The sequence below is a fragment of the Triticum urartu genome, chromosome 5A (genome assembly GCF_056163025.1).
Source record: "Triticum urartu cultivar PI428250 chromosome 5A, HENAU_Tu73, whole genome shotgun sequence".
NCBI classification, from domain to species: Eukaryota; Viridiplantae; Streptophyta; class Magnoliopsida; order Poales; family Poaceae; genus Triticum; species Triticum urartu.
The window spans coordinates 196,722,064-196,794,152 of NC_141877.1; the positions used below are offsets into that span (position 1 = coordinate 196,722,064).

At 44.9% G+C, this 72,089-nt stretch overlaps 2 protein-coding genes and 1 pseudogene across 9 annotated transcripts; 2 read left to right on the forward strand and 1 right to left on the reverse strand.

Moving 5' to 3' along the window:
* The first annotated feature begins 8,232 nt into the window (after positions 1–8,232).
* On the forward strand, positions 8,233–14,097 carry LOC125508575 (uncharacterized; annotated as a pseudogene). The gene is made up of 3 exons (XR_007283606.2): positions 8,233–8,439; positions 8,529–9,905; positions 10,152–14,097. The product of XR_007283606.2 is annotated as an uncharacterized LOC125508575 (transcript).
* A 1,678-nt stretch (positions 14,098–15,775) lies between these two features.
* On the forward strand, positions 15,776–39,905 carry LOC125508574 (tagatose-6-phosphate ketose/aldose isomerase, putative (Mog1/PsbP/DUF1795-like photosystem II reaction center PsbP family protein)). Of its 6 annotated transcripts, XR_015604284.1 has the most exons (8): positions 15,780–16,202; positions 16,296–16,375; positions 18,203–18,263; positions 25,699–25,756; positions 29,265–29,322; positions 29,407–29,479; positions 38,309–38,391; positions 39,622–39,905. XR_015604284.1 is itself a non-coding variant. In XM_087525767.1 (7 exons), the coding sequence occupies exons 1-7, from the start codon at positions 15,855–15,857 to the stop codon at positions 39,784–39,786; spliced, it is 843 nt and encodes a 280-aa protein (XP_087381893.1). In that variant the 5' UTR covers positions 15,776–15,854; the 3' UTR covers positions 39,787–39,905. The 6 variants fall into 6 exon arrangements, 4 of the variants coding, with proteins under 4 accessions (XP_087381893.1, XP_048529283.1, XP_048529285.1 ...); XM_087525767.1 differs by lacking the exon at positions 38,309–38,391 and having other exon boundaries at positions 15,776–16,202; XR_007283603.2 differs by lacking the exons at positions 38,309–38,391; positions 39,622–39,905 and adding an exon at positions 33,231–33,478 and having other exon boundaries at positions 15,778–16,202; positions 29,407–29,644.
* LOC125508573 (uncharacterized) lies at positions 30,804–32,740 on the reverse strand. Of its 2 annotated transcripts, none has more exons than XM_087525766.1 (4): positions 32,291–32,740; positions 31,939–32,196; positions 31,431–31,686; positions 30,804–31,325 (listed from the first exon to the last, which is right to left on the reverse strand). In XM_087525766.1, exons 1-4 carry the CDS (start codon positions 32,389–32,391, stop codon positions 31,083–31,085), a joined length of 858 nt encoding a protein of 285 aa, XP_087381892.1. In that variant the 5' UTR covers positions 32,392–32,740; the 3' UTR covers positions 30,804–31,082. The 2 variants fall into 2 exon arrangements, with proteins under 2 accessions (XP_087381892.1, XP_048529282.1); XM_048673325.2 differs by having other exon boundaries at positions 31,431–31,701.
* Positions 39,906–72,089: the final 32,184 nt, after the last annotated feature.

Consider the following 72,089-nt stretch of genomic DNA (forward strand, 5'->3'; position numbering starts at 1 on the left):
GGAGTCTGAATTGGACTAGGGGAGGGGGGCGCGGCCCCTCTTTCCCTCTCTTTCCTTCCCCCTTCCCCCTTCCTAGTAGGATTACGAAAGGATGAATCCTACTCCTACTAGGAGGAGGATTCCTCCTCTCCTTCGGGCGCACCAAGGCCGGCCGATCTCCCCCCTTGCTCCTTTATATACGGGGGCGGGGTGCACCCAAAGACACAAGTTGATTGTTCCAAGCCGTGTGCGGTGCCCCCCTCCACCATAATCCACCTCGATCATATCATAGTGGTGCTTAGGAGAAGCCCTACGTCGGTAGCAACATCACCGTCATCACACCGTCATGCTGACGGAACTCTCCCATGAAGCTCTGCTGGATCAGAGTTCGTGGGACGTCATCGAGCTGAACGTGTGCTGAACTCGGAGGTGCCATGCGTTCGGTACTTGGATCGGTCGGATCGTGAAGACGTACGACTACATCAACCGCGTTCTCATAACGCTTCCGCTTACGGTCTACGCGGGTATGTGGACGATACTCTCCCCTCTTGTTGCTATGCATCACCATGATCTTGCATGTGCGTAGGAAAATTTTGAAATTACTATGTTCCCCATTAGTGGCATCAGAACCAGGTTTATGCGTAGTTGTTATATGCACGAGTAGAACACAAAGGATTTGTGGGCGTGGGTATATACATATTGCTTGCCATCACTAGTTGATTCTTGATTCAGCGGCATTATTGGATGAAGCGGCCCAGACCGACATTACGCTTACGCTTACGCGAGACTGGTTCTAACGACGTGCTTCGCACACAGGTGGCTAGTGGGTGTCTGTTTCTCCAGCTTTAGTTGAATCAGATTCAATGAACATGGTTCTTTTCGAAGATCAAAAGGCAATCACTATACCGCGTTGTGGTTTTTGATGCGTAGGTAAGAACGGTTCTTGATCAGCTCGTAGCAGCCACGTAAAACTTGCAACAACAAAGTAGAGGACGTCTAACTTGTTTTTGCAGGGCATGTTGTGATGTGATATGGTCAAGACATGATGCTAAATTTTATTGTATGAGATGATCATGTTTTGTAACACAGTTATTGGCAACTGGCAGGAGCCATATGGTTGTCGCTTTATTGTGTGAAATGCAATCGCCATGTAATTGCTTTACTTTATCACTAAACGATAGCGATAGTCGTGGAGGCAATAGTTGGCGTGACGACAACGATGCTTGGATGGAGATCAAGGTGTCAAGCCGGTGACGATGGTGATCATGACGGTGCTTTGGAGATGTAGATCACAGGCACAAGATGATTATGGCCATATCATATCACTTATATTGATTGCATGTGATGTTTATCCTTTATGCATCTTATTTTGCTTACATCGACGGTAGCATTATAAGATGATCTCTCACTAAATTTCAAGGTATAAGTGTTCTCCCTGAGTATGCACCGTTGCGAAAGTTCGTCATGTCGAGACACCACGTGATGATCGGGTGTGATAAGCTCTACGTTCACATACAACGGGCGCAAACCAGTTTTGCACACGTAGAATACTCGGGTTAAACTTGACGAGCCTAGCATATGCAGATATGGCCTCGGAACACTGAGACCGAAAGGTCGAGCGTGAATCATATAGTAGATATGATCAACATAGTGATATTCACCATTGAAAACTACTCCATCTCACGTGATGATCGGACATGGTTTAGTTGACATGGATCACGTGATCACTTAGATGATTAGAGGGATGTCTGTCTAAGTGGGAGTTCTTTAGTAATATGATTAATTGAACTTTAATTTATCATGAACTTAGTACCTGGTAGTATTTTGCATGTCTATGTTGTTGTAGATAGATGGCCCGTGATGGAAAGCAAAGTTGAAAGATCATGGTAGCAATTACATGGACTGGGTCCGTAACTTGAGGATTATCCTCGTTACTGCACGGAAGAATTACGTCCTGGAAGCACCGCTAGGTGCCAAACCCGCTGCAGGAGCAACGCCAGATGTTGTGAACGTCTGGCAGAGCAAAGCTGATGACTACTCGATAGTTCAGTGTGCCATGCTTTACGGCTTAGAACCGGGACTTCAACAACGTTTTGAACATCATGGAGCATATGAGATGTTCCAGGAGTTGAAGTTAATATTTCAAGCAAATGCATGGATTGAGAGATGTGAAGTCTCCAATAAGTTCTACAGCTGCAGAGATGGAGGAGAATAGTTCTGTCAGTGAACATATACTCAGAATGTCTAGGTACCATAACCACTTGACTCAACTGGAAGTTAATCTTCCTGTTGATAGTGTCATTGACAGAGTTCTTCAATCACTGCCACCAAGCTACAAGAGCTTCGTGATGAACTATAATATGCAAGGGATCGATAAGACGATTCCCGAGCTCTTCGCAATGCTAAAGGCTGCGGAGGTAGAAATCAAGAAGGAGCATCAAGTGTTGATGGTCAACAAGACCACCAGTTTCAAGAAAAAGGGTAAAGGGAAGAAGGGGAACTTCAAGAAGAACGACAAGCAAGTTGCTGATTAAGTGAAGAGCCCAAGTTTGGACCTAAACCTGAGACTGAGTGCTTCTACTGCAAATGGACTGGTCACTGGAAGCGGAACTGCCCCAAGTATTTGGCAGATAAGAAGGACGGCAAGGTGAACAAAGTTATATGTGATATACATGTTATTGATGTGTACCTTACTAATGCTCGCAATAGCACCTGGATATTTGATGTTGGTTCTGTTGCTAATATTATCAACTCGAAACAGGGGCTATGGATTAAGCGAAGATTGGCTAAGGACGAGGTGACGATGCACGTGGGAAAAGGTTCCAAAGTCGATGTGATCGCGGTCGGCACGCTACCTCTACATCTACCTTCGGGATTAGTTTTACACCTGAATAATTGTTATTTGGTGCCAGCATTGAGCATGAACATTATATCTAGATATTGTTTAATGCGAGACGATTATTCATTTAAAACTGAGAATAATGGTCGTTCTATTTATATGAGTAATATCTTTTATGGTCATGCACCCCTGAAGAGTGGTCTATTTTTTATGAATCTCGATAGTAGTGATACACATATTCATAATATTGAAGCTAAAAGATGCCGAGTTGATAATGATAGTGCAACTTATTTGTGGCACTGCTATTTAGGTCATATTGGTGTAAAGCGCATGAAGAAACTCCATTCCGATGGACTTTTGGAATCACTTGATTATGAATCACTTGGTACTTGCGAACCATGCCTCATGGGCAAGATGACTAAAACGCCGTTCTCCAAAACTATGGAGCGAGCAACAGATTTGTTGGAAATCATAAATACTGATGTGTGTGGTCCAATGAATATTGAGGCTCGCGGCGGGTATCATTATTTTCTCACCTTCACAGATGATTTGAGCAGATATGGGTATATCTACTTGATGAAATATAAGTCTGAAACATTTGAAAAGTTCAAAGAATTTTAGAGTGAAGTGGAAAATCATCGTAACAAGAAAATAAAGTTTCTACGATCTGATCATAGAGGAGAATATTTGAGTTACTAGTTTGGTCTTCATTTGAAACAATGCGGAATAGTTTCGCAACTCACGCCACCCGGAACACCACAGCGTAATGGTGGTCCGAGCGTCGTAATCATACTTTACTAGATATGGTATGATCTATGATTTCTCTTACTGATTTACCGCTATCATTTTGGGGTTATGCTTTAGAGACGGCTCCATTCACGTTAAATAGGGCACCATCTAAATCCGTTGAGACGACGCCTTATGAACTGTGGTTTGGCAAGAAACCAAAGTTGCCATTCCTTAAAGTTTGGGGTTGTGATGCTTATGTGAAAAAGCTTCAACCTGATAAGCTCGAACCCAAATCGGAGAAATGTGTCTTTATAGGATACCCAAAGGAGATTGTTGGATACACCTTCTATCACAGATCCGAAGGCAAGACATTTGTTGCTAAGAATGGATCCTTTCTAGAGAAGGAGTTTCTCTCGAAAGAAGTGAGTGGGAGAAAAGTAGAACTTGATGAGGTAACTGTACCTGCTCCCTTATTGGAAAGTAGTTCATCACAGAAATATGTTCCTGTGACTCCTACACCAATTAGCGAGGAAGCTAATGATGAAGATCATATAACTTCAGATCAAGTTACTACCGAACCTCGTAGGTCAAGCAAAGTAAGATCCGCACCAAAGTGGTACGGTAATCCTGTTCTGGAGGTCATGTTACTTGACCATGACGAACCTATGAACTATGAGGAAGCGATGATGAGCCCAGATTCCGCAAAATGGCTTGAGGCCATGAAATCTGAGATGGGATCCATGTATGAGAACAAAGTGTGGACTTTGGTTGACTTGCCCGATGATCGGCAAGCCATCAAGAATAAATGGATCTTCAAGAAGAAGACTGACACTAACGGTAATGTTACTGTCTACAAAGCTCGACTTGTTGCAAAAGGTTTTCGACAAGTTGAAGGAGTTGACTATGATGAGACCTTCTCACCCGTAGCGATGCTTAAGTCCGTCCGAATCATGTTAGCAATTGCCGCATTTTAAGATTATGAAATTTGGCAAATGGATGTAAAGACTGCATTCCTGAATGGATTTCTGGAAGACGAGTTGTATATGATGCAACCTGAAGGTTTTATCGATCCAAAGGGCGCTAACAAAGTATGCAAGCTCCAGCGATCCATCTATGGACCGGTGCAAGCATCTCGGAGTTGGAATAAACATTTTAATAGTGTGATCAAAGCATATGGTTTTATACAGACTTTTGGAGAAGCCTGTATTTACAAGAAAGTGAGTGGGAGCTTTGTAGCATTTCTAATATTATATGTGGATGACATATTGCTGATTGGAAATGATATATAATTTCTGGATAGCATAAAAGGATACTTGAATAAGAGTTTTTCAATGAAAGCCCTCAGTGAAGCTGCTTATATATTGGGCATCAAAATCTATAGAGATAGATCAAGACGCTTAATTGGACTTTCACAAAGCACATACCTTGATAAAGTTTTGAAGAAGTTCAAAATGGATCAAGCAAAGAAAGGGTTCTTGCCTGTGTTATAAGGTGTGAAGTTGAGTCAGACTCAATGCCCGACCACTGTATAAGATAGAGAGAAAATGAAAGATGTTCCCTATGCTTCAGCCATAGGCTCTATCATGTATGCAATGCCGTGTACCAGACCTGATGTGTGCCTTACTATTAGTTTAGCAGGGAGGTACCAAAGTAATCCCGGAGTGGATCACTGGACAGTGGTCAAGAACATCCTAAAATACCTGAAAAGGACTAAGGATATGTTTCTCGTTTATGGAGGTGACAAAGAGCTCGTCGTAAATGGTTACGTCGATGCAAGCTTTGACACTGATCCGGATGACTCTAAGTCACAAACCGGATACGTATTTTTTTTGAACGGTGGAGTTGTCAGTTGGTGCAGTTCTAAGCAAAGTGTCGTGGCGGGATCTATGTGTGAAGCGGAGTACATAGCTGCTTTGGATGCAGTAAATGAAGGAGTTCATATCCGATCTAGGTGTCATACCTAGTGCATCGGGTCTAATGAAAATATTTTGTGACAATACTGGTGCAATTGCCTTGGCAAAGGAATCCAAATTTCGCAAAAGAACCAAGCACATCAAGAGATGCTTCAATTCCATCCGCGATCAAGTCAAGGAAGGAGACATAGAGATTTGCAAGATACATATGGACCTGAATGTTGCAGACTCATTGACTAAGCCTCTCTCACGAGCAAAACATGATCAGCACCAAGATACCATGGGTGTTAGAATCATTACTGTGTAATCTAGATTATTGACTCTAGTGCAAGTGGGAGACTGAAGGAAATATGCCCTAGAGGCAATAATAAAGTTGTTATTTATATTTCCTTATATCATGATAAATGTTTATTATTCATGCTAGAATTGTATTAACCGGAAACTTAGTACATGTGTGAATACATAGACAAACTGAGTGTCACTAGTTTGCCTCTACTTGACTAGCTCGTTGAATCAATAATGGTTATGTTTCCTAACCATAGACATGAGTTGTCATTTGATTAACGGGATCACATCATTAGAGAATGATGTGATTGACTTGACCCATTCCGTTAGCTTAGCACGATGATCGTTTAGTTTGTTGCTATTGCTTTCTTCATGATTTATACATGTTCCTATGACTATGAGATTATGCAACTCCCGAGTACCAGAGGAACACTTTGTGTGCTACCAAATGTCACAACGTAACTGGGTGATTATAAAGGTGCTCTACAGGTGTCTCCGATGGTACTTGTTGAGTTGGCATAGATCGAGATTAGGATTTGTCACTCCGATTGTCGCAGAGGTATCTCTGGGCCCTCTCGGTAATACACATCACTATAAGCCTTGCAAGCATTGTGACTAATCAGTTAGTTGCGGGATGATGTATTACGGAACGAGTAAAGAAACTTACCGGTAACGAGATTGAACTAGGTATGAGGATACCGATGATCGAATCTCGGGCAAGTAACATACCCATGACAAAAGGAACAACGGATGTTGTTATGCGGTTTGACCGATAAAGATCTTCGTAGAATATGTAGGAACCAATATGAACATCCAGGTTCCGCTATTGGTTATTGACCGGAGACGAGTCTCGGTCATGTCTACATAGTTCTCGAACCCGTAGGGTCCGCACGCTTAAAGTTCGGTGACGATTCATATTATGAGTTTATGTGTTTTGATGTACCGAAGGTAGTTCGGAGTCCCGGATGTGATCACGGACATGACGAGGAGTCTCAAAATGGTCGAGACGTAAAGATTGATATATTGGACGGCTCTATTCGGACATGGAAGTGTTCCAGATGGTTTCGGAGAAAACCGGAGTGCCGGAGGGGTTACCGGAACCCCCCGGGGAAGTATTGGGCCTTAGTGGGCCTGAGGGGAGAGAGAGGCCTGCAGCCCAGGAGGTGGCGCGCCCCCTCCCATGAGGAGTCCGAATTGGACTAGGAGAGGGGGGCGCGACCCCTCTTTCCCTCTCTTTCCTTCCCCATTCCTCCTTCCTAGTAGGACTAGGAAAGGATGAATCCTACTCATACTAGGAGGAGGATTCCTCCTCTCCTTGGGGCGCACCAAGGCCGGCCGGCCTCCCCCCTTGCTCCTTTATATACGGGGGCGGGGGGGGGGAGGGGCTCCCAAAGACACAAGTTGATTGTTCCAAGCCGTGTGCGGTGCCCCCCTCCACCATAATCCACCTCGATCATATCGTAGCGGTGCTTAGGCGAAGCCCTGCGTCGGTAACAACATCATCACCATCATCACGCCGTCATGCTGACGGAACTCTCCCGTGAAGCTCTGCTGGATCGGAGTTCGTGGGACGTCATTGAGCTGAACGTGTGCTGAACTCGGAGGTGTCATGCGTTCGGTACTTGGATCGGTCGGATCGTGAAGACGTACGATTACATCAACCGCGTTCTCATAACGCTTCCGCTTATGGTCTACGAGGGTACGTGGACGATACTCTCCCCTCTCGTTGCTATGCATCACCATGATCTTGCGTGTGCGTAGGAAAATTTTGAAATTACTACGTTCCCCATCATAGACGTCAACTCACACATAATGGTAACCCTTCACCCCATGCGATGGCATATGTCAGTCTTGGCAATTACAAACAATTTCCAGGAAGCTAATTATAAACCGAGTGGAGACAGGGAAAGGAGGTGAGTTAAACCTGGCCCTAGGTTTGTGAAATTGAATGTTGATGCAGCTTTCTTTGCTGATGAGGGATCAGGAGCAACAAGAACGATTATCCGAGATGACAAAGGTAATTTCCTTGCCGCTCTGTGCAAAGTTATTGATCATGCGGCAGATGCTATTGCCATTGAAGCTTTGGCAATGCGTGATGGTCTAATACTCGCAAACTCTCTCGGATTCCCCCGTGTTGAGGCAGAATCAGATTCTTTGAATGTTGTCAATTTCTGTGATGGTCAATCTAGATGGTGAGATGCGGCGACAACAATATTTGCTGAGTGTGTGGATGTTGCTTCTTCTATCGGGAAGGTTATCTTTATGCATTGTTATCGCTCGTGTAACAAAGCGGCTCATGTGCTAGCTAATTTCAGTTGTTGTAATAAGGTTTCTTCTAGTTGGACAGACGAACCTTCAGACTACCTTATATCCGTGCTAGTAGATGATGTAATCTCTTTATTTAATTAATAAAGCTAGTCATGATGGCCTTTCATAAAAAAAGAAACTAGTTACTCCAGCTCCCAGCTTCCAGGGATAAGTGCCCAAAGTTAAGTGGGGAAACGTTCGGGGCTGGAGCTTCGGCCAAGTCGGGCCGCAACCGCTCTAATCGGTTTGTTTGTTTCCCAACAATTTGGATGGTGGAAGAGACCAAAGAGCGATTTTTCTCTCTCCTTGCGTATCATGGCGCTCATGCGGTAGCGGTTCCCAGGGCATGAGACTCGTATGAGATCGTGATTTGTTCGCGGTTTTCTTGTAAGATTTCTCCCTCCCCTACTCTCGCTTGGTGATTTCTCGTGGCATCAACAAGTTCTCATTTTTTTGCTTCGTTCGGGGTGATTCAGGGGCGAGCCTTGCATCGCTGCCCACCCTTGGCGATGGCGGAGCGAGTTCCTGTCGAGGCTACCAGAGTAGCGATGTCAGGGGAAGGTGGGACTACTGGCACGGAGGTGGATCGTCTTCTTTCGGCTGGGGGAAGTGGTGTTCTTGCGCCATCGCCTTCCGTTGTGGAAGTTCCTGCAGTGGCCTTCAATCCTGCGCAGGAGGCGCACAGTTCACACTCCGCTTCCGGTGTTGAGGATATGCTCGAGCGTCTTCATCTCACGGCGATTGAGGCGCAACCGGTGATGGTGGATGATGACGATGATGCTGATCTGGTTGTCTCGGATTGCGCACTAGTGGGGAAGGTCCTCTCCCCTACTGTCCTCCATAACAACACAATTTCATCGGCAATGAGGCTGGCCTGGGGAAATCCTAGGGGTCTGCTATTTCACCCGGCGGGTAGCAACCTGTTTGTGGCTGAGTTTAGCACTGAGATGGACAGGGATCGTGTTCTGGATGGTTCGCCATGGATGGTGGGCAAGCATGCTATCTTACTCAAGGTTTTTGATCCTAACATACAACCAATGCGAGTGGAGTTTAATACTCTCTCTATTTGGGCACGTATTATGGCCCTGCCGCCCAGATTGATGAAGTCTAAACTGGGTATGGAGTTTGATATGCCAATTGGTAGAATTGAGCGTGTGGAAGCGGATGCTGATGGAAGATGATGGGGTGCTTTGATGCGTGTCCGGGCAGATATTATGGTACAGGAACCGTTGGTTCGGTATGTCACTATCAGTTCTGCGAAGACGAAGACGACTGAAACCTATGTTGTTATGTATGAGAGTTTGCCATATTATTGCTACTCATGTGGTATTCTAGGTCATTCCTCCATGCTTTGCCCAAACCCAGGTACACGTGATGTGAACAGAGACCTTCCTTATGCTGCGAAGAAATTGTGTGTTATGGAGGTCTTGTCCAGGAAATCAAGTGGATCCAAGTCGGGCAATAATTTTTCATATTCATCTTTTGATCCAAGGAACCGGGCTAACAGTGCTACTTCTGATGATGCCAGACCAGCTAATAATAGTGGCAAGTATTTCCCCCAAAATTATGAGGGTGTTGGGGAAGCTGAGAGATCATCTCCTATCATGAACAACCGATCAGGCAGGGGGCGTGGTCGTTCCTCTAGTGGCCGGAGCCATGGTCGGTCTGCCGTTGCTGGAGATGAGATCTTTCCTTATCAGAGGACCAAGAACAGTATGGCTGGACAGAAGAGGAAGCCCACTAAGAATCATGTTTCTGTGCATTTATCAGATGCGCAACCTTCAAGTTCTGCTGGTATTTTGACTATTGTGGTTTCTGACAAATCTGGCAAAGATGTTGGCACGTCTACTGAGGTGAGAGTTTGTGACTCAAACAAGAAACAATGTATTAAACCTTCTCGATCGGCGGATCCGGCGAAGGCTGCAGTGCAGCCCCGCCAAACGCAATGAATATTTTATGCTGGAACTGTCGAGGATTGGGTTCGGCCTCGACAGTTGGCGAGCTTCGCCGGCTTGTGAAGCTTCATCGACCCACCCTCCTCTTTCTGTCTGAGACAAAGATGAGGGATACTCATGTCCGTAATTTTATGTGGTCTTTAGGTTTTTCTGGTTGTTTTGCTATCAGTTCTGAGGGACAAAGTGGTGGTCTAGCTCTATTCTGGAGGGAGTCGGTAACTGTATCTTTGAAGGCATGTAACTCAAGATGTATTGATGTTCTTGTATCTTCTGACTTGACTACAACATGGAGAGCTATATTTGTTTATGGTGAACCAAGAAGAGAAGATAGGGCTAATTTTTGGGGTCTTCTTCGACGTTTGAAACCGTTGTGGAATGGTCCTTGGATTATATGTGGGGATTTTAATGAAGTTCTCTCTCATGATGAGCACCTTGGCCCTCGTGATCGCTCTAAACAACAAATCGCTGCATTTCGTGATTGTTTGAGGGATTGTGATTTGAGGGACCTGGGCTTCTCTGGTCCCAAGTTTACTTGGTGCAATCGTCAAGATTCAAATGGCCATGTCAAAGTTCACCTAGACAGGGCTGTTGTGAGCATTGCTTTTACTGACTGTTTTAATGGGTTTCACGTGAAAAATATCATTGCTACCTCATCTGACCATTATGCCATCCGTATTGGGCTATCTTGCTTTACGCAGGAATGTGAGCGACGCCCGGTGTAGCAAGGTTTCAAGTTTGAGGCCATGTGGTTGTGCGCCACCGATTACAAGGAAACTATGGAGCAAGCTTGGGCTGATGGTAGAAATGGTGAGATTACTCTTCAGTCCACATGGGATAATCTACACAAAGTGACGACATCTTTGAAAACCTGGAGTCGTGATTGTTTTGGGTCTGTTCATAAACAAAATTTTAAACTGGAAAGACGTTTGTGGTCAATTCGGGCTGCCCCAATCTCAGCTGCAAGTGTAACTGAGGAACGTGCTTTAGAGAAACATTTATGTGAGCTTTTTGAACGGGAAGAAATAATGGAGCGTCGACGCTCTAGGATTGACTGGCTCAAGGAAGGTGACCGTAATACCGATTTTTCCCAAGCACGTGCCAAGGCTCGTAGGCGCATCAATAGAATTCATTCTCTTCAGCAAGATGATGGATCAATATGTGAGTCACAAGATGCGATAAAAAAATATGGTGCAACAATTTTATGATGAGCTTTTTACTTCTCAACCTTGTGATACTTCTGCAGTTCTTGATGCTATTACTCCTAAAGTTTCTCCAGAAATGAATGATGATTTGTGTAAACCCTATTCTAATGAGGAGATCAAGACCGCTTTATTCCAGATGGGGCCTACCAAGGCGCCGGGACCAGATGGTTTTCCAGCATTGTTTTACCAGACCCATTGGAATTTTCTGGAAGAAGAAATTTGTCAGGCTGTTAGAAGTTTTCTTGAAGGAAATCCAATTCCTGATGGTTTTTGCGATTCAGTGATTGTGCTTATTCTGAAGGTGTCTAGGCTGAAGCAGCTTAAATTTTTTAGGCCAATCAGTCTATGTAATGTGTTGTACAAGATTGCCTCTAAGGTGCTTGCTAACCGTTTAAAGTTGCTTTTGCCAGTTCTCATTTCTGATTTTCAGAGTGCTTTTGTGCCTGGCCGTTTAATTACTGACAATGCTCTTATTGGATATGAGTGTCTGCACACTATTCGACAACAGAGGGCTAAGCAACCTTTCTTTGCAATGAAGATTGATATGATGAAGGCCTATGACCGTGTGGAGTGGGATTATCTTCATGGATGTCTCTCCAAACTTGGTTTTGCCCTAGCATGGATTAATTCCGTTATGAGATGTGTTACTAATGTTCGCTATGCTGTCAGGGTCAATGGAGATCTTACCGAGCCAGTTGTGCCCTCTAAAGGTATCCGATAGGGTGATCCAATAAGTCCTTACTTGTTCCTCTTATGCACTGAAGGATTGTCAAGTCTGTTAGTACAGAAGGAGAACTGTGACGAGCTACATGGTATCAAGAATGGTCGTCTAGGCCCACCTATCTCACATCTCTTCTTTGCCGATGACATCATCTTCTTTGCATGGAGTGATACACGTAGTGTGGAGGCTTTGAAGTCCACCTTGAATCTTTATTGCCAAGGTTCTGGCCAGTTAGTCAACAAGGATAAATCTGCTTTGTTTTTTGGAAAGAAGTGTTCGGTGCAGGTCAAACATAGAGTTAAAAATCTGTTAGGGATTTCAAATGAAGCTTTCAATGACTCCTATCTTGGTATGCCATCAGAGGTTGGCAAATCCCCAACAAAAACTTTCAAATTTTTGATTGTTCATGCTTGGGCTAGCATTTCTGGATGGTCTCAACGTCCAATTTCCAGAGCTGGAAAAGAAGCCTTGCTAAAGTCCATTATCCAGGCTATCCCGACATACATTATGAGTTGTTTCCAACTGCCAATTGATATTTGTGAGAAATTCCGTCAAATAATTGCTGATGAGTGGTGGGGCCGCGAAGATGGAAAACGAAAAATGCATTGGCGCTCGTGGGAGTGGTTGACTACACCCAAGGCTCTTGGAGGTATGGGCTTTCGTGACATGGACCTTTTCAATCTGGTTATGCTCGCCAAGTAGGGATGGAGGCTACTGACGAATCCATTCTTGCTTTATGCTCGGGTTTTGAAAGGACGATATTTCCCCACTTCTGATTTCTGGAATGCATTAGCGCCAAGGTCTGCGTCTGCTACTTGGCGTGCTATATTAGCCGGACGTGATTTACTCCAGAAGGGAGTCAGGTGGGGCATTGATAATGGTGAAGATGTTTATATTCTCTCAGATCATTGGATCCCTTCGACTCCTCCAAAGTGACTGTATCCTTTTCTGCCTATACCTGCTAATGTTAAGGTAAAATGCTTGATTGATGAGGAATCTAGTACATGGAATCAAGATTCTGTTAGGGCCTTTTTCCGTGATGATATTGTTGCAGAAATTCTCCGCATTCCTATAAGCAGGCATGGTGGTGTGGATTTTGCAAGCTGGCCTCTCACTATGTCTGGTGAATATTCGGTGCGATTTGCATACAATATGGCGCGATCGACGCGTTTTCTTGAAACTCGCAGCAACTGTGGTTCTAGACAATCCTCGAGTGTGGCTGCTGAGGAGAAGAGTTGGAAGGCGATATGGTTTATTAAAGCACCCAACAAAATGAAGGTCGCACTTTAGCGTTTCGTTCATGATTGCCTTCCATCTGGGGCTCAATTGCAACACCACCATGTTCCTGATGCTGCGTGTTGTTGCTTCTATGGGCGACTGGAAAGCGTGGAGCACGCCATACTTTTTTGTCCGCGTGCAAAAACTGTTTGGGATGCGATCAAGGAGTGGTCTGTCATTCAGCTTCGTCGCTCTTCTTTCAGGAATACCAAACTTTGGCTTTTTGATTTTCTCTCAAGATCTTCTGACAAAGAAGCCATGGTTCTGGCTGTTTCTTTTTGGCACTTATGGGAAGCACGAAATGATGCGCGGCATTCGTTAGAAGCTCCACATCCTCGTATTACAATTGAGAAAATCCGTGCTTATACTGATTAGATTCTGCAGCATCTCTATATCCAAATACCTTTCATTAGGCGTGAGTCTTCTTCACCCAATCCAATATGGACTTCACCGCCGCCTGGTGTTATTGCCATCAACTCGGATGCTGAAATCTTTTTAGATATAAACATGTCAGGTGCTGGAGTGGTGGCCTTAAACCATGAAGGTAGATGTGTTGCTGCATGTTTTGAACCTATTCAAGGCACGATGGAGTCTGAACTAGCTGAGGCGCCAGCTCTACGAAGGGTTGTATACCTGGCAAATGATGAACATTTTTCAAATATTTTATTTGCATCAGATTGCCAATCGCTGGTAAATAGAATTATTTCTGGCAAAATTGGTCGTTCCAGTATCGGTACGGTGATTAATGATATCAAGTTTGCTTTAAGGGGCTTTGTGTCTGCGGAATTCAAGCATGTTCGTCGGCAAGTTAATGTGGATACTCATCTATTAGCTAAGTCTTGTAAGAATTTGTCTAATCTAGTTATTTTTCATTCTATTTCGGATCGTATCCGGAAGACTCTTAGAGCAACTTCAATGAGACGACCCATTTTATTCGCCCGCGTTCATTTGAATCGGCGCGGACAAAAATGGCGGCCCAACGCGTCGACCCAAACTCAAATCGTGTTCGCCCGGCGTCCGCGCTGACCCTTTTCCGGCCCCAAATTGTGCCTGGAATGCGTCGGCGCGGACGCGCCGCGCGTCTCCTCGCCGTCCGCCGCGTCCTCACCTGACTGTCGTCCAACTACCTTGGTCAACATAATTTATGACGACCGCCTACCTTGGGCCCATGCGTCAGCGACGGCGGTCGTCCTTTTTTAAGCCGGGCGTGCGGCAGGCCGTCCTCATCCACTACCACTCGCCCCCGTCCCCATCTGGCCACCCTTGCCCCCATGCCGGCGACAACCCTAGCCACCACCAGTATGGGTTTCTTCTCCGACATCGGCAGCAGCCGCAAGGGCAAAGCCCCCGTCCGCCATTCCCCCTCCCTCCCCGCGTCGGCGCGCGTTCCCCGGCAGAGGCAGCGCATCAATGTGCCGTTGCACCAGGCTGAGTGGCACTGGCACCACCGTGTGCGTCTGTGTACCCGGACGTGACGCTGTCGCACGACTGGCATTTGGATCCGGAGAGGATCCCAGTGTCGGCGGCGCCCGGATGGCCAGGGTCCATGCGAAGGAGGTGCGGCGCCGGCGGGCGTTGCTAACGTCGGAGCAGCAGCCGACCCGCGCTTTGTCGTCGACTCGCTCAACTGGGCTCGATGGTTCGCCTTCGAGCACGAGAAGGCGAGGCGACGCGGCGTCCGCGGCATCGACCACAGCCTGCCGCCGCCCGCGCTCGTCGTCCGCGATGAGGACCAGGAGGCCGAGGCCGTTTACCAGGCGGCCATCAAGGAGAGCGAGGAGGAGGAGCGGTGGAGGGAGGCGGACGAGGCGGCTTTCGAGGCAGCCATGGCGGAGGCCATGGCCCTCTCCGCGGTGGGCGACTGCGTCATGCCGCCGGTGGCCCCGCCGTCCCCGTCCAAAGTCGAGCCGGAGGAGCCGGCCTACCTCGAGCGCTACTCCTGGACCGGTGTAGTCCGTGAGTGGGTCAACGCTCCGTCGATCTGGCTCTGGGCGACGGAGAAGCAGGAGGCGGCCTACCTCGACCACTGGCGCCGCGTTCGGCTTGCCGAGGACCGCCGGGAGGGCGAGCGCCTGCAGATGCTCGAGCGCGAGGCCGAAAAGGAGGCGCGCCAGGCCCAGGCAGCGGCGGCAAAGCCCGACATCACCGCCGTCTGGAACACGGCGTTCCCCTGGGCCGACCCTGCGCCGACGTTGATCGACCTCACCGGTCCCGACGCAGCCGCCGCCGCCGATGAGGATGTTTAGTGTTTTAATTAATGTAATGTGGACTTTCGCCGGCCTTCGTGGCCGGCTTTTATGTTTAATTAAATGCATGTATTTATTTTCAAAATGCTTGCAATACTTTTTTTTTACGCGCCGATGAAATTAATCAGGCCAGCGTTGGACACTGGCGCCGACCCAAACATAGCGTCAGACGTTTGTGTCCATCGGGCCGAGCTAAACGGACAAAAAACGGATAAAAGCGCCGTCCGTTTGGGTCGACCCGTTGGAGTTGCTCTTATATCTTTGGTTATGTGATCAATAAAGCTGATGTTTAAAAAACAATTTGGATGGTGGGAAGTAAGCAAAGAAAGAATGGGTTCTTTCTTCACACGGATAGACCGACGTCCGACTCCCGTGAGTGTCCCGCTGGGCGTGGTGCGCCATGACCCCCGCCGTGCTTCCCCTCGCCCCCTCGCCTCCTTATCCAAAGCCACCACGGCTATGCCACAAACCCACCCCCGCGCGCCCGCTCTACCGGTGCGACGCCACACGCCGCGACTTCGCTGTCTACACCGCCTCCGCTGCCGCAGCCGCAATGAGCCCCGCCGCCGCTACTGCGGCAGATGAGGGGCTCCCTTCGGCGTCACAGTCACCGACGCTTCACCCTCCAAACGGCGGGGCTACCTCGTTGTTGGTCGGCATCGCAAACACGAGGTCGTGGTGGCAGTACTACGGCAGCGGCTTCTCCATCCGCGTGCCGCCGTCCTTCGACGACATCTTGGAGCCCGAGGTGACCGGTCTCGTCTACTTTTCTCCCTACCCTGCTTCAGATTTTCATAGCAATTTTGGGTGAGCTCAAGATTTGTTTTCGGCTGCATTTCAGGATTTCAGCGCCGCCATGACCTATTATGGCGACAAGGCCAAGGTCAGGGCGTACGCAGCTCGGTTCGCATCTCCAGATAGGTAGGTAAGCAAGGCCCCTTTCGACATACCAGCTACAGACCTGTTGCATTTACAGCTGTGTGAAATGTTTATATTTTAGGCCTCCTTTGGTTTAGAGGAATTTCATAGGAATTCTAGAGGATAGGATTCTTATAGGATTTTTTCCTTTAGAGCCCTTTGGTTCATAGGAATGGATTCCTATTCCTACATAGGATTGGTTCCTATCCTCCACATTTCATAGGAAAATAAAAAAGAGTCTAGACTCAATGGAAAAATTCCTTTGGTGTCAACCAAATGATATCTTGTTTCCTATTCCTACTCATAGGATTTGAGATACATGCCATCTCATTTCCTACAAGATTCCTATTCCTATGATAATCCTATCCTATGAACCAAAAGAGGCCTAATGATTACTCCCTCCGTCCGGTGAAGAGTGTACATCTAGAAATTTTAGGACAAATTATGAAGTGAAGTAAAATATGCATTGGAAAGGTGCAAGCCACCATCTCTCTCCTCTTTAATTATCCAACCCCCAATGAGCTAAGTGCATGTAGAAATTAAGAAGACCATGTGTAGAATGTTATTGGTCTTGATTACCGTGTGATGAGAGAGAAGTATTTTTTCCTACTTTAAAGTGCATTGGAAATATAGAAGTACACTCTTTTGTGGACAATTTTAAAGCCAAACACACACTCTTCACCGTATGGAGGGAGTAAACTTATAAATTTTGGCTAGAAAATTAGGAAAGTAAAGGAACTATATTATTCTCTGGGGAAAGTAAAGGAACTATATTATTCTCTGGGCTTTCCTGCGTGAAAGCTTAGATGTACTCCTAGCTACGAAATATTGTTACCGCACCGCAAACACAAATTATGTTAAGTTAGCACTTTAATCGTTTGAGATTTTTGTCCGTAAGTTAAACTTTTTTTTGCGGGTAAGTTAAACTGATTTAATGATTTTTTTCTCTCAAGTCGGTTGATATATGGTGTTCACTTTCTTTCATTTGCTAGGCTCATCCCAAAAAAGCTCTGAAACCAATCTAGAGTTTCTTTTAAATAATTGATTTAAGATCTTGGATACGCGGCCTGTGATTACCCTATACCTCTTCACAATAGTTCTATGCACATGCCTTCTCCACTTACTCTTTTCCCTATACCTCTTCACAATAGTTCTATGCACATGCCTTCTCCACTTACTCTTTTCACTTTCAATCAGTTGTCCACACCACATGCATGAGATGGCATGATAGCATGGTTAATAATATAGCCAACTGATGGCCATAAGGAACTGCCATGTCATCTATAGCCACCATCTATAGGTACTCATACAATAATGTGGTCTATGAGGTTGGCTATTACCTTAGTACTTTTTTTTCATCTTCTCTCTACCTCTTCCTTCACATTTATTGCATTTACCTGGAAATGCGAATATAGCTAGGCTCTTGCATGAGAGCCAACTCCCCTTACTTTTTCACATCTCCCTCCACATAGGCAAAAATGACATGGCTATAAGCCCACTATTGTACTAGCTCTTATGCAATCAATGCATAGCGCCATCTCTAACTAATTCTTCACACAACATGCATGAGATGACATAATGATGATGTCGCACGCATGCATGTGGCGTGCTTGCACGGTTAAGAAAAATAGGCAGTGGGTTGCAACTATTTAGAAATAGAGGATTCTTCACACAACATGCACGAGATGACATAATGATGACGTCGCACGCATGCATGTGGCGTGCTTGCACGGTTAAGAAAAAAAGGCAGTGGGTTGCAACTATTTAGAAATAGAGGATTGCATTCGAATATGCCTAATGCAGAGAACCTTCTTCCTGTTTTTAATGTAGGTCAGAACTTGTAAGCGTGGTAATCAAGCCATCTAATCAGCTCAAGATCACATTCCTAGAGGTATGTTGAGGAACTTGCCATTTTTCACAACTGTTTTTTTACTTAAGGGCACTACTAACTGGGGTGCACGCGACCAGCCCGTGCGGTTTTGGAATTACATATATAGATCTTTTAGAAAAATAGATCTTGCCCTGCTTCCACCTCCTCCAAACTAGAAGTCCCCACCTGCACTTGTCATGCCGCTTCCCCGCCTCTGCCGCTGCGGCGTGCCCGTCTCCTGCGAGGTCCTGGCATGCTCTTGCCCCTCGTAGGTGACGCTGTGGCCAGCCGCAACGTCCCTGTCTTAAGCTCGACCAATTGTCTAATCTGAACGGCGGTCAAAACTAAGAGGCCCCCACCCGCACCTGTCAATTTGCTTCCTCGCCTTCACCAGCGATGCCGTGGCGTCCCCGTCTCCAACTCGGGTGTTGTTCTTCTCCACGGTAGAAATCGACTGAACCGAAGGAAAAAATAGGACGTAAAAAAATCTCAAAGAAAAAATACGCAAAAAAGCCCACAAAAATACACATGCAACTCTCTTGTACGAAATATATCAGCCCCCTTCCCCTTTGGCGCATTTAATTCACACCAGACCGACATTAAATGGGACGCACGTTACGCGTGGTCCATCAATTGGTCGCTGCCGCGAGGAAGGTGTTTTGCTTAACATCGGGGTTGTTTTGTGTTGAGCAGAGGAGGGGCCTGCCGAGTCAATGGCTCTTGCGGATGTGTCTTGCACAACTTCGCGCACCTCCTGGTGTAGGGCGGCCACTCATTGGAATGGGCCTGACCTGCAAAATATGGGGCTCCATTCAACACCCCCCCCTCAAGAGGGGTGATAGATATCTATTATTCTCATCTTGTCACACGCCAGACTACATACTTTAGTTCCTAATCCTTGTCAAGCAGTCTGCAATTTATTTATTGCTCTGAACTCACATGCTCTATCTTGATGATCCCAACATCTAACTTCTATTTGATGAAGAATCTATCTATTTCCACATGCTTAGTTTTGTCATGCTGCACTAATTTTTTTGCTATGTCTGATTGCTGATTTGTTATCACACCACACATTCAAACAACTAGTCTTCAATATCTTCAATTCTTCTAATAAATTTCTTGTACCTTTCACTTAGCCCTTGAGCCATAGCTCTATATTCGGCCTCGACAGTTTAGGTGCACACAACAACTTGTTTCTTCTCCATGATACCAAGTTCCCACCAACAAAGACACAAAATCATGAGGTTGATCTACAATCATCTAGGCAACTTTCCCATGGTATCCATCGACCACGAGATGCTTGTTACTCTCAAATAAGAGTCTCATTCCTGGTGCCCCTTCAAGTACCTTGAAATTCTATACACCGCTTCAAGATGATCACTCGTAGGTTCATGCATGTATCTTCTTACCACACTTACCGCAATGGCAATGTCAGGGCATGTATGACATAAGTAGAACAACCTCCCAACTAATCTTTGATATATCTCCTTATCCACTTCTTCTCAGGCTGTCACTTTGTGGTTTTGCTCAATTGGGGTTGAGGCCATCCGACATCCTAGCATTCCTACATCACTTAGTAGATCTAAAGTATACTTCCTCTAAGATAGCGCAATTCCCTTGGCAGACCTGGTCACTTCTATGCCCAGGAACTATTTGACTCGGTCCAAATCTTTGACTTCCTCTGAGATAGTCAAGGGACGCCACGCAGGTGGCAACGTCGCCGGCGGTGAAGACGACGGTCAGTGGCGGCGTGGCGGCGCTTGGTGTGAGGTGGCAGCCATGGCGCTGCCGAGGGCGACGAGCAGCGCCGGGGGTTGGGCGGCACGACCTGGGCTGAAGACGGCATCGGTCGGCATGGGAGTCTTGAGAGTCGAGGCGGTCGGTGATAGGTTCATAAGGCGTTGTGGGTAGCTGATGTTGGGTGGGGGAGTTGTTGTACCGCGGATAGCTAAGATCATGAGCCCTCCGTCCCCGTTGATCGCCGGAGTTGTGTTAGGAAGGGTCCGCATTTTGCCTAGTGGTCACCAGCTAGGCACTTTAGGCAGTTCCAACGATTCCCACTCCATTTCTGAACTCCCTGCCCTCTCGACGCCAGTAGTAGGAAGCCCAGGACAGTGGACTGGGCTCTCGGTCGGAGGTTCTTCGTTTGAAGTACCAAAGTCGATCTCTTCTTCTGCTTTTATATCGTTGATGGAAAATCCCTCTTTGTCGAGGTTGTGGATGGGTGAGGCCATTGGCTCGAGGTTCATGGACGTGATTTCAATTGGAAAGGGTGTTGGAAGAGAGGGAAGATATCCGTTGGGGACCTAGGGTGGGCGCCAAATGTCGATGAATAATGTTGTCATGGAAGATTGTAGAGAGAGGGATAGCTCGTCATCAATGATGGTGATATAGTGGTTTTACACAGGTTCAGGCCCTTGGATGGGAAAAAGCCCTACATCCTTCCTACCTATCTTTATTTATTAAAATCACAATGGAATTTTTCTACCTACCGAGCTATAGGCTACCCGCTTGACCCCCTTATTTTGTGGGCATATGGATAGTCATAGCATTTTATATGCACACATATGAAACAAATAGTGGTTTTTTTTGAAAAGGAGGAAAGCTCCCGACCTGTGCGTCAAAACGATGCATGCAGCCATTTTATTTAACGGAAGTACGAAGACAAAGTCTGAGGTCCAGTACTGGCTCACAAAAGGAGCCTGCACGAAGTAAAAAATGTAAAGTAAAAGATGCCACATCTGGCAAAAAAAAGGCTACGATGACTAAACACCTAGCCTATTATTAACTCGCCATCCAAATCGGTTGAAGATAGCCCGTGGTACCATCTCCCACCGGTTGCACCCAGTAACCAAAAGCTCCCTGGAGTCCGCAGGAATGAGTAACGACCACGTACGGATCCAAGCTGTGGCTTTGTAGATAACCTGCAAAAAGTTGGTAAAAAATTTCCCGTTAAGATCATATCATTTCTGCAGTTCCATATAGCCCAAAATAGTGCACATATTCCTATTTGAATATGTCTCGCAATATTGGATTCCACGCAATTTAGCCACATCCCAAATAACGTGTTGATGCTAGTGGGAGGATTAACGTTGAAGGCTATATGAATCGTACGCCAAAGCAGTTTGGTTAGCGGACAATCGAGAAGAGGTGTTGTATATTTTCTTTATGGTCGCAAAAACAACATCGAGAGCTACCCACCCATCTTCGCTTTAGCAAGTTATCCTTGGTTAAGATCACTTCCAACCACATGAAAATTTTAATCCTCAACGGAACTTTAATCTTCCAGATATGAAGTAATCTCGAGATTGGCCTAGAGTCAATTAGATCCAAGTACATGGATTTCACCGAGAAACTACCATTCCTAGATAATTTCCAGTGAATGGCATCTGGTTGGTCCGAAAGTTGAACGTCCATCAACCTGTGCACCAAGTGCAACCACGAGTTCCAACATTCCCCCACCAGAGACCTCCTGAATTGGATATTAAGAGGGACCCTTTGTAGTACTATAGCAACATAAGCTTCCTTACGTTGTACAATATTATATAACGTGGGGTATTGCAGGGCTAAAGGCGTCTCCCCTAACCATGCATCTTCCTGAATCTAGTTGTGTTACCGTTACCAATGATAAATTTCACCCTTTGAAAAAAGGTTTCTTTCATCCTCAATAACCCCTTCCAAAATGGTTATGTCTAGCGGTAACCTAGGCCAATGTCTTAGATTGTAGGTACTTGTTACGCAAAATTTGTACCCTCGTACCCTCAATCACAAGAGACAACCGAAATAGGCATTTGCTAAGTAGGCATCTACTTCTAAGTTCTCTACCCCTAACCCACCCTGGTCTTTGGGTTTGCAAATTATATCCCATCTCGTCAATCTGTATTTCGTCTTAACTTCATCACATTGCCAGAAAAAGCGAGATCGATAAAAGTCTAGTCTTTTCCGTACCCTATAGGTACTTCAAAGAAAGATAAAAGGAGCATCAGCAAACTAGTCAGAACTGAGTTTATCAACACAAGCTGGCCCCCATAAGACATAAGCTTGCCCTTCCAGCAGCTTAGCCTTTTTTCAAATCGATCTTCAATGCATTTCCACTCCTTATTAGATAGTTTGCAATGATGAATTGGTATCCCTAGATAACTGAACGGTAGGGAGCCCATTTCACATCCGAACAACTATTTGTATGCATCTTGTTCCTCTTTGGCCCTCCCAAAACAGAACCATTCGCTCTTGTTAAAGTTAATTTTCAGTCTCGGTAGTTCTTCAAATAAGCTTCATATTTCTAGCTTCTTCAAGATCATGTTCCATGAAAATAATTGTGTCATTCACATATTGTAGTATGGACACTCCCGCATCCACAAGATGACCCACATCCACAAGATGCGGAACTAGTCCTTCTACTTGGCCGTTTTCTTTAGCCCGACCGATAAGAATTGCCAACATATCCGCAACTATGTTGAATAGAACAGGAGACACCGGGTTCCCTGTCGTAAGCCCTTATGCGTCTGGAAATGATGACCTATGTCATCATTCACCTTAACCCCAACACTATCTTTTTGAATGAAGGAGTCCACCTGTTTCCTCCAGGCCTCATCGAACCCCTTCATGTGCAGGGCCTACTGGAGGAAGGGCCATTTGACCTATCATACGCTTTCTTGAAATCCACTTTGAAGATAACCTCGTCCAGTTTCTTCGAATGGATCTCGTGAAGAGTTTCATGTAAGACAACCCCTTCTAGGATGTGTCTTCCTGGCATGAAAGCAGTCTGAGATGGTTGCACCACCGAATGGACAATCCGCGTCGACCTATTCGTGCCAACCTTGGTGAAGATTTTGAAACTCACATTGAGCAGACATATCAGCCTAAACTGCTCAATGTGTATCGCCTCCTCCTTTGGCAACAACGTTATTGTTCCAAAATTTAGGTGGAATAGCTGTAACTGTCCGTTAAATAAGTCATGAAACATAGGCATAAGATCACCCTTAATGATATGTCGGCATCTCTTGTAAAACTCTGCTGGAAATCCATCAGGTCTAGGAGCCTTATTCTGTTTCATCTGTGTTACCGCGTCAAACACCTCTTTCTCCATAAACGGGGCAGACAAAATCTCGTTTTCGTCTGTGTTGAGTTGTGGAATGTCCCCTGTTGCGCCCTCATCAAGCAACACAAAATTATCTTCGCCTCCCTGCAAAAGTAGCTTATAATAATTGGAGGTGTACAACTTGAGGTCCTCATGCCCTACAATTGTACCCTCATCCTGTTCTAGTTGGATTATTTTCTTTCTATGCTTCCCATTTGCAATCATGTGGAAGAACTGGGTGTTGTCATCACCTTGGACGACCTTTGTCACCTTCGCTCTGAGAGCCCATTTCATCTCTTCTTCTCTAAGAAGAGGATGCAACTTCTGCTCAGCCTCATTCTTAACAGTCCGATCCGACACATTAAGAACATTAGACTCAGTTTTCAAATCTAACTCATGCACCCGTCTAAGCCGTCTGATCCCAGTTTTTTTAAATGCGATTGCATTGCTATTAGTCCCCTGCGTTTCAAAAGATGATACCTGAAAAAATAAAAAAAGTACCTGCAATTGCCGAAAAACCTATGCAAGTTCTTAATTTTCGGTCGAGTAATCTGCGAAAATCATTTAAATCTTCAGATATAATGATGAAAAACACACATGAGTTGGCTAGCCAGGTCAAAACTAAACCCCATATGGATATGTTTCTTTGATTCTTTTTCAAAATCAACCATGACGCTAGATGAGGCAATTTTAGTGCTAAACAGAAGCAACTTCACTCCTAAAAATAACTAATTAGCAATAATAAGCAACTAACTAATAATACAGAACAACTTCGAAACAGAGGTGGATAATATCACATCACCTTCGTAAGCAACTTTCCTTCGATAAGAGGCAACCTTAGTGCTAAAAGCAGGCAACTTCACTACATTTTGTGTCCTAGTTAATTTATGTAACATTCTCCTAACTTCCTCATCGGTACTTCTAAGTTGCCTATTGTTCATGCTCGTATGTCGTCATTGTTTCTAAATGGCCTATAATACTACGATGTCGTCTTCCACTTCAAAGTGTTTGTAGGCAACTTAGAAAAACAATGATAAACAACTTCATAATATTGTAGGCAACTATTTTGCAAAGTTAGGCAACCGAGAAGCAATTGTAGGCAACTAATTACCAATAGCAGGCAACTAGGCATCAATATAGGCAGTTTATTTCATTTATAGGCAATTGACCATCAACCGTAGGCAACTAAGAATCAACAATAGGCAATTGAGCAGCCATGATAGGCAAGTTGGGACAATGTTACCAAACTCACAGATACACATAGTGCAGTGAAGTTGCTTTGTATGTAGAACTATAGATGCCTTATGTTTTGTGTGATTTTTCTTGTTTTTACGCAAACCAACCTAATAGTCAGTCCAACTAGGCGAAAAAGTAGTTGCTTCCCTATAACACTATAGTTGCCTCCATTGCATCCAAAGTTGCTCTCAAAAAAAGTTTGACAAAACCTACTCATATGAGATCTAGTTTTGGAGAACTCGTCGTCAGAAATCTGCTGGTGAAAACAGAACTGGATTTCGATGCTTGAATCAAAAGTTATGGCTTTTACAACTTTTTAAACCCCCAAATAAATGCACGTGGGGACAGGATTTAGGCTGATTCAATCGGCACCCATGTGCGCTACGGGATGTGGCCAAACAATTACCTTTTTTAGCGTAGACAGCTGGACACAAGGACATGCACTTACTATATACGGCGGTGCGCTTCAGACAACAAACGAGTGCAGCGGCGCTCCCTAGCCACGTCCTTGATTCTTGGTCCAGCCCCTCAAGAACTGGTGCAAATGTCGAATTTTATTTTGCCACGTATCGACATTCGAATGTCCACCTGACTCCTTGGCCCATTCTCTAGCAATGAGATCCATGAAGCCGTCCCTCTCGAACCATCCTAATTTGAAAGAGAAAATGGTCCTGTTTCCCACATGGGTCGCTTCCCCAGAGTCAACCAGTAACGGTGTATGATCAGAAATTGCTCTCTGAAGCGCCTGAACCGTTACCAACGGAAACTTCTGTTCCCACTCTATGCTGGTGAGCACTTGGTCCAACTTCTCATATGTTGGAACCGGCAATGTGTTCGCCCACGTGAACTGTATGCATTGTCTGGCAGTGAGGTCAATCTCCCTCAAATCGAGACTCTCAATGATCGTATTAAACATAAATGACCATCTTCCGTCGAAGTTGTCATTATTTTTCTCTTCTCTCCTAATTATGTTAAAATAAATAGTGGGTTAAAAAGCTTTTATGAACATATGCTAACTGTGTTACTATTGATCATGCTATTCCTTATCACTTTATCCTTGTTACTTAGAAGGCTTGTGCTTTTATCAGATATTACGAAAATAGAAAATCCTCATGTTCTTACGCGGATATTTGTTCACAGGCCAAAGATATAACGGAGTTGGGCACTCTAAAGGAGGCGTCCAAGTTATTTGTACCTGGTAATTTCTATCATCTTAGCTTGAAAGTCGCAACACTTTTTTAATGTGCTTTTAAATGAAAGTTGCCCTGGACAGTTGGACTACTTACAACTTCCAAATATTAGACGAGGTATGAAAAGAACTTAGTAGACAAAGGAACCACTTAATGTTAGCCTTAGCTTGCTGTGGGATGTCACTCTAAATATGTTGATTGATGGTCTGATCAACATATTATGTTTACTACTGAAATTGATTTATTACCATAATCATATTGGTGTGTTGTAAAGTTTTGCTTAATGTGCATAAAAGTTCAAAATAAATAGCAAACATAGCTAACTGCTTTTGGTGAGTTGTCTAATGGGGTTACATTCTTTATTTTGCCTTATGTTTGACATTTTATAATTGCGTAACCGTGCAGTGCAATAGTTTTCGTAAAATAGTTATGTTCCTAGATGAACATATGAGTTGAAAAACTTTGGTAAATAACTTGTGTTAAGGAGTATAAGTATTGGTTCAAGTCCCCTTGCGTATTCATACTAGTCTAGATTTCTTCACTTGTACCCTAAGTCCTTGTAATCTATATTCACCCATTGGGCTATGTAATACAGACACGTTGGTCCTCTTAACCTGGTATCAGAGCCCTAGGTTTTACCCCGGACACCGCAACCCTCCAATCTCGATTTTTTCAGTCTCTACGTTCTCTCCGTACCACTGATTACGAGTAAGAGGGACTAGTCAAGACTAGTCGACAGACTAGTCTATGAGTCGCAACTTGAGTGCCGACTACAAATCTTGTGTAGACTACTTGGTCTAGTCGAGTAGTCGACAGACTAGTCGAGCTATTTGAGTCGAGCGACTCAAAATTTTGAGGGGATAAGTCACCCAGCCTGGCCGGAGCTCGTGCTCGGGCGGCAGCGATGGCCGTGACACATAGGCGCGCATGGCCCTGAGACGAGAGAGAAGGAAGAGAGATAGAGGAGAGGAGAGGAGTCATGGAGGTGGTTGGCGGCAGCGGCTGGGGCCAGCAGTAGGCGGCTGGAGGTGCGGGTTGCGCACGCGTGCTCCCGTGTGTGATGGTGCTGGCGGCGGCAATGGGATTGATCGGGAGCTAGGGTTCCAGTGACGGGAGCTAAGTAGGCTGGCCACTTGGGCCCAAATGGGCCAGCTAGGGGGTGTTGTGTGGGTGCTGGGCTGGGCTTGGCGAGCGTTGCCTAACACTTCTGGTTTTATTGCATACTGTACTGTTTATATATACTACATATTACTACTTAGTTATTAACAATAGTTGAGTACTACAGTACCATGTCGACTAGTCCAGCACTAGTCTAGACTAGTCACGATTAGTCTATGAGTCTCAACCTCGGAACGACTCGTCGACTCGTAAACATTGCTCCGTACCAATCTCCTTCTCTCTTGAACGAAGTTAGCCAGGGTTGTCTCCTGGCTCGACTCCATCCGCTCCCTGATTGAACTTTCTCTCGGTCTCCGTCGATCTCCCTAGATGGATCAAATCTGGCCGTTCCAACCAAATAGCCGCCCGTCGGGCCGACCATCACCCTATACTGCTGCTATACACCACCGGACTCCTCTGACAGATCGGGCCACCACTCCTGCATCACATCTCCAAGATTCAGCCGCCTCTCCTACTCGATTCCTCGGTTCTTCGCCTCTCCAGTAATAGGACTCCCCCACTGTAGATCACGACATTAACACCCTCTGTTGGCTAGTCCAGATCTACGCCCCAACTCACACCTTGTTTTAGTCCGATACCCGTGACCGTCCAATGTGCCGTTCCCCACCATGACACCATTGCCGCAGTCTTCAACACTAAATTATGTAGAAAAGGCGAAGCCCAACATATAGTTGTCAGGACCTATTATGAATCCTGAAGAACAGCGACACCTTCAGTTATCAAAGAATACACCTCCTATTCCATTGGCAGGCCCCGTTTGCCAAATTAATAAGGCAGAACACACTACTTAAACTGGAATTTGCTTGTCATCACATCAGCATGGATTTTGCAGAGGGACTACCATAAGGACCTCATCCTGGTTGTGGTAGACAAATTCACCAAATATGCACAATTTTTATCCATGAAGCACCCGCTTATTGTCCAAACAGTTGCTAGAACCTCTGATTACATTTTCAAGCTCCATGGGCTCCCTGCAGTCAGATAAATCTTCACTAGCTCCCTTAAAAAAAATATTCACTAGCTCTCCCCGGCAGAAACTTTCTGAATCCCTGTGAGTCAAGCTCCATCTCTGTAGTTCAACCATCCACAAACTGATGGTCAGGCAGAAAGAGTAAATCAGTGCTTGGAGAACTACAACTACTTGAGATGCATGGCATTCCAGCAACCCAAGACATGGCATTCCTGCCTAGCTTTAGCAGCTTAGCTGAGTGGTGGTACGATGGTATTTTTTACATTTCCTTGCAGATGATACCTTTTCAGGCACTTTATGGCTTCCCACCCCCTCTGATAGTTGAATCCACCTTGCATGATTTCATCTCCGAAGACTCCCTTGACCTCCTCCATAATAGGGAATTAGCAAACCAGGCCATCAAGGACAACCTCCTCAAAGCACAATGATGAAACACTTTGGTGACGAGAGAAGAAAAGAGAATTCTCTGTTGGAGACATGGTCTACTTTAAGATCCAACATTAGAGACACTTATTTCAGTATTCAAAGAAATCTGAAGCTCCATTCCAAGTTCTATGCCCCCTTTAGAATACTGGAGAAGATAGGTAACACTTTATACAAACTGTTACTCCCTGACGGTTGCAAGTTACACTCAACATTCCATGTCAGTCTACTAAGGCAACATATTGGACCTGATGTGATTCCCACTCCCCACCTTCCTCTGTTGGATGATCATGGCCACACTTCAACAGCAAGCTTATACCCAGACCTCAAGGTGCTATCAGTGTTTACCCATAAGGTTTTCCCCTTCACGTGTTGAAAACAAGTCTGATCTTCTAGCGCGCACATGGTTCTGAATCCTGAACAAAAGCGACACCTTCTGTTTTCTGTTCCTCGTCCGACACTAGCTGGAAGCTATGAGATCGTCCAAGGCCAGAATCAACGGCTGGGATGACCTCGACGAACTGGTGAGCAAGTGAATAAGAAGAGGACGCTGCAGGTGCAGGATCCCCATGGCTCCATTTAGTTATTTTTACCCGCCATTTACTGTTTCCTGTGATGTCGTTGTCATCCCTCTCTTTAGTTTTACCGAGCCTTTGGACTGTAATGCTATAAAGCCAGTGATTCCAGACAGATCGGGCATCGAGTTGTAATTGTGATAAAGCCTAGCCACCACTGGAGTGGTTTGGCTCTACTTTCCTCTTCCAAGAAATAGAACCCGTGGTAGATCCCCTCTTAATTCAGGGCTAGTTTCTGATCTCTGAATTTTGTGAGGTATAGTAGTTCAGCTCTTGACAATAGTGTTAACAATTAACATGATATACTCATTTGGAATGCTTTATAGACTGTCCTAATATGTTAATTATGTTATTTGTTTCATTTCATAGGCGGTGCAAAAATATACTCAGCTCGAACAATTAAAGTTAAGGATCAGGAGGGTATCAGGTTATTTCTCTCAATTTTCAAGGGAATATTACAAAAGGCAATGGCTTCTGTAGTTAAATTGCTTTATGAGATAATATTTTGCAGGACGTATTACTTCTACGAATTTCGTTTTGACAGACAACATGTTGCTCTAATGGCCACCGTGGATAGTGGGAAGGTACTGGCTTGTCACATTTTATTTACATTTTTGGAAGAAATAAAGACAAATGATATTTTCTTTTCTTTTGCTTTTCATCATGTATTTTGTGCGAAAATTCGTTTCTGAGCCCGGGCTCAAGTGCACCTGATATCTTGGCCATCCAGTCACATGTGGATTCCCGCTGTAAGTAGTATTCCACCCGGTATTCATAGCGTACGTGATATGGAAAAGAAATGGGCCATCGCCTTATTTATTACGTGTGCGACCTCACCGCTCGGCCGGAACAGGCCGCCCCGCACGGCCCTCCATTTTTCCTGCGCTGTCCTGAGCCATCTGCGTGGCCTGACGGACAAACACAGCGTACTTATCTTACCCATCTCGCTCAAGCCCAGAAACAAACCCTGTCGACTCGTCCCCTCGCCCCACCTCCTTTAGCCGCAGAGTGCTCGTACTCAAACCCACCATGGTTGCATGCTCGTCTTCCTCTGCCCCAGTGCCAAATGATGCACTTCTTCCCATGATCCAGTGCCCCTTCTGCGGCGATGACCTTTTCACTGCATCGTCACGGTCATGCCACTTGCTTCGCCAACAATAGCCGCCGGAGCCATGGACACGCACAACCGCTCTGCAACCAACAAGCCTGTTCAAACCGGAGCAGCTAGCTGTTCCAATTTTGAATTACATCACACTAGCCGAGACTGTAGGCTTACTAACTAGTAGATGCACCACATGTTCTCCCACTCCATGTGGCCAACCACACGCAGGCCAGCAAAATACACAAACCAGTTCACCAGCTGCAAAATCGCCAACAAAACTCACAGAGCACAGCGCCCAAGCAAAATTCACAACCAGTTCACCTGAAAACTTAGTCTCTGTTTTTATTCAGGTCACTACTAACTAGATTATATATCCCAATCTGGGATCATTACAAATGTTCAAAACAATAAACACTTAATACATGGATGGATAAGCGTCCAGCACAGATCACACAACACACCAAAGAATACTCATATCACATTTTTTCCAACTAACGTACTAGACTACTAGTTTATGGCCCTAGACTCTCCTTCGGTTACTTCGAAATGTGCAACTTGCACCATTGGTGAACGCTGTCAAGGTACACTTAACTAATTGCCACCTCCACAGCTCTGTTCTGATCTACAAAGATTACCAACACACTCAGTCAGCATGACGGATTCAAACCAATGAAACAGTAAACACCACCGCTGCAGTGGCATGTAAAGTGCACAATCTGTAGGTCCACCCATCATCGTCAAAAATTCCGCAAAAACCCACTCAAAACTTTCTGCTTGATCGTCCCTCACCAACACACCAGCCAATATAATGCTCAAGAAGTGGTTGTTAACCCCCAACAAAAAGACCAAACGGCATGTCATATAGATTCATCCTATACGTCGTATCAAAAGTGATGCCATTCCTAAAGAACTTGTACTGCATCAGGCTGCTACCGTTTATCCACATCAAATTCTCACTCCTGCTCCCGCTATCCACAAGAACTACGTGAAATCAGGGTCTCCAGCCACAATGTCGGCGAAAACCTCCAAAGTTTTCCACACGTCATCGTCTGCCAGTTCACGACCTGAAGAAACTTCCGATGATGCTATACACTTTCCCAAGGTTCACAATATTTTCCTGCAACTGTTTTATAGGATCCTTTGCGTAAACATCTATGTGTGTTGTGTGACGGCCAGTGAACCTTCTCGACCATTGTCAATGACAAAGAGCGGTTGTGATTCTCGCTGTACTCGGTTATGTACAACTTGTTGTCGGATGCCCTCAACAGCCTAATCAACACAGGGCATTTACACCTACACGACCGGCCGTTCTCCGCCTCAGGCTTCCCCTGCACAACAACATGCAGACAATTTAACACATGTTTTCTCGCATCCTCGCAATAGACAAATGCCATCATTCAAAAAAAAATCAGTCTAGAAAGAAAAGCTCTCACCGAACAGCCACTGAGCCACAAATTATCTCGTGCATCGACTTTGTCCGCTCGTCGTTCAGCCTGCTCTCCCCATACCGTATGCCGGAGCCAACCTCCCAAGAATACAAATTGTAAGTCATACGCGTCACCCAACGAGTAAAAACTCAACCCAAGATCTGGTTTCACCGCACTTTTTGTAGGTTCTTCTGCAAATTTGTGGATAGATTGTTCAAGCGCACTCATCCGCGAGGCACGCGGCATCTGGTCTGGTAGTGCACTACAGAAGCACAACCTGAATTACCCAGAAAGTTCTAGTATCAACTAACAGTTTTCCAAAATTCTGAAAGAAAAAAAATCACCTAACACCCATATTTGAGCATGTTGAACAGACGGCACAAACCAGCCAAACACATGGGACCAATCATAAAATCCCTAAAATCAACTATACAAACTAACTTTGAGGATTTCCAGCATCTATAGGATGGCCACGCACAGCAGGATTCGAACAAACAAAAGTTGACTGGATTACCTCTCTTCGTCCATCAGGGGGCTTCGGGATTCACCTTCCCAGTGGATTTCGCAGATTGGGTCGGCGAGGCATTCTTCCTCCGGCAGCACTCGCCTGCAGACCGCCCAGGGCTGCAGCTCCCTACCCGCTGCGCACAGCCGGAGCCGCAAATTGGAATCCGCCGGCAAAGCAGGCGCCTCCTCGCGTGGCGACAGTAACGCCAGTGGCACACGATATGGGTGCTCAAACCTTTCCGCGAATTCTTCCCTAGGCGGGAACCTGAAACCGACGCTGGAATAAGCGGTGGCGACGGGGACGACGGCAATCCACAGAAGCAGATCTTCAGACGAGTTAATGGTGTGAAAAAACTGACCGGTCTACTGGATCCAGCAAGAACTCGAGCCCGTCGGCTTCCATCGCAGCTCCGCTGGAAGGGGTCGCAGCCGCCGCCGCCGCCGACGACGACGACGCCATGCTCGCGAGCTGCCATCACCCACTTCTCGGTCTCACTACTTTTTTCTTTCCCTTGCGAAGCCCACGCAGTAGACAGGACAGCTCAGCTTCGACCATCGAGCTGGACTACTTGGGCTTACGGCATGGGCCACGGCTCAGGACCCCAACCACTCACGGACGGACACCGCCAGCTACGAAACTGGCCCACCTGTACGCACTGTGCAAAGCCGTATATCGAGCGTATCCTCATTTTTCGCCGCTCCAACCCTGACGCGTCTGACACACTTTCGTCCATCCCTATGCACCTGCCAGTGGCTGAGATATCAGGTGCAGCTGAGCCCGAGCACCAAAAAGACCCTCTCTGTGTTGCTACTTTCTTTAGTCCTTGCAGCTGCATTCTAGATTCTTAAACTATAAAATTATATATCCTACTAATGTCCCCAAGCATTCATCCATTCGTTCGCTCCTTGAATACGGCGTGAACCGATAAACACAAAAATAATGCATGAGTCGTTTGGAGGCATATCACCTACTCTACTCCCAGGCATTATTTCTCGCGCTTGTAATGTTCTTTTCTCTGTTTCCGGTAAAATTTATTGTTGGGCTTCCTCTATGGGTTTCAACTAAAAGAATAAGTGCACATAACATTGATATGTTCAGCTGAAAGACTGCTATAGGTCGACCTTGTCAGAATAATTTCTTTTCGAGAAACTTTCAGACTAATGTCATAACCTTATCAAGACAAGTAATTTTTCTCGTTCTTTTTTTCCGGAGTAGAATATTTTCCTGTTAATTTCTGATTTTTTACCTTGTGGGGTATTTGTGTTGCACTGTGTAACATGCATTGTCATTGGTGGCAGACATATATCGCTGCCGCCACTGCTCCAGAGACGAGGTGGGAGACGGATGGAGTGACATTGCGTTCGGCTGCTGTATCTATGTCTCTCGCGTGATCTACACTAGTGTCAAAAATACTCTTATATTATGGGACATAGGAAGTACTATTTAAATATTATAGAACTACGGTATTAAAACACTTTGAGTAGAGTTATCTGGTTTTCTCACTCCAAGCCACGTCACGTTTCAAATGGCTGACCTTCATCTTGAAGTCGATCAAGAATATTAAATTTACAATTTACAGCATGTGGGGTAGCTCGCAACCGTCCGCCGCCGTGCCGGTGATTCCAGCGCTCGCAACCCACCTGCCTCCACCCACCCGCGTGATCTCGATGCCAATGTGTGTGATTCCTTCGCCGCCGCTCACCCATGCGATTTTGGTGCCAGCCCAACGCCGCCGCCCACCTGCGCGACCTTCACTCGTGCCACCGCTCACTTGTGTGATTCAGCCGCCCAGGGTTGGTGAAGTCACTCCTTCCCTGTAGTTGGTGGAATCGCCACCAGAGCCTGAGCTGGTTGCCGAGTTCCCGACTCTGCTGCTTGTACTCCTGTGGATGGCATGATGATTTGCTAGTTTTTGGAAACATTCAATCAGGAAATCAAGAAATTGATCATGATGATCCGCTAGTTTTTGAAACAATCAATCAGGAAATCATGATTACTACTTTTGGAAACAATCAATATACTCCTTGGCGAATTACAACAATCAGACAAGGTTTGGAGTAGATGAAATTCAGTGCTGAAATTCACTGTAATATTGTTACTCCAGATTTTGGTCACATTTTGGAAACAAACAACCAGACAAGATTAAATGTTCAAAAATTCTATAGGTGCTGACTAAATGGTCCTTGCTATGCCTGTTGACTAAATGGCAGAATCTTACTGTAACAAATACTCCTTGCAATGTTACAATGTGCAATGAGTAATTTAGGAACATTTTGCAAACTAGAAGGTGGATCATTCATAAACAGAACATATATCAGTTTCTTGTATTACAGACAATTGATTTAGTCAGGTTCTGAGAACATATCTGATGTGTATTTCTCATTCATATGAATCTTCTGCCAAGTGAGCTTTCCAAAAGTCAAAATTAGCCGCCTACGCAGAGCGTAGAGTCACCGATATGGACATGGGATCATGCATGACTGGTATATATGGAAACTTGCATATTCAGATAGCTCAACTCACAAGGATAGTTTTCTTGGGCATGCGTAGAGCATATTACTCGTATTAAATCCAATTGCAACAATATTCTTTGCGGTTTTCCCAACACAAATTGGATATGAATTTGATACTTTAAATGGATACTTGATGCTTTAGAAACTGTCTAAAAAAGTTCACATTTTTTAAAATCGTTAGTATGCGACCTAAAGTAACAAAAAAAACATGAGTTTTGACCTAGCACTACATAATGCCACTCAGCTTATCTTAAAATGCAATTTTGGAAAGCATCAGATTTGGAGTTGCTCACCTCTTCCCGTGCGCTCACACCCAACCAAACTTCAAACCAAATGGCAGGCAAGGCCGTAGCCGCGCAGGCACGACCACCTACTACATCGCCGGTGCAATCGTTAAAGCCATAGAGAATAAATGTATCTTTAAGAAGAAGATTGCCATTGATGATAATGTTACTGTCTACAAAGCTTGACTTGTCGCGAAAGGTTTCCAAAGTTTGGAGTTGATTACGACGAGACTTTCTCACCTGTAGCGATGCTTAAGTCTGTTCGAATTATGTTAGCAATTGCCGCATTTTATAATTATGGAATCTGGCAAATGGACGTCAAAACTACATTCCTTAATAGATTTATTAAAAAAGAGTTGTATATGATGCAACCAGAAGGTTTTGTCGATCCTAAAGGTGCTAACAAAGTGTGTAAACTCCAGCGATTCATCTATGGACTGGTGCAAGCATCCCGGAGTTGGAATATACGCTTTGATGAGGTGATCAAAGCATATGGTTTTATATAGACTTACAGTGAAGTATGTATTTAGAAGAAAGTGAGTGGGAGCTCTGTAGCATTTCTAATATTATATGTGGATGACATATTACTGATTGGAGATGATATAAAATTTCTGAATAGCATAAAAGGATACTTGAATAAGAATTTTTCAATGAAAGACTTCGGTGAAGCTACTTCTATATTGAGTATCAATATCTATAGGGATAGATTGAGACGCTTAATAGGATTTTCACAAAGCACATACCTTGGCAAAGTTTTGAAGAAGTTCAAAATGGATCAATCTAAGAAAAGGTTCTTACCTGTGTTGCAAGGTGTGAAGTTGAATAAGACTCAAAGCCTGACCACGGCGGAAGATTGAGAGATAATGAAAGTCACTCCCTATGCCTCAGCCATGAGTATGCCATGCTGTGTAGCAGACCTGATGTGTGCCTTGCTATGAGTTTGGCAAGGGGTACAATAGTGATCCAGGAGTGGATCACTCGACAGTGGTCAAAATTATCCTTAGTTACCTAAGAGGACTAAGGAAATATTTCTCGGTTATGGAGGTGATAAAGAGTTCACCGTAAAGAGTTACGTCGATGCAAGCTTTGACACCAATTTAGATGACTCTAAGTCTCAATCTGGATATATATTGAAAGTGAGAGCAATTAGCTAGAATAGCTCCATGTAGAGCATTGTAGACATAGAACTTTGCAAAAATACATACGGATCTCAATGTGACAAACCCGTTGACTAAACTTCTCTCACAAGCAAAACATGATCAGACCTTAGTACTCTTTGGGTGTTAATCATATGACGACGTGGACTAGATTATTGACTCTAGTAAACTCTTTGGGTATTGATCACATGGCGATGTGAACTATGGGTGTTATTCACATAGCGATTTGAACTAGATTATTGACTCTAGGGCAAGTGGGAAACTGAAGGAAATATGCCCTAGTGTGACGCCCCGAGACCGATGTGCCAGGTGTCTTCCAATTGTTCGCCGGCGTTGTCATGTCATTTGCTTGCGTGTTGCATTTCATCATGTCATTATGTGCATTGCATCATCATGTTTTCAAAACTTGCATCCGTCCGGGTTTCCCCAGTTCCGTCTGTTGTCCGTTCTGAGTCCAACCACACTCGCACGCGCCCGCGGCATGTTCAAAATATTATTTTATAAGTGGCCGGAAAATGTTCTCGGAATGGGTTGAAAGTTGGCGTGTGGTCTTGTTATAGTGTAGATAGACCGCCTGTCAAGTTTCATCGCATTCGGAGTTCGTTTGATAGCCCAACCGTTAAACTATAGCGGCATTATAGCCGGGCAAACGTCGGACGTTTTCGGTCTCCGGAAACAGATGCCGGGCCCTCTCTCTCTCTTCTCTCCTCTCAGTCTGAGGCCTTCTGCACAGCCCAGCTAGGCCTACCTATCCCCCCTCTCGATCGGATCCGTCGGATCGCGATCGGAGACTCCGAAAACCCCTCCTCACCCCTAACCCTAGCTTATGTCTATATATAGACATCCCACCTTCCAAATATGGACTAACCCAAGCCTACCCTGTCCCTAGCCCTTCTCCCACCTCGCAGCCACCGCCCCCACCTCCGTTTTCGTGCAGGCCACCTCGTCCCTGCCACTTGGCGTGTAGCCATTGGCTGCGCGGCCACCCCGCACCGCCCGTGGCCAATCGGAGGAGGCCACATCGCCCCCTCAGCCTCCACCACCACCGCGGCCCTCCAGGCCCATCCGCAGGCCCATGCGTTGCTCCTCCCCCGAGCCCCCGCTCGATCTGGACTGCCGAGTCCTGAGCGCCGTCCTCCGCGCCGGCAAGCCCGCCCCACCGACGACCTCGAGCGCCAACGCCACCCAGGCCCAACTCCGTCACCACCTCGCCACCCGGATCCACTCCACCACCTCGGCGTTTGCACGCCTCCCGCTCCGCGCCCGCACCTCGCCATCTTGCTGCTGCCCGCACCATCAAAGGTCCGCCGGACCCGCGACTAGGTCACTGCCGAGCCTCCTCACGACCAAGAACGGAACCCCGGTGACCTCCCGTGCTCGGATCTGGCCGCCCTGACGCCTCCGCTCGCGGATCCGGCGAGCCCCATTCGTATCACGCCGCCTCCGCTCCTCCCTGCCATCGTCAGCGCCACCGTCAACCTCCCTGCTCGTGCGGGAGCACGAGGACGTCGAGCACGCCTCGCTTGCCTGGGCCAGCCGGCCTCGTTGGCCCAACCACATCCCAGCGCCTCCCCAGCCCACTGCGCAGCTGGCCCAGCGCACCAGCCTCTGCACCGAGCGAGCCTCAGCCCACTAGGTGAGGCCAACCCCAGCGCCCAGCCGCCCCTGTTGCGGTCCAGCTCTTGTTTTTTTCAGTTCGGCGAATTTATCTATTTTTCCAGAGACAACAGTTTTGCAGAAAACCCCTTCATGATCATGCATATTGTAACTCACAAACGATGCATCATATTAAAATAAACTTAATATGAAAAATGCTTAGAATTGCATCTAGTTTCATAATATGTCATTTTCACCCATGTTTAAAATGTTTAATTTGCTGTTTGTTTAAATTTGCTCCTATGCCATGCTAAAATGCTTTAATTCATAACTAAATAACCGTGACTCCGAATTTAATAAACTTTATATGTAAATGGGGTGGAATTTTGCCTAGTTTAACATGGTCTACTTGTTTTGCATGTTTATTAACTCTAAAATTGCATTTAGGGAAGAACCGCACCAAATCAAAAATATGCTATGGGGATTTACCGGAATTGTTGTTCGTTGCTTCCGGCCTCATTTAAACTTGACTAGATAGGTAGTTTTACTTTGCTTCACCCTCTTGCCATGTTAACAACATTTAATCTTGTTGGTTACCTAAACGAGAGAGAACTAAATAAGTCATGTGGTGTTTTCTTCAATATGCAACTCCGTTGCATATTGAGCTCCACTTAATTTGTAGGATTGTTTGTGCATCTTGCCATGCCATGCATATTTAACCCGGACATGCATCATACTTGGTTGTGCATCATGCCATGTTTATGTGATGGTTGTTTACTATGTTGTTTGCTTCTTTCCGGTGTTTGCTTCTTCGGGTTGGTTCCAGTAACGTCGCGTTTGTGAGGATCCGTTCGACTACGTCCGTTTGTCTTCTTCATGGACTCGTTCTTCTTCCTTGCGGGATTTCAGGCAAGATGACCATACCCTCGAAATCACTTCTATCTTTGCTTGCTAGATGCTCGCTCTTTTGCTATGCCTATGTTGCGATACCTACCACTTGCTTATCATGCCTCCCATATTGTTGAACCAAGCCTCTAACCCACCATGTCCTAGCAAACCGTTGATTGGCTATGTTACCACTTTGCTCAACCCCTCTTATAGCGTTGCTAGTTGCAGGTGAAGCTTGGAGGCCGTTCCTTGTTGGAACATTTATTTACTTGTTGGGATATCATTATATTATCTTGTTATCTTAATGCATCTATATACTTGGTAAAGGGTGGAAGGCTCGGCCTCTCGCCTAGTGTTTTGTTCCACTCTTGCCGCCCTAGTTTCCGTCATATCGGTGTTATGATCCCGGATTTTGCGTTCCTTACGCGGTTGGGTTATAATGGGAACCCCTTGATAGTTCACCTTGATTAAAGCTTTTCCAGCAATGCCCAACCTTGGTTTTACCATTCGCCACCTAGCCTCTTTTTCCCTTGGGTTACCGGAGCCCAAGGGTCATCTTATTTTAACCCCCCCTGGGCCAGTGCTTCCTCTGAGTGTTGGTCCAACCTGTCAGCTGCCGGTGACCACCAGGGGCAACTCTGGGCTGGCCTACCCGTACCTAGGACAATCTGAGTGTGCCCTGAGAAAGAGATATGTGCAGCTCCTATCGGGATTTGTCGGCACATTCGGGCGGTGTTGCTGGTTTAGTTTTACCCTGTCAAAATGTCTTGTTGTACCGGGATACCGAGTCTGATCAGAATGTCTCGGGAGGAGGTTTATTCCTTCGTTGACCGTGAGAGCTTCTCATGGGCTAAGTTGGGACACCTCTGCAGGGATTTGAACTTTCGAAAGCCGTGGCCGCGGTTATGGGCAGATGGGAATTTATTAATGTCCGATTGTAGATAACTTGAACCTTAACTTAATTAAAATGAATCAACCGAGTGTGTTACCGTGATGGCCTCTTCTCGGCGGAGTCCGGGAAGTGGACACGGTGTTGGAGTAACGTTTGCGCAGGTTGCTCTCTAGTTTCTCGCTCGTGCTTTGCCTCCTCTTCTCGCTCTCTTTTGCGAATAAGTTAGCCACCATACTTGCTAGTCGCTTGCTGCAGCTCCACATATATTTACCTTGCCTTACCCATAAGCTTAAATAGTCTTGATCGCGAGGGTGCGAGATTGCTGAGTCCCCGTGGCTCATAGATTACTATTACACCAGATGCAGGGCCTGATGATTCCGCTCCTGGAGACGCGTATGAGCTCAAGTTCGACGAAGACTCTCAACGTTACTATGTTTCCTTTCCCGATGATCAGTAGTGGTGCCCAGTTGGGGGTGAACGGGACCGTTGTCGCATGTTGGGTTCTCTTTATTTTGGCGCCGTAGTCGGGCCATGAGTGTTTGGATGATGTAATGTTATTTATGTACTTGATTGACGTGGCGAGTGTAAGCCAACTATTGTTATCTCACCTTTATTATTTATATTACATGGGATGTTGTGAAGATTTCCTAACTTGCGACATATGCCTTCAATGCGATTATGTCTCTAAGTCGTGCCTCGACACGTGGGAGCTATAGTCGCATCGAGGGTGTTACACCTAGAGGCAATAATAAAGTTGTTATTTTATATTTCCTTATTCATGATGAAGGTTTATTATTCATGCTAGAATTGTATTGATCGGAAACCTAAATACATGTGTGAATACATAAACAAACATCATGTCCCTAGTAAGCCTCTACTAGACTAGCTCGTTGATCAAAGATGGTTGAGGTTTCCTAACCATAGACATCTGTTGTCATTTGATAACGGGATCACATCATTAGGAGAATGATGTGATGGACAAGACCCATCCGTTAGCTTAGCATAATGATTGTTCGGTTTATTGCTATTGCTTTCTTCATGTCAAACACATATTCCTTTGACTACGAGATTATGCAAGTCCTGAATATCGGAGGAATGCCTTATGTGCTATCAAACATCACAACGTAACTGGGTGATCATAAAGATGCTCCACAGGTATCTCCGAAGGTATTTGTTGAGTTGGCATAGATCAAGATTAGGATTTGTCACTCCGAGTATCGAAGAGGTATCTCTGGGCCCTCTCGGTAATACACACCATAAGCTTGCAAGCAAATGGCTAAGGAGTTAGTCACGAGGTAATGTATTACAGAACGAGTAAATATACTTGCCAATAATGAGATTGAACTAGGTATGAAGATACCGACGATCGAATCTCAGACAAGTAACATACCGATGGACAAAGGGAATTATGTATGTTGTCATAATGGTTCGACCGGTAAAGATCTTCATAGAATATGTAGGAGCCAATATGGGCATCCATGTTCCACTATTGGTTATTGACCGGAGAGGTGTCTCGGTCATGTCTACATAGTTCTCGAACCCGTAGAGTCCGCACGCTTAACGTTCGATGATGATATAGTATTATATGAGTTATGTGATTTGGTGATGGAATGTTGTTCGGAGTCCCGGATGAGATCACGGACATGACGATGAGTCTCAAAATGCTTGGGAGATAAAGATTCATATATAGGACGATGGTATTTGGACACCAGAAGTGTTTCGGGTGGTACCGGGTACTTATCGGGTCACCGGAAGGGGTTCCGGGTAGCCCCGGTAGGTTTTTGGGCCTTATGGGCCAAAATGGGAAGAGCACATCAGCCCACAAGGGGATGGTGCGCCCCTCTAACCCCTGCCCACACACCAAAGGAGGGAGGGAAGGAAAGGGGAGGCGCCCTAAGGCAGCCGTCTCCCTTTCCTTTCCTCCACATGTCCAAATAAGGAAAGGGGTGGCGCAGGGCAAGGTAGCAGTGAAGGAAATATGCCCTAGAGGCAATAATAAAGTTATTATTTATTTCCTTATATCATGATAAAAGTTTACTATTCATGCTAGAATTGTATTAACCGGAAACATAATACATGTGTGAATACATAGACAAACAGAGTGTCACTAGTATGCCTCTACTTGACTAGCTCGTTAATCAAAGATGGTTATGTTTCCTAACCATGGACAAAGAGTTGTTATTTGATTAACGGGATCACATCATTAGTTGAATGATCTGATTGACATGACCCATTCCATTAGCTTAGCACCCGATCGTTTAGTATGTTGCTATTGCTTTCTTCATGACTTATACATGTTCCTATGACTATGAGATTATGCAACTCCCGTTTGCCAAAGGAACACTTTGTGTGCTACCAAACGTCACAACGTAACTGGGTGATTATAAAGGAGCTCTACAGGTGTCTCCAAAGGTACATGTTGGGTTGGCGTATTTCGAGATTAGGATTTGTCACTCCGATTGTCGGAGAGGTATCTCTGGGCCCTCTTGGTAATGCACATCACTTAAGCCTTGCAAGCGTTGCAACTAATGAGTTAGTTGCGGGATGATGTATTACGGAACGAGTAAAGAGACTTGCCGGTAACGAGATTGAACTAGGTATGGGATACCGACGATCGAATCTCGAGTAAGTAACATACCGATGACAAAGGGAACAACGTATGTTGTTATGCGGTCTGACCGATAAAGATCTTCGTAGAATATGTAGGAGCCAATATGAGCATCCAGGTTCCGCTATTGGTTATTGACCGGAGACGTGTCTCGGTCATGTCTACATTGTTCTCGAACCCGTAGGGTCCGCACGCTTAAGGTTTCGATGACAGTTATATTATGAGTTTTGATGTACCGAAGTTAGTTCGGAGTCCCGGATGTGATCACGGACATGACGAGGAGTCTCGAAATGGTCGAGACATAAAGATTGATATATTGGGCGGCTATATTCGGACACCGGAAGTGTTCCGGGGAAGTTTCGGATAAAACCGGAGCACCGGGGGGTTACCGGAACCCCCCGGGGGGTTAATGGGCCTCATGGGCCTAAAGTGGAGAAGAGGAGGGGCTGCCAGGGCAGGCTGCGCGCCCCCTCTCCCCCTAGTCCGAATTGGACAAGGAGGGAGGGGCGGCGCCCCCCTTTTCCTTCTCTCCTTCCCCCTCTCCTGCTTGGACAAGGAAAGGGAGGGGAGTCCTACTCCCGGTAGGAGTAGGACTCCTCCTGCGCGCCTCCTACTAGGGCCGGCCGCACCCCCCCTTGGATCCTTTATATACGGAGGCAAGGGGCACCCCTAGACACACAATTTGATCCACGTGATCATATTCTTAGCCGTGTGCGGTGCCCCCTTCCACCATAGTCCTCGATAATATTGTAGCGGTGCTTAGGCGAAGCCCTGCGACGGTAGTACATCAAGATCGTCACCACGCCGTCGTGCTGACAGAACTCTTCCCCGACACTTTGCTGGATCGGAGTCCGGGGATCGTCATCGAGCTGAACGTGTGCTAGAACTCGGAGGTGCCGTAGTTTCGGTGCTTGATCGGTCGGGCCGTGGAGACGTACGACTACATCAACCAAGTTAACGCTTCCGTTGTCGATCTACAAGGGTACGTAGATCATACTCTCCCCCTCTCGTTGCTATGCATCACCATGATCTTGCGTGTGCGTAGGAATTTTTTTGAAATTACTACGTTCCCCAACAAGAAGCCCTAGGGGCTGCCTCCTCCCCTCCCACCTATATATACATGGGGAGGGGGCGCCACATAAGGAAACACCATTGTCTTAGCCGTGTGCGGCGCCCCGTCCACCGTTTACTCTCTCGGTCATATTTTCGCAGTGCTTAGGCGAAGCCCTGCAGAGATCACGTCACCATCACCGTTACCACACCGTCGTGCTGTCGAAACTCATCTACTTCCTCGCCGTCTTGCTGGATCAAGAAGGCGGAGAATGTCACCGAGCTGGACGTGTGCAGAACATGGAGGTGCCGTGCGTTCACTACTAGATCGGTTGGAGCGCGAAGAAAGTTCGACTACATCAACTGCGTTGTGAAACGCTTCCGCTTACGGTCTATGAGGGTACGTAGACACACTCTCCCCTCTCGTTGCTATGCATCTCCATGGATAGATCATTGCATGTGCGTAGGAATTTTTTTTGTTTTCCATGCAACATTTCCCAACAGTAGCATCAAGAGCCAGGTCTATGCATAGATGATATGCACAAGTAGAACACAAAGAGTTGTGGGCGGTGATAGCCATACTGCTTACCATCAACGTCTTATTTTGATTCGGCGGTATTGTGGGATGAAGTGGTTCGCACCAACCTTACATGTCCATGCACATGAGATCGGTTCCATCGACTGACATGCAACTAGTTTTGCATAAAGGTGGCTGGCGGGTGTCTGTTTCTCCTACTTTAGTTGAATCGAATTTGACTATGGCCGGTCCTTGAAGAAGGTTAAAACAACAAACTTGACGAATCACCATTGTGGTTTTTGCCATAGGTAAGAACGGTTCTTGCTAGAAATCCGTAGCAGCCACGTAAAACTTGCAACAACAAAGTAGAGGACGTCTAACTTGTTTTTGCAGGGTATGTTGTGATGTGATATGGTCAAGACATGATGTGATGTACATTATTGTATGAGATGATCATGTTTTGTAAGATATCAGGCAACCAGCAGGAGACTTATGGTTGTCTCTTTATTGTATGAAATGCAAACACCATGCAATTGCTTTACTTTATCGCTATGAGTTAGCAATAGTTGTAGAAGCAATAGTTGGCGAGACGACCACGACGCAATGATGGAGATCAAGGTGTCGAGCCGGTGACAATGGAGATCATGACGATGCTTTGGAGATGGAGATCAAAAGCACAAGATGATGATGGCCTTATCATGTCACATATTTTGATTGCATGTGATGTTTATCTTAGATGCATCTTATTTTGCTTAGAAGGACGGTAGCATTATAAGATGACCCCTTCACTAAATTTCAAGGTAAAAGTGTTCTCCCTGGGTATCCACCGTTGCTACAATTCGTCGTTTCGAGACACCACGTGATGATCAGGTGTGATAGACTCTATGTTCACATACAACGGGTGTAAGACAATTTTACACATGCAGAATACTTGGGTTAAACTTGACGAGCCTAGCATGTACATACATGGCCTCGGAACACTGGAGACCGAAAGGTCGAACGTGAGTCATATAGTAGATATGATCAACATAGAGATGTTCACCATTGATGACTACCCCATCTCACGTGATGATCGGACATGGGTTAGTTGATTTGGATCATGTATCACTTAGATAAACTTGAGGGATGTTTATTTAAGTGGGAGTTCATTAGTAATTTGATTAATTGAACTTAATTTATCATGAACTTAGTCTTGATAGTTTTGCATATCTATGTTGTAGATTAATAGCTCGCAATATAGCTCATATATATTTTTGATATGTTCCTAGAGAAAACTAAGTTGAAAGATGATAGTAGCAATGATGCGGACTCGGTCCATGATCTGAGGATTATCCTCATTGCTGCATAGAATAATTATGTCCTTGATGCATCGCTAAGTGACAAACCTGTTGCAGGAGCAGATGCAGACGTTGTGAACGTTTTGCAAGATCAATATGATGACTACTTGATAGTTTAGTGCGCCATGCTTTACGGCCTAGAACTGGGATTTCAAAAAACGTTTTGAACGCTACGGAGCATATGAGATGTTCCAAGAGCTGAAAATTGGTATTTCAGATTCATGCCCATGTCGAGAGGTATGAGACCTCTGACAAGTACTTTGCGTACAAGATGGAGGAGAATAGCTCAGCCATTGAGCATGTACTCAGACCGGGTACTACAATCGCTTGAATCAAGTTGGAGTTAATCTTCTAGATAAGATAGTGATTGACAGAGTTCTCTTGTCAGCATCACCAAGCTACTAGAACTTCGTGATGAACTATAATATGAAAGGGATGACAAAACAATTCCCAAGCTCTTCGCTATGCTGAAATCGACGAAGGTAGAAATCAAGAAAGAGCATCAAGTGCTGATGGTTGACAGGACCACTAGTTTCAAGAAAAAAGGAGCGAGGGAAAGAAAGGGAACTTCAAGAAGAATGGCAAACAAGTTGCCACTCCCGGGAAGAAGCCCAAAGATGGACCCAAGCCTGAAACTGAGTGATTCTACTGCAAAGGGAATGGTCACTAGAAGCGGAACTGTCCGAGATACTTGGTGGATAAGAAGGATGGCAAAGTAAACAAAGGTATATCTGATATACATGTTATTGATGTGTACTTTACTAGTGTTTATAGAAACCCATCGGTATTTGATACCGGTTCAATTGCTAAAATTAGTAACTCGAAACAGGAGTTGCAAAATAAACGAAGACTAGTTAAGGACGAGGTGACGATGTTTGTTGGAAGTAATTCCAAGGTTGATACGATCACCATCGCACACTCCATCTACCTTCAGGATTAGTGTTGAACCTAAATAAATGTTATTTGGTGTTTACGTTGAGCATGAAGATGATTAGATTGTGTTTAATGCAATACAGTTATTCATTTAAGTCAGAGAATAATTGTTGTTCTGTTTACATGAATAAAACCTTCTATGGTCATACACCCAGTGTGAATGTTTTATTGAATCTCGATCACAGTGATACATTGTAGGATCGAAAGTATGTCTAGAGGGGGGGGTGATTAGACTACTTGACCAAATAAAAATCTAGCCTTTTCCCAATTTTATGTCTTGGCAGATTTTAGCAACTTATCACAAGTCAAGCAATCGACCTACACATGCAAATATAAGAGTATAGCAGCGGAATGTAAATCATTGCATATGAAGGTAAAGGGGAGGAGTTTGGAGGGAGCAAACGCAATGTAGACATGGAGATTTTTGGCGTGGTTCCGATAGGTGGTGCTATCGTACATCCATGTTGATGGAGACTTCAACCCACGAAGGGTAACAGTTGCGCGAGTCCACGGAGGGCTCCACCCACGAAGGGTCTGAAGGAAATATGCCCTAGAGGCAATAATAAAGTTGTTATTTATATTTCCTTATATCATGATAAATGTTTATTATTCATGCTAGAATTGTATTAACCGGAAACTTAGTACATGTGTGAATACATAGACAAACGACAGAGTGTCACTAGTTTGCCTCTACTTGACTAGCTCGTTAAATCAATGATGGTTATGTTTCCTAACCATAGACATGAGTTGTCATTTGATTAACGGGATCACATCATTAGAGGATGATGTGATTGACTTGACCCATCCGTTAGCTTAGCACGATGATTGTTTAGTTTGTTGCTACTGCTTTCTTCATGACTTATACATGTTCCTGTTACTATGGGATTATGCAACTCCCGAGTACCGGAGGAACACTTTGTGTGGTACCAAACGTCACAACGTAACTGGATGATTATAAAGGTCCTCTACATGTGTCTCCGATGGTACTTGTTGAGTTGGCATACATCGAGATTATGATTTGTCACTCCGATTGTCGGAGAGGTATCTCTGGGCCGTCTCGGTAATGCACATCACAATAAGCCTTGCAAGAAATGTAGCTAATGAGTTAGTTACGAGATGTAGCATTACAGAATGAGTAAAGAGACTTGCCGGTAATGAGATTGAACTAGGTATTGAGATACCGACGATCGAATCTCGGGCAAGTAACATACCGATGACAAAGGGAACAACGTATGTTGTTATGCGGTTTGACCGATAAAGATCTTCGTAGAATATGTAGGAGCCAATATGAGCATCCAGGTTACGCTATTGTTTATTGACCGAAGACGAGTCTCGGTCATGTCTACATAGTTCTCGAACCCATAGGGTCCGCACGCTTAACGTTCAGTGACGGTCGGTCTTATGAGTTTATGTGTTTTGATGTACCGAAGGTATTTCGGAGTCCCGGATATGACCACGGACATGACAAGGAGTCCCGAAATGGTCGAGACATAAAGATCGATATATTGGATGACTATGTTTGGACTTCGGAAGGGTTCCGGGCAAGTTCGGACAAATACTGGAGTACCGGGGGGTTACCGGAACCCCCCGAGGAGTGTAATGGGCCTGTTGGGCCTTAGTGGAGAAGAGGAGGGGCGGCCAGGGCAGGCTGCGCCCCCCTCTCCCTCTAGTCCAAATTGGACAAGGAGGGGGGGCGCCCCCCTTTCCTCCCCCCTCTCTCCTACTCCCTACTCTTGGAAGGGTTGGAGTCCTACTACCGGTGGGAGTAGGACTCCCCTTGGGACGCGCCTAGGAGGGCCGGCCTCCCCCTCCACTCCTTTATATACGGGGAGGGGGGCACCCCATAGACACACAAGTTGATTAGTTGATATTTTAGCCGTGTGCGGTGCCCCCCTCCACCATAATCCACCTCGGTCATATCGTAGTTGTGCTTAGGCGAAGCCCTGCGTCTGTAGCATCATCATCACCGTCATCACGCCGTCGTGCTGACGGAACTCTCCCTCGAAGCTTTGCTGGATCGGAGTTCATGGGACGTCACCGAGCTGAACGTGTGCTGAACTCGGAGGTGCCGTGCGTTCAGTACTTGGATCGGTCGGATCGTGAAGACGTACGACTACATCAACCGCGTTCTCATAACGCTTCCTCTTACGGTCTACGAGGATACGTGGACGACACTCTCCCCTCTCGTTGCTATGCATCACCACGATCTTGCGTGTGTGTAGGATTTTTTTTGAAATTACTGCGTTCCCCAACAGTGGCATCCGAGCCAAGTTTATGCGTAGATGTCATATGCACGAGTAGAACACATAGGAGTTGTGGGCGTGGGTATATAAATATTGCTTGCCGTCACTAGTTGATTCTTGATTCAGTGACATTGTTGGATGAAGCGGCCCAGACCGACATTACGCGTACGCTTACGCGAGACTGGTTCTACCGACGTCCTTCGCACACATGTGGCTAGTGGGTGTCTGTTTCTCCAGCTTTAGTTGAATCGGATTCAATGAATAGGGTTCTTTATGAAGATCAAAAAGCAATCACTATACCGCGTTGTGGTTTTTGATGTGTGGGTAAGAACGGTTCTTGCTCAGCCCGTAGCAGCCACGTAAAACTTGCAACAACAAAGTAGAGGACGTCTAACTTGTTTTTGCAGGGCATGTTGTGATGTGATATGGTCAAGACATGATCCTAAATTTTATTGTATTAGATGATCATGTTTTGTAACACAGTTATCGGCAACTGGCAAGAGCCATATGGTTGTCGCTTTATTGTATGAAATGCAATCGCAATGTAATTGCTTTACTTTATCACTAAGCGGTAGCGATAGTCGTGGAGGCAATAGTTGGCGTGACGACAACGATGCTTTGATGGAGATCAAGGTGTCAAGCCGATGACGATGGTGATCATGACGGTGCTTTAGAGATGGAGATCAAAGGCACAAGATGATGATGGCCATATCATATCACTTATATTGATTGCATGTGATGTTTATCTTTTATGCATCTTATTTTGCTTAGATCGATGTTAGCATTATAAGATGATCTCTCACTAAATTTCAATGTATAAGTGTTCTCCCTGAGTATGCACCATTGCGAAAGTTCGTCGTGCCGAGACACCACGTGATGATCGGGTGTGATAAGCTCTACGTTCACATACAACGGGTGCAAGCCAGTTTTGCACACGCAGAATACTTGGGTTAAACTTGACGAGCCTAGCATATGTAGATATGGCCTCAGAACACTGAGACCGAAAGGTCGAGCGTGAATCATATAGTAGATATGATCAACATAGTGATGTTCACCATTGAAAACTACTCCATCTCACGTGATGATCGGACATGGTTTAGTTGATATGGATCACGTGATCACTTAGATGATTAGAGGGATGTCTGTCTAAGTGGGAGTTCTTAAGTAATATGATTAATTGAACTTTAATTTATCATGAACTTAGTACCTGATAGTATTTTGCATGTCTATGTTTTTGTAGATAGATGGCCCGTGCTGTTGTTCCGTTGAATTTTAATGCGTTCCTTGAGAAAGCAAAGTTGAAAGGTGATGGTAGCAATTACACGGACAGGGTTCGTAACTTGAGGACTATCCTCATTGCTGCATAGAAGAATTACATCCTGGAAGCACCGCTAGGTGCCAAACCCGCTGTAGGAGCAACGCCAGATGTTATGAACGTCTGGCAGAGCAAAGCTGATGACTACTCGATAGTTCAGTGTACCATGCTTTACGGCTTAGAACTAGGACTTCAACGACGTTTTGAACGTCATGGAGCATATGAGATGTTCCAGGAGTTGAAGTTAATATTTCAAGCAAATGCCCGAATTGAGAGATATGAAGTCTCCAATAAGTTCTACAGCTGCAAGATGGAGGAGAATAGTTTTGTTAGTGAACATATACTCAGAATGTCTGGGTACCACAACCACTTGACTCAACTGGGAGTTAATCTTCCTGATGATAGTGTCATTGACAGAGTTCTTCAATCATTGCCACCAAGCTACAAGAGCTTTGTGATGAACTATAATATGCAAGGGATGGATAAGACGATTCCCGAGCTCTTCGCAATGCTAAAGGCTGCGGAGGTAGAAATCAAGAAGGAGCATCAAGTGTTGATGGTCAACAAGACCACCAGTTTCAAGAAAAAGGGTAAAGGGAAGAAGGGGAACTTCAAGAAGAACAACAAGCCAGTTGCTGCTCGAGTGAACAAACCCAAGTCTGGACCTAAGCCTAAGACTGAGTGCTTCTACTTCAAAGGGACTGGTCATTAGAAGCGGAATTGCCCCAAGTATTTGGCGGATAAGAAGGATGACAAGGTGAACAAAGGTATATGTGATATACATGTTATTGATGTGTACCTTACTAATGCTCGCAGTAGTGCCTGGGTATTTGATACAGGTTCAGTTGCTAACATTTGCAACTCGAAACAGGGATTACAGATTAAGAGAAGATTGGCTAAGGATGAGGTGATGATGCGCGTGGGTTTAGAAAAGATGAGATTTAAGAATAGAGGGGGGGTCTAAAGAGAAAACACTACCCATATGCACATGAGACAAAAACAAACAATTCACTTCATTCAATCAATCAAACAAGGGCATACAATCGATCTAACTATCGCAAAAGTGCTCGGACTACTATATTTACATGGTGGACTACTACTACTGTTGTGGTGGTCTACTAGAAATATTCTTCGGTTGCAGACTCCATGATATCTGCTCCAGCTTCATCAACATAGTCATCATCGCTATCATCTGGATCCGAGTCGGTGTCGTCGATGATGATGTAGTCTTCCGGGCGAATCTCCTTGGGTTCTTCGTCTTCTTCTACTAGGGTAGGGTCTCCCATGAATATTCCAATCTTCTTGATCAGATCGTCATTCTTCTCCACTAATACTTTGATTTCCTCTTCATAATCTTCACGTGTAGCCTTGAGTTCTTCCTCCAGTTCCTTGATTCTTGTCCTCTCCTTCTTTAGATCTATCATGTCGGCGCACATCTGGTTCTCTTGACGTTGAATGTGTTGGTTTAACTCCTGGATAAAAGCTGCAACTGATCTATCCTTCCTAGTGCTGATCATCTCCCAGTGCTCATCTCAGCGCCCACAAATCTGGTAGATAGTATCCTTGAGATCATTGTGGTAAACTTCTCGAATGCGTCCCATGGCGATGTGAGCTGCCATGCTCTTTCCGAGACTCCAAGTTGGTGCGTCAAAAGAAAACTCTATGGGCTCAGTGACTGGCATGAACATCCTTCCTGGAACTTGAACTTGAATCATCCAGCGCTCTTCTTGAGGTAAAGTGGCGTTGTAAGTCCTGGTGAAGCTTGGTACTCTTATGTTCAGGTATCTAGTGACTTCCTTCAAGTGACGTCCAAAGGGTGTATCTTCATCCGGTTGCATGAACTTGTTCCTTGCATCCGCCATCCTAAAAGAGTAGAAAAGATGAGAAGCCAGAATGAGAAGAGAGTGAGTAGTGATCTAGGTCTTTAGCAGTGGTCGTGTCCTACAGTCAGCGTGTGCTCTGATACCATTTTGTAGCGACCAGACCTCAAACGGTCCAATCTCTGTGCTCAGGTGTCATCCCTAGATCAGTAATGCTGACACCACACAGTACTTGAAGGATTTATAACAGAGTAGCAATCACACACTTATTACATCAAGTGCCTCAAAAGAGAACTTATTACAATAAATATGGCTTAAGGCCATCTAATAACGATAACAGCGGAAGGCTTGGAAGATAAGTGAGTCCATCAACTCCAATGGCATCACTGAGTATAGAACCACGACCTAAAGGCACCTTAATCATCGTCTGAAAAGTCTGCAACATTAATGTTGCAGCCCGAAACGGGTCAGCACATGGAATATGCTGGCAATGTAACACATAGAGAGTAATGGAATGAAATAGGCTATTCTATATGCATATATGGCTGGTGGAAAGCTCTATGGTTACATTTTTGCGTAAAGCCAATTTTTCCCTACTGCAAAGGAATAAATTTTATTTACCCATCATGGTAGTTGTTAAACATTGAGAATGGTTGATATCATTCTCAATCCCAATTAAGCATCATCATTAAACAAAACCCAAAAAAATTAATTTTTGAGTAACATGTTGAGATTCACATGATAATCCAGGTACTGGATACTCAAGATGTCCAGAACCGGGGACACGGCTAATCATGATTAGTTTATACACTCTGTAGAGGTTTGCGCACTTTTCCCCACAAGACTCGATCTCCTCTGCTGGATTTCTTGCACTACATGGTGTTTGAGGAACGATGACCGTGACATAGTCTTTCAGAAGCGCTAGCACCTTACGAACGGGTAGACCGTACCAACCTACACCCCCTACATCTTCTAGTCTACCACTGTAAGAGTTCGCACGACTTAGTCAACTATGCTAGAGCCCGTAGTAGCTTGTGGCTGCACACGGAAGTTTCTAGCATTAATAATCTCATGATCCCTTTGAGCCTGGGTGGCGGTCCAAAAGAAAACAGGCAATCTCTGGAATACCCAGGTGCCTCAATCCACCCAGATGTGTGTTTAGGTTGCCACCTTAAATAAACCATTAATTAACAATCTCACATCTGTCATGGATACACTCACCCAATCCACGTCTACTAGCATAGCATGGCACAATAAGCAAACGTAGAAGTAACTCCCAAAGGTTTGATAATAAACAGGTAATAGGTTCTAACTCAACTACTTCCAAACCCACAATTTAATTAGATCCTAATCATGCAATGTGTGAGGATTGATCGAATGCAATAAAACTAGGTAGTAGGAGGTATGATCAAAGTGTTACTTGCCTTGCTGATGATCCGCAAAACCTAGTGATTCGAAGTAGCAAGCTGCGCACTCCGGGTACTCTATCGCAAACAAACAAGCATACAATAAGTACTCAACTAATGCACAGGTAAAACACAAATAAAATATCTAACCAGAAAGTTCAACTTAAGAACTCTGGTTGGCAAAAAGAATCAAAACGAACGAAGCAACGAAAGACAAACGGCAAAAGAAACAAGCTTCGTTTACTATTCTGGATCTAGGGAAATTTTTATAGTGGCAAAAACTTGTTTAAGTTGGTTAAACAGAAAGAGGGTTTCGAGATGAAATGCCAGGCGCTTGAATCGCCTGATTCCGATAAACGAGCGAAAAGTTAAACTAAAACGAACATCGGATCAGAGATTGCGGTCAGAAAAACCGCGGATTTAATCCGAGAAACAGAAAAGCGACGAACAGGTTAACGAATGAATGTTCGTTAATAGGAACTAAACGAAAAACGCGTTCGTTAAAACGAACGGACGAGCGGGCGCTCGCTAAATAAATAAACCGGAGAAAACCGATCTATTTAAAAAAACTAAAACTAGGGTTTTCGAAAAAAACCGAAACGGCCTTTTCTCAAAACCGGCCGGCGGTTACCTCGGCGGCGGCGCTCTGGCGAGGCTCCGGTAGGGCGGCGGGTGGCGCGAGGCGGCGGGGTGGCGGCTCCGGGCGGCGCGGCAGCGGCAGGCGGCGCGGCGGCGTGCGGCGGCAGCGGTGGTGTGCTTGCAGGGGGAGCGGTTATAAAGGGGCAGGGGAGGTCGACTTGGGGGAGGGGTCGGCCTCGGGAGGCGTGTCCTCCCCGGACACGACGGCGGCGGCGATCGGGACTCCGTTCCAGATCCGGCTGGAGGCGGCGGCGGCTGGCTGGGCCGGCCCGCTCGGCTGGGCCCTTGGCCCAGTTGGGCGCGGGGTTTTTTTTAAAAAATTTCGCTGCGCCAAAAAAAATTCTAGAAAAATAAATAAAAATCTAAAAATGCCAAAACAAATTTTCTCCGTCTAAATAAAATATTTAGAACAGGATGAACATTGTTTTGGCTCTAAATGCAATTTTTGAAAACGTGTAATTTTTCCTAAATTCAAATAAAATAGCAAATAAAACCAAAATAAAATCTTATTTGATTTTTTATTAAATCCTCAATATTTCTTTATTTTTGGGAAAGTCATTTTATTCCCTCTCTCATATTTTGATAATAGAAATAACTGAAGATAAAATAAATAAAATCAAATGATCCTATTTTCAAAATTTGAGGAAACTCAAATATGAAAATAACGAAATCCCCAACTCTCTCCGAGGGTCCTTGAGTTGCGTAGAATTTCGAGGATCCACCAAAATGCAAATAAAATATTCTATGCAATGATGATCTAGTGTATAACATTCCAAATTGAAAATTTGGGATGTTACAAAACTACCCCCCTTAAGATGAATCTCGCCCTCGAGATTCGGGTTGGCTAGAAAATAGGTGAGGGTGGTCCTTCAGCAATTCTTCCTCTCGCTCCCAGGTGGCTTCATCCTCCATGCGGTGGCTCCACTGAACTTTGCAAAACTTGATAACCTTGCTGCGGGTGACTCGACTGGCATACTCTAGAATCTTAACTGGTTTCTCCTCATAGGTCAAATCACTGCCCAACTGAATTGCTTCCAGCGGCACCGTATCTCTCAGCAGTATATCAGCCATTTCTGCGTGGCACTTTTTCAACTGGGAAATGTGGAATACGTCGTGAACTCCTGACAATCCTTCGGGCCACTCCAACTAATAGGCTACTTCTCCCATACGCTCCAAAACTTTGTATGGGCCTACAAAACGTGGCGCTAATTTTCCCTTAACTCCAAAGCGCTTAACTCCTTGAAGTGGTGATACTCGAAGATAAACTCGGTCTCCGACTTTGTAAAGTGTCTCCTTGCGTTTTGAATCTGCGTAGCTCTTCTGCCTAGACTGAGCTACCTTGAGCCTATCGCGAATCAATTTCACTTTCTATTCAGACTCCTTAATCAGATCCGGTCCAAACAACAGATGGTCTCCAACTTCATCCCACGACAATGGGGTCCTGCACCTCCTTCCATACAAGGCTTCGAAAGGGGCCATCTTCAAACTGGATTGATAACTGTTGTTGTAAGAGACTCTGCATATGGCAAATTCTCGTCCCAACTAGATCCATAATCTAGCGCACAAGCTCTTAACATATCCTCCAAAATCTGATTGACTCTCTCGGTCTGTCCATCTGTCTGCGGATGGAAAGCTGTACTAAACTCCAGTCTGGTACCCAAAGTTTCATCCAACTGATTCCAGAACTTTGAGGTGAATTGGGTTCCTCTATCTGATACAATGCTCCTTGGAACTCCATGCAGACATACGATTCTAGTCATGTATATCTTTGCCAACTTTGCATTGGTATAGGTACTATTCACTGGAATGAAATGAGCTACCTTTGTCAAACGATCGACTACAACCCAAATCGAGTCATAGCCTGAACGAGTTCTGGGAAATCCTGTGATAAAATCCATGCCTAACTTATCCCACTTCCATTCAGGTATCGGCAATGGCTGTAGCAATCCTGCTGGCTTCTGATGCTCTGCCTTTACTCTCTGGCATACATCACAAACTGCTACATATTCCGCAATATCCTTCTTCATTCTGGTCCACCAGAAAGTATCCTTCAAACCCAAATACATCTTGGTATTTCCTGGGTGAATCGAATATGGTGAATCATGGGCCTCTTGCAGAATTAACTTCCTGATCTACGAATCATTAGGCACATAAACACGGTCTTCAAACCATAAGGTATCGTGCTCATCCTCACGAAATCCCTTAGTTTTTCCTTTGCTCATTTTCTCCTTAATAGAAGCGATCTCTTTGTCAGTCCTTTGAGCTGGTCTGATCTTATCCAAAGTTTCATGCAACTGATTCTAGAAATTTGAGGTGAATTGGGTTCCTCTATCTGATACAATGCTCCTTGGAACTCCATGCAGACATACAATTCTGGTCATGTATATCTTTGCCAACTTTGCACTGGTATAAGTAGTATTCACTGGAATGAAATGAGCTACCTTTGTCAAACGATCGACTACAACCCAAATCGAGTCGTAGCCTGAACGAGTTCTGGGCAATCCTGTGATAAAACCATGCCTAACTTATCCCACTTCCATTCGGGTATCGGCAATGGCTGTAGCAATCCTGCTGGCTTCTGATGCTCTGCCTTTACTCTCTGGCATACACCACAAACTGCTACATATTCCGCAATATCCTTCTTCATTCCGGTCCACCAGAAAGTATCCTTCAAATCCAAATACATCTTGGTATTTCCTGGGTTAATCGAATATGGTGAATCATGGGCCTCTTGCAGAATTAACTTCCCGATCTCCGAATCATTAGGCACATAAACACGGTCTTCAAACCATAAGGTATTGTGCTCATCCTCACGAAATCCCTTAGTTTTTCCTTTGCTCATTTTCTCCTTAATAGAAGCGATCTCTTTGTTAGTCCTTTGAGCTGGTCTGATCTTATCCAAAGTTTCATGCAACTGATTCTAGAAATTTGAGGTGAATTGGGTTCCTCTATCTGATACAATGCTCCTTGGAACTCCATGCAGACATACGATTCTGGTCATGTATATCTTTGCCAACTTTGCACTGGTATAAGTAGTATTCACTGGAATGAAATGAGCTACCTTTGTCAAACGATCGACTACAACCCAAATCGAGTCGTAGCCTGAACGAGTTCTGGGCAATCCTGTGATAAAATCCATGCCTAACTTATCCCACTTCCATTCGGGTATCGGCAATGGCTGTAGCAATCCTGCTGGCTTCTGATGCTCTGCCTTTACTCTCTGGCATACACCACAAACTGCTACATATTCCGCAATATCCTTCTTCATTCCAGTCCACCAGAAAGTATCCTTCAAATCCAAATACATCTTGGTATTTCCTGGGTGAATCGAATATGGTGAATCATGGGCCTCTTGCAGAATTAACTTCCTGATCTCCGAATCATTAGGCACATAAACACGGTCTTCAAACCATAAGGTATTGTGCTCATCCTCACGAAATCCCTTAGTTTTTCCTTTGCTCATTTTCTCCTTAATAGAAGCGATCTCTTTGTCAGTCCTTTGAGCTTCTCTGATCTTATCCATCAAAGTAGACTGAATCTCCAATGCTGCTACATAGCCTCTCGGAACTATCTCCAAACATAGCTCACGAAGATTCTCGGCTAACTCCCTTGGTAAATCTCTCGTCATTAAGGTGTTGACATGACTTTTACGGCTCAACGCGTCAGCTACTATGTTAGCTTTTCCGGGGTGATAATGCAATCTCATATCATAATCCTTGATGAGCTCCAACCATCTCCTTTGCCTGAGGTTCAACTCTTTCTGCGTGAAAATATACTTCAAACTCTTGTGATCCGTGTACACCTCACAATGGTTTCCAATGAGAAAATGTCTCCAGGTTTTCAATGCATGCACTACGGCTGCTAACTCCAAATCATGCGTAGCATAATTCAACTCATGAGGTTTGAGCTGTCGTGAGGCATAGGAAACAACTCTTCCTTCCTGCATAAGCACGACTCCAAGTCCTCGACGTGAAGCGTCGCAATACACCTCATAACCCTTGGTCTGATCTGGCAAAATCAACACAGGTGATGTAACCAAACGTTTCTTCAACTCCTGGAAACTGGCCTCACATTCCTCAGTCCATATGAACTTGGTATCCTTTTTCAACAACTCCGTCATAGGCTTTGCAATCTTCGAGAAATTCTCAATAAATCTCCGGTAGTATCCTGCGAGTCCAAGAAAACTCCGGATCTCTCCAACTGTTGTTGGGGCTTCCCAATTGGTCACGGTATCAACTTTAGTGGGATCTACTACTATACCTTCTCCCGATATAACGTGTCCAAGAAATCCAACTTCCTTCAACCAAAACTCACATTTGCTAAACTTGGCATATAATTGATGTTCTCTGAGCTTACCAAGTACCAAACGCAAATGCTCCTTATGCTCCTCTCCATTCTTCGAGTAAACCAGGATATCATCAATGAACACTACGACGAACTTATCCAGAAACTCCATAAACACCTTATTCATCATGTTCATAAAATATGCAGGTGCATTAGTCAGACCAAATGACATAACGGTATACTCGTATAGCCCATACCTGGTAGTAAAAGCCGTCTTAGGTATATCCTTTTCTCGAATCTTCAACTGGTGGTATCCTGATCGCAGATCGATCTTGGAAAATACCTTCGCTCCTTGCAATCGATCAAACAGATCATTGATCATCGGTAGTGGGTACTTGTTCTTGATGGTTACTTCATTCAATCCTCGATAATCAACAACCATCCTTAACGATCCATCCTTCTTCTCCACTAGAAGTATTGGCGATCCCCAAGCTGAAGAACTTGGGCGAATATATCCTTTATCCAGTAACTCCTTAATCTTCTTCTTAATCTCCACCAAATCCTTTGCGGGCATCCTATATGGTGTCTTTGGTATTGGCCCTATGCCTGGCAAAAGCTCAATCAAAAACTCAATATCTCTATCCGGTGGCATGCCTGGCAATTCCTCTAGAAATACATCCGGGAAATCCTTCACCACTGGTACTTCCTCCTGCACAACTCATGTTAAATAATTTACTTGAGTCCTCTTTGGCACATGCCGGGCTACATACTTGATCCTTCTTCCTTCTAGGGTGGTAAGCATAATTGACTTACTGGCACATTCAATATTCCCTTCATACTTTGATAACCAATCCATGCTTAATATCACATCCAATCCTTGAGATTCCAACACTATTAGGTCCGAGGGAAATACATAGTTACCAATCCTTAATGGTAACCGATCACACCATAGATTAGCCATATACTCTGCTCCAGGCGAGGTTACTAACATGGGTGATCTAAGGGCTTGGGTTGGTTGTTTATACTTATCCAGAAATCCCCTTGATATGTATGAATGCGATGCACCAGTATCAAAAAGAATGAGTGCAGTAAATGACTTAACCAAAAACTTACCGATTACTGCATCCGGCTGCTCTTCAACCTCCTCCACGTTAACGTGGTTCACCTTTCCCCTGTTGAAAGGGTTCGGCTTCTTCCCAGAGCTTCCATTGCCATTTCCATTCTGGGATTCAGGATATTCATTGGCATAATGTCCGGTCTTCTGGCACTTAAAGCAAGTGACTTGGCTCAGGTCTTTCTTGGCTGGGGTCGATGGGTTGGTGCGGTTCTGGCTATTGCTTCCTCCATTCCCATTACCATTTTTGGTGCCATTGTGATTGTGTGAACTACCTCCTCCATGGGTATGCTGAAAATGTTCCCCCGGTCTAGGGGTAAAATGTGGCTTCTGCTGAGCTCCTGGATTGTACTTCCCTTGTCCATACTTCCTCTTGCGATTCTCAATCTGCTGCTGCTTCCCTTCAACCATGAGAGCACGATCTACCAACTCCTGGTAGTTGTTGAAGGTTGCTACCATCAACTGCATGCTCAACTCATCATTCAATCCTTCCAGAAACTTCTCCTGCTTAGCTGCATCCGTAGCAACGTCATCTGGGGCATAACGTGCTAACTTACTAAAGTCCTCCACATACTGGCCAATTGTCCATCCTGCTTGGCGCAACTTGCGAAACTCTCGCTTCTTCATGGCCATAGCTCCTGCTGAAACATGGGCAGTATGAAAAACCTGCTGAAACTGGTCCCACGTGACAGTGTCGATAGGGAAAGTGGCTGTGAAATTCTCCCACCATGATGTTGCGGGTCCTTCCAGCTGATGTGCCGCAAACTTCACCTTTTCCGCATATGTGCATCCTGTTGTGGTCAACTCCCTTGCTGTCTTGCGGAGCCAATCATCTGCTACTACCGGCTCAGTGCTACTGGAAAACACCGGCGGATTCAGCCTAAGAAAACGGGCTAAGTGATCAACAGGTGGTGGTGGTGGTGAGTTGTTGTTGTTGTTGTTCCCCTGATTCTGATTCTGGACTAGCAACTGCATCAATGTGTTCTGCTGCTGGATCAACTGGGTGAGCTCCGATGGGAAAGTAAATCCTGGGTCACGTCTTGGAGGCATCTGAGGGTTTAGAAAAGATGAGATTTAAGAATAGAGGGGGGTTCTAAAGATAAAACACTACCCATATGCACATGAGACAAAAACAGACAATTCACTTCATTCAATCAATCAAACAAGGGCATACAATCGATCTAACTATCGCAAAAGTGCTCGGACTACTATATTTACATGGTGGACTACTACTACTGTTGTGGTGGTCTACTAGAAATATTCTTCGGTTGCAGACTCCATGATATCTGCTCCAGCTTCATCAATATAGTCATCATCGCTATCATCTGGATCCGAGTCGGTGTCGTCGATGATGATGTAGTCTTCCGGGCGAATCTCCTTGGGTTCTTCGTCTTCTTATACTAGGGTAGGGTCTCCCATGAATATTCCAATCTTCTTGATCAGATCGTCATTCTTCTCCACTAATACTTTGATTTCCTCTTCATAATCTTCACGTGTAGCCTTGAGTTCTTCCTCCAGTTCCTTGATTCTTGTCCTCGCCTTCTTCAGATCTATCATGTCGGCGCACATCTGGTTCTCTTGACGTTGAATGTGTTGGTTTAACTCCTGGATAAAAGCTGCAACTGATCTATCCTTCCTGGTGCTGATCATCTCCCAGTGCTCATCTCGGCGCCCACAAATCTGGTAGATAGTATCCTTGAGATCATTGCGGTAAACTTCTCCAATGCGTCCCATGGCGATGTGAGCTGCCATGCTCTTTCCGAGACTCCAAGTTGGTGCGTCAAAAGAAAACTCTATGGGCTCAGTGACTGGCATGAACGTCCTTCCTGGAACTTGAACTTGAATCATCCAGCGCTCTTCTTCAGGTAAAGTGGCGTTGTAAGTCCCGATGAAGCTTGGTACTCCTATGTTCAGGTATCTAGTGACTTCCTTCAAGTGACGTCCAAAGGGTGTATCTTCATCTGGTTGCGTGAACTTGTTCCTTGCATCCGCCATCCTAAAAGAGTAGAAAAGATGAGAAGTCAGAATGAGAAGAGAGTGAGTAGTGAACTAGGTCTTTAGCTTAGTGGTCGTGTCCTACAGTCATCGTGTGCTCTGATACCATTTTGTAGCGACCAGACCTTAAACGGTCCAATCTCTGTGCTCAGGTGTCATCCCTGGATCAGTAATGCTGACACCACACAGTACTTGAAGGATTTATAACAGAGTAGCAATCACACACTTATTACATCGAGTGCCTCAAAAGAGAACTTATTACAATAAATATGGCTTAATGCCATCTAATAACAATAACATCAGAAGGCTTGGAAGATAAGTGAGTCCATCAACTCCAACGGCATCACTGAGTATAGAACCACGACCTAAAGGCACCTTAATCGTCGTCTAAAAGGTCTGCAACATTAACATTGCAGCCCGAAACGGGTCAACACATGGAATATGCTGGCAATGTAACACATAGAGAGTAATGGAATGAAATAGGCTATTCTATATGCATATATGGCTGGTGAAAGCTCTATGGCTACAGTTTTGCGTAAAGCCAATTTTTCCCTACTGCAAAGGAATAAATTTTATTTAACTATCATGGTAGTTGTTAATCATTGAGAATGGTTGACAGCATTCTCAATCCCAATTAAGCATCATCATTAACAAAACCCAACAAAATTAATTTTAGAGTAACATGTTGAGATTCACATGATAATCCAGGTACTAGATACTCAAGATGTCCATAACCGGGGACACGGCTAACCATGATTAGTTCATACACTCTGCAGAGGTTTGCGCACTTTTCCCCACAAGACTCGATCTCCTCTGCTGGATTTCTTGCACTACATGGTGTTTGAGGAACGATGACCGTGACATAGTCTTTCAGAAGCGCTAGCACCTTACGAACGGGTAGACCGTACCAACCTACACCCCCTACATCTTCTAGTCTACCACTGTAAGAGTTCGCACGACTTAGTCAACTATGCTAGAGCCCGTAGTAGCTTGTGGCTGCACACGGAAGTTTCTAGCATGAATAATCTCATGTTCCCTTTGAGCCTGGGTGGCGGTCCAAAAGAAAACAGGAAATCGCTGGAATACCCAGGTGCCTCAATCCACCCAGATGTGTGTTTAGGTTGCCACAATAATAAACCATTAATTAACAATGTCACATCAGTCATGAATACACTCGCCCAATCCACGTCTACTAGCATAGCATGGCATAATAAGCAAACGTAGAAGTAACTCCCAAAGGTTTGATAATAAACAGGTAATAGGTTCTAACTCAACTACTTCCCAAACCCACAATTTAATTAGATCCTAATCATGCAATGTGTGAGGATTGATCTAATGCAATAAAACTGGGTAGTAGGAGGTATGATCAAAGTGTTACTTGCCTTGCTGATGATCCGCAAAACCTAGCAATTCGAAGTAGCAAGCGGCGCACTCTGGGTACTCTATCGGAAACAAACAAGCATACAATAAGTACTCAACTAATACACAGGTAAAACACGAATAAAAGATCTAACCAGAAAGTTCAACTTAGGAACTCCGGTTGGCAAAAAGAATCAAAACGAATGAAGCAACGAAAGACAAATGGCAAAAGAAAGAAGCTTCGCTTACTATTCTGGATCTAGGGATTTTTTTATAGTGGCAAAAACTTGTTTAAGTTGGTTAAACGGAAAGAGGGTTTCGAGACGAAACTCCAGGCGCTTGAATTGCCTGATTCCGATAAACGAGCGAAAAGTTAAACTAAAACAAACATCGGATCAGAGATCGCGGTAAGAAAAACCGCGGATTTAATCCGAGAAAAAGAAAAATGACGAACAGGTTAACGAACGAACGTTCGTTAACAGGAACTAAATGAAAAACGCGTTCGTTAAAACGAACGGACGAGCGGGCGCTCGCTAAATAAATAAACCGGAGAAAACCGATCTATTTCAAAAAAACGAAAACTAGGGTTTTCGAAAAAAACCGAAATGGCCTTTTCTCAAAAACCGGCCGGCGGCTACCTCGGCGGTGGCGCTCCGGCGAGGCTCCGGCAGGGCGGCTAGTGGTGCGAGGCGGTGGGGCGGCGGCTCCGGGCGGTGCGGGGCGGCGGCAGGCGGCGCGGCGGCGTGCGGCGGCGGCGGGGCGTGTGGCGGCGGCGGCGGGGCGTGTGGCGGCGGCGGCGGTGGTGGTGTGGTTGTAGAGGGGGCGGCGGCGGTTATAAAGGGGCGGGGGAGGTCGACTTGGGGGAGGGGTCGGCCTCGGGAGGCGTGTCCTCCCTGGACACGGCGGCGGCGGCGATCGGGACTCCGGTCCCGATCCGGCTGGAGGCGGCGGCGGCTGGCTGGGCCGGCCCGCTCGGCTTGGCCCTTGGCCCAGTCGGGCGCAAAATTCTAGAAAAATAAATAAAAATCGAAAAATGGCTAAACAAATTTTCTCCGTCTAAATAAAATATTTAGAACAGGATGAACATTTTTTGGCTCTAAATGCAATTTTTGAAAACGTGCAATTTTTCCTAAATTCAAATAAAATAGCAAATAAAACCAAAATAAAATCTTATTTGATTTTTTATTATTAAATCCTCAATATTTCTTTATTTTTGGGAAAGTCATTTTATTCCCTCTCTCATATTTTGATAATAGAAATAATTGAAGATAAAATAAATAAAATCAAATGATCCTATTTTCAAAATTTGAGGAAACTCAAATATGAAAATAACAAAATCCCCAACTCTCTCCGAGGGTCCTTGAGTTGTGTATAATTTTGAGGATCCACCAAAATGCAAATAAAATATGCTATGCAATGATGATCTAGTGTATAACATTTCAAATTGAAAATTTGGGATGTTACAACAGTTTCAACCACTTCATAGTGAAAGAGGTTGAAGACTCTGTAGGAGTGTGAATCCTTTCCATATCCAAGCAAAAAACCTTCATGTGCTTTCGGTGCAAATTTTGAAGTGTGATGTGGTTCCTTGATCCAGCACCTGGCACCAAATACTCTGAAGTAACTGACATTTGGCTTCTTGCCAGTAAGGAGCTCATAGGATGTCTTGTTCAGAAGCTTGTGAAGATAAACACGGTTGATGATATGGCATGCAGTATCAATGGCTTCAGGCCAGAACTTTCTTGGAGTCTTGTATTCATTGAGCATCGTCTGGGCCATCTCAATAAGTGTTCTGTTCTTGCGTTCCATGACGCCATTCTGCTGCGGCGTGTATGGAGCTGAGAATTCATGTGTGATGCCCAAAGTATCAAGATAAGTGTCTAGGCCAATGTTCTTGAATTAAGTGCCATTGTCACTTCTGATGTGCTTGATCTTGATGCCATAGTTGTTCATGACTCGATTGCCGAAGCGTCTGAAGACATCCTACACTTCAGTCTTGTAGAGGATTATATGCACCCAAGTATATCTTGAATAATCATCAACAATGACAAAGCCATAGAGACAAGCAGTAGTAGTAAGAGTTGAGTAATGAGTGGGACCAAAAAGGTCCATGTGGAGCAGTTCGAATGGTTGAGTCGTTGTCATGATTATCTTCAAGGGATGCTTGGCCCTCGTCATCTTTCCTGCTTCACAGGCACCGCATAAGTGATCCTTCTGGAACTTGATGCCCTCGATGCCTATGACATGCTTCTTCCTTGCAAGAGTGTGCAAGTTCCTCATGCTAGCATGCCCTAGCGTCCGATGCCAGAGCCAGCATTCAGAAGCTTTTGCTAGAAGACATATGGCAAGCTGTGGTCCTGCTGAGAAATCTACCACGTACAAATCATCTTTCTGATACCCTTCAAAGACTAGAGACTTGTCAGATTCCATTAGAACAAGGCAACGATATTTTCCAAATATCACAATCATGTTTAAATCGCAAAGCATTGAGACGGACATTAAGTTGAAACCAAGGGATTAAACAAGCATGACTTTATCCATGTGTTGATCCCTTGAGATTGCAACTCTACCTAGACCCAATACCTTGCTTTTACCAATGTCAGCAAATGTGATGTGACTTTTGTCAGATGGACGTAAAGTTGAGTCCATGAGAAGACTTCGCTTGCCAGTCATGTGATTTGTACACCCACTATCAATAATCCATTCTGAAGCAGCTGGTGTCGTACCCTATAGTGTAGTTAGGGGGATAGGCTTCACGAAGAGAATTGTGAAGCATAAACATTTGACGAGCAAGTGGATTATGAAAGCTTAGATCGAGGTTAGGACTGATAGGGCAAGTAGCAAGCGACTCAGGAACAAAATACATAATAAGACCATTTGGGCATTTGATCTTGCGCCCTACAAGATGTTTAAGGTCCCCAGCAATAGCTTCAGACGAATTTGATTTTCGGCTGGAGACCTTTCCCTGCAAAAGAGAGTTAAGCTTTCTTAGCCACCCACATCTTCAAGGGTGGCTTCGAAGCAATGAGTCTAAGTGCAGCATCTGAGAACTTTGGCTTCGGAGCCCTAGCAAAAAGTCTTGCAGGTGGACAATAGTACTCATAAGAATAAGCAGAGTAGTTCTTGGTCTTATGAACATGGCGGTTTGATGAAACGCGCTCATATTCATAGGCCTGAGTATGGCTTCCCTGCAAAATGTTTGCATTAGTGCGACTCAGGTGAGTCCTTTGTCTGTATGAAGCCTTTGGACCATATGAAGCCTGTGGTCTGGGGTTTGTCTTCTTCACTTGTGGTGTCATGATGACATTCACAGGAAGATTCTCCAACAACCTTTTCGGCACCCAGACTTTCTTCATAGGTGGCCCATTCCTGCAGCTAGTACCAATATACCTGGCAAAAACTTCACCAGTCTGATTCTTAAACAACTTATAGTTTGCATCAAAGGATTCATCAATAACAATGGGATTAGCACAAGTGAAGCCAGACCGGGTGGATGGATCCACTAAAGTTTCCTTTGCAGCAACCCATGTGGTTTTGGGGTACTGCTCAAGTTTGCAGTAGGAGCCATCAGCATTCATTTTCCTTTCGAACCCAAGACCCTCTTTCCAAGGGTTTCGGTTCAGGATCTGCCGTTTGAGGACATCACATAGTGTCTGATGCCCTTTGAGACTTTTGTACATCCCTGTTTCAAGCAATGTCTTCAACCTAGCATTTTCATCAGCAATAGCAATGGCATCCTCAGCAGAGGGGTTAGTTACCACATCAACAGTTGAAGATATAGCAATAGTAGCACCAGTAGAACATCCAGCAACAGAAGTAGCATTGTCACGTTGAATGCATTTAAGACATGGTGGTTCAAATCCTTCCTGAGCGGAACTAATCTGTTTGGCACGAAGTGACTCGTTTTCCTTTTGAAGATCTTCATGAGCCACTCTCAATTTCTCAAGATCTTGCTTCCTTTGAAGATAATCATAGGAAAGCTTTTCATGAGTTGTTGAGAGCGTTTCATGACGACTTTCAAGTTCCTCATACTTAACATGAAGATTTTTTATGTCTTCAACTAAGGACTAAGATCGAGTCATTTCAGAGTCTAACAGGTCATCGCTTTTGTCTAGTAGTTTTTGAATATGTTCCATAGCTTTCTGTTGTCCAGTTGCAATTTTAGCAAGAGTTTTGTAGCTGGGTTTGGAACCACAATCAGAGTCATCTTCACTGGAAGTTTGATAGTGAGTAGTGCGTGTGTTTACCTTGGCACCGCGTGTCATGAAGCAGTAGGTGGGAGCGGAGTAGTCCTTGTCATTTGCATCGGTGTCGGTGATGAAGTCATTGTCTTCAGTGTTGAAGATGGACCTGGCAACGTATGCTGTAGCCAGACTTGCAACGCCAGAATCGGACTCCTCCTCAGACTCCACCTCCGCCTCCTCAGAAGCGGACTCCTCCTCTGAATCCATTTCCTTGCCAACAAACGCACGAGCCTTGCCAGATGAGCTCTTCTTGTGTGATGAAGACATTGAGGAAGACTTGGAAGAAGACTTTGAGTATTTCTTCTTCTTCTTGTCGTCAGAATCATATTCCCTGCTCTTCTTCTTCTTGTTGTTCTCATTGTCCCACTGCGGACACTCAGAGATGTAGTGGCCAGGTTTCTTGCACTTGTGGCATGTTCTCTTCTTGTAGTCATGAGCAGAAGCTTCATCATTCCTTGATCTTGATCGTGAAGACTTTCTGAAGCCTTTCTTCTTGGTGAATTTTTGGAACTTCTTCACAAGCATAGCAAGCTCCTTTCCAATGTCTTCAGGATCATCAGAACTGTTGTCAGATTCTTCTTCAGATGAGGAGACAGCTTTTGCCTTCAAGGCACGAGTTCACCCATAGTTGGGACCGTAGATGTCTCTTTTCTCAGAAAGCTGAAACTCATGTGTGTTGAGCCTCTCAAGTATGTCAGACGGATCGAGTGTCTTGAAGTCATGACATTCTTGAATCATCAGGGCTAGGGTGTCAAACGAGCTGTCAAGTGATCTCAGGAGTGTCTTGACGACTTCATGCTTGGTGATCTCAGTAGCGCCGAGGGCTTGAAGCTCATTTGTGATGTCAGTGAGTCGATCAAACGTGAGCTGGACATTCTCATTGTCATTTCTCTTGAAGCGGTTGAAGAGGTTGCGAAGGACACTGATTCTCTGATCTCTCTAGGTTGAGACGCCTTCGTTGACCTTGGAGAGCCAGTCCCAGACTAGTTTAGATGTTTCCAAAGCACTCACACGGCCATACTGTCCTTTGGTCATATGACCACAGATGATGTTCTTGGTAGTGGAGTCCAGTTGAACGAACTTCTTGACATCAGCAGCGATGACACCTTCACCAGCCTTGGGAACGCCATTCTTGACGACATACCATAGGTCGACATCAATGGCTTCAAGATCCATGCACATCTTATTCTTCCAGTAGGTATATTCAGTTCCATCGAAGACTGGGCACGCAACAGAGACTTTGACTATCCCTGCAGTCGACATAGCTAAAACTCCAGGTGGTTAAACCGAATCACACGGAACAAGGGAGTACCTTGCTTTGATACCAATTGAAAGTGCTAGTGATCGACTAGAGGGGGGGGGGGGTGAATAGGCGATTTTTATGAAAGTCTTCAAAACATGGAAGTTTCGAAGACAAACGATAGAAGTAAACCTATTATCATGCAGCGGAAGGTAGACTACACTAAGCAAGCCATAGTCAAGTATTCAATGAAGTGAAAGCACAACGACTAATAGTAGCTAGGCAGTATAGATCGGGTAGGAAGATAGTGTGAAGCCAATCAGAACAAGCAGTCACTCAGTGAAGACAAAAGATAATGCAATCATACAATGACTTCACCAGGGCCAACAGTAAGTAAAGGAATGGGAAGGATGAAACCAGTGACTCGTTGAAGACAATGATTTGTTGGACCAGTTCCAGTTGCTGTGACAACTGTACGTCTTGTTAGGGAGGCTGAGATTCAACTCAGAAGACCGCGTCTTCACCTTATTCCCCTTGAGTTAAGGACACCCAGTCCTCGCCCAATCACTCTGGTAAGTCTTCAAGGTAGACTTCCAAACCTTCACAGACTTCATTCACCGGCGATCCACAATGACTCTTGGATGCTCAGAAGGCGACGCCTAACCGGCTGGAGGCTTCACAGTCCTCAAGTGTAATAAGTCTTCAGATCACACAGACAGGAAGACTTAAGTGATGTCTAACACTCTTTGGCTCTAGGTGTTTAGGGCTTTATCCTCGCAAGGAATTCTCTCTCAAAGGCTTCGAGGTGGGTTGCTCTCAAACGACAAAAGCCATGCACTAACTCTGAGCATCCAACCGTTTATGGTTGTAGGGGGTGGGCTATTTATAGCCACTAGGCAACCCAACCTGATTTGTCCGAAATGACCCTGGGTCACTAAGGAACTGACACGTGTTCCAACGGTCAGATTTCAAACACACATGGCAACTTTACTTGGGCTATAAGCAAAGCTGACTTACCCAGCTCTGGATAAGATTTGCTCTCATTGTCTTCGCTCGAAGACACATGATTTTGGTTAAGCATCACTTCAGTCATTCTGACTGGTTCACTTGGACCCCACTTAACAGTACGGTGGTTCCTATGACTCAACAAAGAAGAAAAAGAACGACGAAACAACTAAGTCTTCGCACTCCATAGTCTTCACTCGATGTCTTCTCTTGTCATAGTCTTCAATGTGACTGTCTTCACATACCACCTTTGACTTCAAAGTCTTCATACATTTTTAGGGGTCATCTCTGGTAGGAAAACCGAATCAATGAGGGACTTCTACCTGTGTTATCCTGCAATTCTCACAAACACATTAGTCCCTCAACCAGGTTTGTCGTCAATACTCCAAAACCAACTAGGGGTGGCACTAGATGCACTTACATTCTGTCATTTTGTCAACCCATCATCTAATTACTACTCCACAATCCATTCCCTTAGGCCCAAAGATGGTGAACTGTCATGTAGTCGATGTTCACATAACACCACTAAGGGAGTCAACAACATACATATCGTCAAAATATCAAACGAATACCAAATTCACATGATTACTTATGACAAGACTTCTCACATGTCCTCAAGAACAAAATTAACTACTCACAAATCATATTCATGCTCAAGATCAGAGGGCATTGAATAGCATAATAGATCTGAACATATGATCTTCCACCAAATAAACCAACTAGCATCAACTACAAGATGTAATCAACAGTACTAGCAACCCACAGGTACCAATATGAGGTTTTGATACAAAGATTGAATACAAGAGATGAACTAGGATTTGAGATAAGATGGTGTTGTTGAACATGTCGATGAAGATTAGACCTTCCACGATGAGAGAGTTGTTCGTGATGATGATAACTTTGATTTCCCCCTCATGGAGGGAAGTATCCCGGGCAGAATCGCTCTGCCGGAGTGCAAAATTGCTCCCGCCAAGTTCCGCCTCGAGACGGCGATGCTCCATCCCAAAAGTTCTCTCTTTATTATTTTTTCAAGGGCAGTGATAACCCACAAGTATAGGGGATCACAACAGTTTTCGAGGCTAGATTATCCAACCCAAATTTATTGATTCGACATAAGGGGAGCCAAAGAATATTCTCAAGTATTAGCAGCTGAGTTGTCAATTCAACCACACCTGGAAACTTAATATTTGTAGCAAAGTATATAGTAGCAAGGTAATATGATAGTAGTGGTAACGGTAGCAAACGGTAATGATAGCAAAAGTAATGTTTTTGGTATTTTGTAGTGATGATAGCAATAGCAACGGAAAAGTAAATAAGCGAAGAACAATATTTGGAAAGCTCGTAGGCAATGGATCGGTGATAGAGAATTATGCCGGATGCGGTTCATCATGTAACAGTCATAACCTAGGGTGACACAGAACTAGCTCCAATTCATCAATGTAATGTAGGCGTCTATTCCGAATATAGTCATACGTGCTTATGGAAAAGAACTTGCATGACATCTTTGGTCCTACCCTCCCGTTGCAGCAGGGTCCTAGCGGAAACTAAGTGGTATTAAGGCCTCCTTTTAATAGAGTACCAGACCAAAGCATTAACACATAGTGAATACATGAACTCCTCAAACTACGGCCATCACCGGTAAGTGTCCCGATTATTGTCACTTCGGGGTTAACGGATCATAACACATACTAGGTGACTATAGACTTGCAAAATAGGATCAAGAACTCTCTTATATTGATGAAAACATAATAGGTTCAAATCTGACATCATGGCACTCGGGCCCTAGTGATAAGCATTAAGCATAGCAAAGTCATAGCAACATCAATCTCAGAACATAGTGGATACTAGGGATCAAACCCTAACAAAACTAACTCGATTACATGATAAATCTCATCCAACCCATCACCGTCCAGCAAGCCTATGATGGAATTACTCACGCACGGTGGTGAGGATCATGAAATTGGTGATGGAGGATGGTTGATGATGATGATGATGGCGACAGATTCCCCTCTCCGGAGCCCCGAACGGACTCCAGATCAGCCCTCCGGTGAGGTTTTAGGGCTTGGTGGCGGCTCCGTATCGTAAAACACGATGAATCCTTCTCCCTGATTTTTTTCCTCTCCGAAACCAAATATATAGAGTTGGAGTTGAGGTTGGAGGAGCTCCAGGGGGCCCACGAGGTAGGGGGGCGCGCCCCCACCCTCGTGGATAGGTGGTGGGCCCCCTGGTCTTCATCTTTTGCAAGGATTTTTTATTATTTCCGAATAGACGTTCCGTGAAGTTTCAGGTCATTCCGAGACCTTTTGTTTCTGCACATAAAAAACACCATGGCAATTCTGCTGAAAACAGCGTCAGCCTGGGTTAGTTCCATTCAAATCATGCAAGTTAGAGTCCAAAACAAGGGCAAAAGTGTTTGGAAAAGTAGATACGGCGGAGACGTATCAGCTCCCCCAAGCTTAAACCTTTGCTTGTCCTCAAGCAATTCAGTTGATAAACTGAAAGTGATAAAGAAAAACTTTTACAAACTCTGTTTGCTCTTGTTGTTGCAAATATGTAAAGCCAGCATTCAAGTTTTTAGCAAAGATTATGAACTAACCATATTCACAATAACGCATAGGTCTCATGTTTACTCATATCAATGGCATAATCAACTAGCGAGCAATAATAATAAATCTCGAATGACAACACTTTCTCAAAACAATCATAATATGATATAACAAGATGGTATCTCGCTAGCCCTTTCTGAGACTGCAAAACATAAATGCGGAGCACCTTTAAAGATCAAGGACTGACTAGACATTGTAATTCATGGTAAAAGAAATCCAGTCAAGCCATACTGAATGTAAACTAATAGTAATGAATGCAAATGACAGTGGTGCTCTCCAACTGGTGCTTTTTAGTAAGAGGATGATGACTCAACATGAAAGTAAATAGACAGGCCCTTCGCAGAGGGAAGCAGGGATTTGTAGAGGTGCCAGAGCTCAGTTTTAGAATAGAGATGAATAATATTTTCAGAGGTATACTTTCATTGTCAACATAACAACCAAGAGATGGCGATATCTTCCATGCTACACACATTATAGGCGGTTCCCAAACAGAATGGTAAATTTTATACTCCCCCTCCACCAACAAGCATCAATCATGGCTTGCTCGAAACAACGAGTGCCTCCAACTAACAAGAGTCCCAGGGGGAATTTTGTTTGCAATTATTTTGATTTGATTTGCATAAAGCATGGGATTGAGCATCGCGGTGACCAGCCACTTTCTCATGAGTGAGGAGCGGAGTCCACTCCTCTTGAGAATAACCCGCCTAACATGGAAGATGCGGACAACCCTAGTTGATACATGAGCTATTCGAGCATACAAAAAAGGATATTTATTTGAAGGTTTAGAGTTTGGCACATACAAATTTACTTGGAACGGCAGGTAGATACCGTATATAGGTAGGTATGGTGGACTCATATAGCATAACTTTCGGGTTTATGGAGTTGGATGCACAAGAAGTATTCCCTGTTAGTACAAGTGAAGGCTAGCAAAAGACTAGGAAGCGACCAGCTAGAGAGCGACAACAGTCATGGACATGCATTAAAAGTAATGAACACCGAATGCAAGCATGAGTAGGATATAATCCACCATGAACATAAATATCGTGAAGGCTATGTTGATTTTGTTTCAACTACATGCATGAACACGCGCCAAGTCAAGTCACTTAAATCAT

What these genes read in the sequence shown, in the direction of transcription:
- LOC125508574 (XM_048673326.2), top strand. Translation starts at nt 15,855, where the DNA reads ATGACCCCCGCCGTGCTTCCCCTCGCCCCCTCGCCTCCTTATCCAAAG. An exon ending in ACGACATCTTGGAGCCCGAG is followed by an intron (nt 16,203 to 16,295) that starts GTGACCGGTCTC and finishes GCTGCATTTCAG; the next exon opens with GATTTCAGCGCCGCCATGAC. An exon ending in CGGTTCGCATCTCCAGATAG is followed by an intron (nt 16,376 to 18,202) that starts GTAGGTAAGCAA and finishes TTTTTAATGTAG; the next exon opens with GTCAGAACTTGTAAGCGTGG.
- LOC125508573 (XM_048673325.2), bottom strand. Translation starts at nt 32,391, where the DNA reads ATGGCGTCGTCGTCGTCGGCGGCGGCGGCGGCTGCGACCCCTTCCAGC. An exon ending in TTGCTGGATCCAGTAGACCG is followed by an intron (nt 32,197 to 32,290) that starts GTCAGTTTTTTC and finishes CGTCGGTTTCAG; the next exon opens with GTTCCCGCCTAGGGAAGAAT. An exon ending in CCCCTGATGGACGAAGAGAG is followed by an intron (nt 31,702 to 31,938) that starts GTAATCCAGTCA and finishes TGGGTAATTCAG; the next exon opens with GTTGTGCTTCTGTAGTGCAC.